Raw genomic sequence first — 58,888 nt, forward strand, 5'->3', positions numbered from 1 at the left:
TTATTTTTTATTTTTTTAATCCAAGGTATAGTCGAAAGAGATGTGTCTTTAGTCTGCGGCGGAAGATGTGTAGACTTTCTGCTGTCCTGATGTCGTTAGGGAGCTTGTTCCACCATTTAGGAGTCGGTATTAACAGTCGGGATTTTGTTGAGTGGTTAGCTCGCAGCAAGGGAGGAGCAAGCCAATGTGCAGATGCAGAGCGGAGTGGATGGGTTGGGGTGTAAGGTTTGTCTTCTCACATGGTCCGTTGTGAAGGACACAGTAGAGGTTACTGGAGGGGGAGGTGTGAAGTATTGAGCTGTTTTCAGACATGAACTCTGGAGAATATCTGCATGGTTGGGAGTTAGCCTTTCACACATGAAATATGAAGTGGGGTGTAGCAGGCAGATGCAGGACGTAATGTCTAAATTCTGCTGCAGAGATCATATCTTTTTATTTCCGAAAGCATTTGGGTTGCAAAGGGAAGATTATTATCTCCTTTAAACAAGGAAACACCGGACCATCCATTACGAAGGGAAATTAGAAAATGTCATCCTACAATTCTTTGCAGTAGCACGATTAAAATGACCAATCAATATCATAGTTGCACCTGGACACCCACGTCAATATCAAATAAAATGAACAGCTGTTTTATTCTCCTCACCCGATCCTGAACTGGTGTAAATCCTCACATTTGTCTGAGTTCCTGATTTCTTCTCTGTTACATCTGTCCAGTCAGGAGTCACAGTGAAAAACAAACATATTGAACTTATAGTTCACAAAATCATCATCAAAACTAAATATAAATATTAAAGTCAATTTCAATCGCCCTATTATGGAAGGTACACACTTCGTATAAGGTTTTCTCCACAAATGTTCCTCACGTTATGTTATTTCAACATTTCAGTCCTGTTTGTTTTATTTATTTTTTCAATAAAATCTATTTAGCTGTTTATTACTGATTGTTAAATGTTCTCTGGATGTGTCAATTTGTTTTAAACAGGAAATTTTACTGTACAGCACAGGGTATTATACTGTCTGTGCGTATCTTCTGTCTCAATAAAGTTGGTTTTATTTTTTTTAAATACTGGGTGTAAGTGGAGTCGGATTTTCTCTTCACCGTACTTTTTCTTTTCAAACTCCTTCACATCTTTCCTTGACCTTGTGACGTATTCCATCGTAGTCAAGGAATAGTGGTTAGGAAAGGACATTCTTTGGACCCTGAAAGCACCCTCAGTTTGTTCGCCCCATCCACGTTGGTCTCCACTCCTCTGTTGCCAATTGGATTGAAACCAGTGATGGTCCTCATTCCACTCTAGATCTCTCTCATGTTGTTCTGCTGGAGTTTCCACTCCAGCTTCCTCTTATTCTTGTCCTTAGCCTCCTTAAACTTTCAGGTCCCCCTGTGTTGTCCTCATCTGCTTCTCCCAATATTGTTATTACCTAAAGGCCTCATCTTAGCATTCAGGGTGGCCTTGATGTGATTTTTTTATCCATGGTTCTTTAAAAAACAATGGACAGTTCTCAATAGAACAGATGATGAGGTAGTCTGCTTTCTATAACCCTGTCCATATAAGTCTGTCCATTCACAACTGGCATTCAAATGCTTTCTGAATGTGTCTCCTGTGATCACTTGATCGGATCTCACTTCCCCTGGCTGTAAGCATATAAACATGTACATCATAATGACTCCGCTCTGGTGAAAGCCAGTGGCCAGAGGCATTGTTTTTTGGTTGTCCATCCGTCCCTACGTCCATACATCCGTCCCATTCTTGTGAATGTAATAGCTCAAATTTGGTACAAATATTCACTTGGACTCAAGAATGAACTGATTAGATCTTGGTGGTCAAAGGTAAAGGTCACAATGACCTCACAAAGAAAAAAATTGTGCCTTTAGAAGGTGATATCTCTGGAACGCTGTCAAGGAATCCTTTCACATTTGGCGCAAATATTCACTTGGAATCAAGGATTAACTGAATTGATTTTGGTGGTCTTAGGTCAAAAGGTCATGGTGACATGTCCTTGCATTGTTTTCAATGCAATATGTCGGGTATGCCCCAAGGTAATTTCATTACATGTTGCACAAACATTCACTTGGACTCAAGTATGACCTGAATAGAATTTGGTGATCAAAGGTCAAGGCACTGTGGCTTCACAAAATGTTTGTTTTTCTTGAACATGATATTTCAAGATCGGCTCGAGGGAATGTCTTCAAATTTGGTACAAACATTTACTCAGACACAAAGAGTTTTCTCCATGCAGCCACAATCCTTTGGTCACGTCAAAATGTCTACAATCGTGGAGCTGTGTTTCTTTTAGTTGTTCTTTTCACAGGGAAGACATTTTGGTTCTGTTTGCCTCTGGTTTACATTTTTGAATCACCTTTAATTATGCTAGACTTTATCTAATACATTGTCTCTTAATCATGTAATAATCTGCTCCATTTTGTAATAAAATGCCTGACAGCAATATGTAATAAATTTTGACACATTTTGTATTAAGTTATTTTATATAGCGGTGGTTATTAAAAATGTGGTCGTTGCACTTCTTAACAACAAAAATCGTATAATATGGTGCATTAATTGAAGTCAGCCACACGTATCAGCGAAAGACATCAACTACCGTGAGTATGTACGTATATGTAAAATGACCATATCTAATCTTCCCCTTCCCCATATAAAGGAGGTAAATCTGATGCCACTGCTGTACTTCTTTGGCTCTGATGGGCCAGAAGGGGTTTACTTCCATATCTGGCCTTGAGGAGTTTGGAGCTGTCCAGGATTCTTTGCACTTTTGTTTTACTAATTCCAGAGTATTGCTCATTTACTCACTTATTTGGCTTCCTTGTACCTGATCCCTTGGTTTCATTAAGACCTTTCTTTTTACTTTGCTGCCAAATTAGGACGTCAAAGCAATTGGTTTCCTATTGCACAATGAGGTCTTGCCATCCTGGCTCAGATAATAGATGTCTCTATTCCTACACAGCCTCAGTTGAGCACTTTGTTGCGTTCTTGTACGTCCAACAGCAAGAGCATTGAACTCTCCCTTTAGACTTAACTATAACTTTGTAATGCACAATATAAAAATGTTATAAAAAAGTGCAATTCCAATGATTACCACTGCGTTATCTAATAACTTCATGCAGCAAAATTTATTACATCTCCTGTTTAGGGTTTTATAGCAAAATGCTGTGTTATTACATAAGTGAAATTTTATTACATTATTACATAATGCTGGAGAGCAAATTAAACTTAGTGGAGCCGGTTCTTTATTGAGTGATACAATTTCAGGCATTAAACTGAACCGATTAGTCACACAATTCTTTTAAAAATATTTGGTTTGCCATGTAAAGTAATATCAATCTCAAAAAGGTATTATTTACGAGCATTATTAACTATAATAACTATAACTTTGGTTTTCAAACATATGGCAGTAAAATGAAAAAAATATAAAAAAGTGAATAAATTCTTTAACAAAGGAACAAGCCATCCAGTGGCTTGTCAAATCATCCAGCAGTGGACTGAACACAACCTGTAGTTTTACAAATGTGTTAAATCATGCAGTCTGTTACAGAAGCTAACATAAAGTGCATGTTTGAACAAAGAGTTCTACGGTAAACTTCACTCAGGTGGTTTACAGTAAAAATGCACATTATATCTCTAATTACAGTTTGTAATAATATTTCATGGGACTTTTATTTCATAATGCACCATTTATTTATTTCATGGGACTTTTATTTCATAATGCCACATTTATTTCACCACTCTATTTATTTCTAATCTGGTATCCAAATGCTGGGGGCGTGGTTATCTTCAGACCAAAGCAACTGCACCAGATCATAGGCTGATACCTTGTGGGGCATCTGGATTTGTGAGATCAGAAGATAAACAAGCTGTAGTGCAGATAAGATGGAAGATATTAATGGTGTCAGAGACAGCATGCTGGCCTTAGCTGTTCAAATTGATCAACATGGCTTGTCAGGGGACACCAATTTAGCACGCACTGAAGTTTTTGTAGAAGTACTTTGTAGAAGGACAGATAAGTGCTCTACAGAACATGATGACAAAGTTTTAATTTGTTTGAGACTTATCGAGCACCATGTTCGTGTGCAAGATGTCCAGGAAGTAACCTCTAGCACAGGTACGGGATACCTATATTGTATATATTCCAGGCAATATGCTCGCTACCTTTGTGTTGTCGGGCCTATCAACACGAAAAAACGCTAATCTGTTTGGTGTGTCACCCAGCACAATTCAGAGGAGATCGGCCGAAGAAGGCCTAAGGTAAGTCACTTAATTGAATATAAAGTCAGTTGTGATTTGTAATGAAGTTCCACACGTTCTTTTTTATTCATAAAAAAAAAAAGAAAGTCAGAGATGTTTCCTGATACACGCCAAGGTACAGCCATTGTGTTAGCAAGTTAATGTTAATTTCACAGGGGTAGTTTTCATGTTTGGTAACTAACCAACGTTGACTGTAGCCTTGATGATAAACATGTCAATATCGTCAATATGCAGCCCCTCAGTGGCAAAGTTAAGCCAGCCAGTGTATATAGGATTCAATGCTCTTCTGATTTTACTAGCTATAAGTTAAAAGCCAGTCTCCTAAAAAGTAATTTTACCTGTATACATCCAGGGATTTGTGAATTTTTGCTTATTTTGTCTGGGGAGTGTTAATCAAGTAACAGAAAATGTTATCAAAATTAACCTAAACATTACATGACGACAGATTGTAGGATCATCTGTCAATCTATTTTTCTAATGATATGGATCAGGTGAAATGCAATGTCTAATTACTGTAACTGTCATGAATCAATTTAATCTTACTAACTTAACCTTAAAGGGCCCATATTGTGTAAAATACATTTTCTGGGCTTTTACTATCTGTAATAATTTGAAGGGGGTCAGTAGGTACCCTCAAAGTATGAAAACAGTCACTCCCCGGACTTTTTCACTCAGTCCATTCTAAGAAATATGTTATTGAAACGTCGCGTTTCGTACTTCCTCTTCGTATGATGTCATCATGGAATCACACTCTTCTCTCAGCCCCACCCAGCCGGAACCAGTCCAGCCTCCAAACCCACCATCCCCGCTCCCCACCACCACCCCTCCACACCGAACGCGACACCAAGCAGACATGTTGCTGAGCTTGCAGCTTGTTAGCTGACATACTTCTGACGTACTGTGTCAGTGTGTGCTCGGCTCATTTCACCACAGACTCTCAACCTTTTGTTTATATGCAGCCATTTGAACAGTTGTTATTGTGTTTCTATGCTTTCAAATTGAATGCAACAGTTTATGCAGCCTTTTTACACAGGCCAGAAGTTATTAAAGACTGTTTTTACAGCCCAGAGATATTGATGAGATGTTGCAATACTTGTATTGCACAGCCATGTTCAGGCATTAATATAAATAAATTTAATCCTTTGATATATACTGGTGATTTTGTTGTGTTATACACCAAAATAATCCTACTGTCCCTATGAGGACATCATTTTTTACAAAAACTACTTCCTGTTTAAAGACAATGCTTAGTTTTCATACTCAACAGATCCTACTAATCCAAAATAACCAAGAGAAATAACAAATGCATACAAAACAAAACCTCGGGTCTCAGGAGGCTAGAGGAGATCACTCCCATCAGGATAGAAATGTTTTATTATAAGACAAAGGTGATCCGGCAGAACAACTTTGTATTGATTTCCAATGACCTTTTCCTCTTGTGTTCAAATGGACCCAAACCATTCCAGCAGAATGCCCCCCCACAGCACAACAGAGCCGCTGGATTGTGTCACTGGGTCGACGATTCAGATTTTTCCATTACTTTGTCACCCTGTCTGAACATCTTACATTATACATCATATGATACTTTAAAATTAACTCTATGCTCTGATATTCAGTAGTGTCCAGTCCTATCCGCAAAGGGCTATGTAAACAAATTTGTGTAAGCTTTTGCATACAAAATTATTAATCAGCATTTTCAAAAGGTGTGAACACGAGCCAGAATATCTTTCAATTCCAACCAGGACCATGTAATTAACAGCCTGCAGTTTGAAATACCACTTTTTTAATTGGCTTATAGATCAACATGTAAGTGAATATTAATTTTATGATTACGGCTGCTCAATAATAGGCTGACAAGTCAGATGGTTTGTTACACAGAACCACCTGGGAAGTTGTCCTTGGAAACTGTTGTTGGGCCCTAAAGCAGGCTAAATACTCTGCAGGCAGTTGGATGAATCATCGGCCGTCACCGTCTATCACAAGCTATCTTCAACCAATAAAATCTGCTCATTGCTGTCACGCCAATAGTTCCTCACAGGACGCGGATTGGTTCGAACCACTGTTGTTCGGCCACAAGCTCATAGCTTGAAGCCTGGCAAAATGGATTGTTGTATGATCTTGTGATCTCATGAATTTCGCTAGAATCAAGCTACTATGCATAGTACGCACAATAATGATAAAATATGTGATTTAATGCAAGATACTTCAATGGCAACATGTTTTGTAATATCGCACGACATGTTGCCATTACAATATCTAACATTATTGCACAACTTGCCTTAACCATACCCGTCCAACCCTAGCCCAAACATCGCTCAACGAACAAGATGTCCCTCTTTTAGCTGTGATTTGGACTTAGAGCCCCCATTCAAATATAAATCTTGTTACATTTCACACAGATGGAGGATTATTGTCCATGGTGGCCTTGATGGATTCTCCAGGCTCATTGTGTACCTTAATTGTGCCACTAACAACAGAGCTACAACTGTTCTCCAAGGCTTCTTGTCGACTGTTGGCCAATATGGCGTGCCATCTCGAGTCAGGTTCATAATGTAAAACAAATGTGTTATAAGGAATGAAGTATAATGAGACTTTCTTGACTAATGTAGTTTTATAACATTTATAATATAGGTAAAATTCTTATTTTACAGATCTGACAAGGGGGGTGAGAATGTGATGGTTGCTCATTTCATGGTGCAAACAAGAGTGGAGAACAGAAACTCTCCTATTACCGGAAGGAGTGTTCATAACCAGAGGTAGGGAGAACAAAAAGGGCTACTCCATGTCAATCCAACAATTTTTTTTTTAAAGTTCCCGACCACAATCCTTTTTATTTAGTTCATTTATAGGGATTTTGTCAGGCAACCGAAAAAAAACACTGGAAATACATATACATACAGTGTTTGGAGGGTTACTTTTGAAACGTGTTTCACATGTAACACTGTGAATGAATGTGGCATTCAAACAGTAGTGCTAACTAAACTCCATCATCTTGTGTCGTGTGTGGATAGGTAGGCTACACTGCGTGAATAGTCTATTATAGTGCAGATACATGTATGCACTTTGTTTCAAATAAGGGGTGGATGGGAAAATAGCAATGCCTTTCAAATTTCAGAGTGAACAGAAAGTTATCCTCTTAAGTCATCTATTGATTTTTTTAAGAATGTAACAGTATTCTGAATACCACCAATTTAAATTGTAACTCATATTTTAAATTCTAAGCACGTATTCTAAATACATATATTTCATAACTCCCCAAAAACGTGTGTGGGGATATGTGCAGTCTCAAGCCCATTGGTGGTTTAATCTGGCAAAAACTGTCCTATAATGATTGCTTTTACATTTAAAGGATTCATTTTAGGTGAAAGGCGAGATTGTATGTTTTATGGGCATTGGTATGAAATTTGTGTACTTGGTGTCCAACATTTGATTGACCTTTTATTTTGGAACCATCTTTACCGGCCAGTTTCCACATATGGCCTTAATACTTCACAGATACCCACAAATCTTTGTTTTCCAGTAAGAGAACAAAGATCTATCACAATGTGTTTTTTCCCATTTTTTAGTGGCTGCATTTTACACATATCAAAATGATGACGATAGTACAGCATTTCCAAGTAGCTTTATGAAACCCCTAAGCTTGATCTATAATTCAGGCAAATTATATTTAAATTTGTATTCCCTTTTTTTAAAAGTGGTAGTAATTTGATATGATTCGGATGAAATAGTATTAGATATTTCTGTGCCATATATGTAAGCCTTTCAACAGGAACAAATTAGAACTAACTGTCCAGGCTCCTATAATATCAACAGTTATGTTCGATCCCTGAACCTTCGGTCAGACATACAAAACTTTAGGAATAACTCAAGTCCAATTCTGAAGGTGACTCAGTACTAGGTGCATTCGCTATCAGGGTTTTTCCTGACTTAGAATGTGCCTTTAAAGGGTGACTATGCAAAACATTAACCATGATCAGTCTGTGTATAGTAAAGGCAATGAGTCTGTGGTACCTTATTTGAAAGAAATCTATGTATTTTTCTGTTATTTCAGATCATTAGATAAACATATAGTATGCTTGAGTTAATGAAACCCCAACTAATAAAGCTGATAAAAAAATATTTTAGTAAAGCATTGGTTCTGAAACTACATACAAGTAATCGTTCAAATTAAACAGAAGTACTTTCAAAGTTGTACATTGCTTATTTATTGGTTCCAAATACACTTTTTGTGCTCATTAAAACATTTGTAATTTGCATGCCCAAACATAAACTGGACAACAGTGGGCCAAAACATGCAGAGAAAATGGGGCAATCTATAGAACTGAACTACAGCCAAGAAACAAAACCCTAAATGGTCTGTGAGGACACCCCACCCTAAACAAAACCAAAGCCTGTGTCAGTGGAGTTGAGGCAGGCCAGAATGTCAGACACAAAAGCAAGATAGTTAGTTATCATAGTGTAAAGGAAGACGGAGTGTCTCAAAACACATTGAAGACTCGCTGCTGGCCACTATTTGTTGGCAGGGTTAAAAAATGTATGGCCCTCTGCATTAAAGGTTCACTTAAAGGGGACATAGCATGCAAATTCCACTTTGTTAGTGCTTCTACAGGTTAATGTGGGTATCTGGCATGTCTACCAACCCAAAAACTCTGGAAAAAAAACACTTGCGCGTTTTGTTATGGTTCCTCTAAGTCAGAAACGTCATGCTTGAGTGACTGGAATGAGCTTCCTATGTATTGTGTCGTCAGGTCAGGTCTGTGGAGGGCTGTTTTATACAGGGTAAAAAGGGTGCTGTTTTAAATGATCCTTGTGGTATTTTGACCAAAGTATGTTACAGACATTTCATTAAGTTAACTTGTGGTGAAATGGGCATACAATGTCCCCTTTAAAAAAAAAAAGAAGAGGATGTAGATAGAACATATTACCTATATACCTATCATGCAATCCCTATTTTTTTGTGAACTACACTAACTGTAAATATTCATTTGAAATGTTAGACAAAATGTGTGTCTAGTATTTCGGCCCAAAAAATAGTAATACTATGCATTATATATTTCAGAAAAAGACTTAACTATCATTACCATTTTCAATGAAGAGCCGCAGGTATTCTGCCACTATACATTTTTCCTCCAAGGAACATTCCTCCTCATCCTCATCCTCATCCTCTTCCTCCAAGAGTGGCCACACGATCCTTTGTATGACCGACTGCGAAACAAGTCATAAAATGTGTTTAAGAGAACACTCCTGCTGCGTAAAACAGAGGCAATACAGAGAGACGATCCATTTTTTCTATTTTTACGTCACAAGTGTTGATGTCATGTTTTCATGGGAATTGAGAGCTGCCTCAGAATTCCTCGGTAAAAACTTTGGAACAAGGTCTTCTCTCTCCTTCAGGAGGGGCCAAACTAGGGTCCCCTTGAGGCCTTTTCTTAGCTGCTTCACCTGCCGGCTTTTTCGTGAAATGACCTACAATCCCCAAAAAACAGGAAACAGCTAAAAACATTTTTGAGTTATTGTAGGAACAAAAGAAACCAGTTTATAAACAGAAAAAAGTTGTCATCTGAGCTATAGGGACCTTGAACAGCAATCAAACTTTATGAACACAGATGTATACAAAACAATTATTACTAAACATAGTATTAAATCTGCAGCTCCAATAAAGTAGTGTGCACTGTCACTCACAGCATGGAATAAGAAATGCTCATGCTGCCACTTCCTGTTGGTCTGAGTAAAAGCAGGCAGGTCCCAAGACAAGGCAAGATCAAGAACAGCTGTTTCTTCTTCTCTTGTCAACTCTTTTTCGCCCTCCAGCTAGATGACATATGTGTGTGTGTAAATATGCTTGTCTGACATTTCAGTGAACAAAATGCTTTACTTAATTTTATATTTGGTCATGATCAAATTGATGCATGACATACAAATTACTGTAAAGAGCTTTGAGTGGTCAGCAAAACTAGAATAGCACTATATAAATACAAAACCATTTACCATAACTAAAAAGTGATTAAGGGCATGTATCCACTGAGCACTACTGTATATATGAGAAAACAGTATATAAAATAAACACATAATGGCCTATTTTGTGTCTGCTAACAATTCAAGGTCAAAAAGGGGACTGAAGCCAACATATACTTAAGTAAGGAAAAACACTTAAGAGGTAAAAATTGTTGATTTTCACACAAGATCAAAGATGTGCAAATTTCTATGGTGGCTGAGAGCTCAACGCCATGCAACTTAAGAAGACACATGCAGATAAAACATGAGCAAATAAAGAAAACATCTGCATCAATTGGACAACAGGTGCGCTGCAAAAAAACAACAACTCACAACACCAGCAAATAATGAAATACGGGGCAAGCACCCCAAACGACAACGGAAATGTTTCCAGGGACCTTAAAGAATGACGGACCTGTTGGAGCACGCTTGTTGTTTAATGCTTTGTGACTTTTTAAGTTATTGAAGTCTGCTACTCGACAGTGCTGTTGGAAATGAGCTGAAATGTAAGTTGTTTTGTTTTATTTTAACATCCTGGTTGCATTATTCCTTATTTAGCCTTTTGCTTATTATTAGTGTGTCCCAGCCAAGTCCGTCACTGTTTAAGGTCCCTGGAAACATTTCCGTTGTCGTTTGGGGTGCTTGCCCCGTGTTTCATTATTTGCTGGTGTAGTGAGTATGGAGATAGGTGATCTGGCTCGCCCTCAAACACTTGTGTTATGTTTGTGTCCACTGTACAGAATGCAGCCGGGTTTCAAATTTAAAAACAAGTGGACTGCAACCTCTTTAAAATAGGTCACCATTGCTTAACACAAACCAAATACATGTTCAGTTGCAACATACCAAAATTGATGTGACATCCAAACTGGAGAAGGCTCATAGCTTTAGAGAGGAAGAACCTATTCACCCCTTCTCCAACACAGGCACACTGCCTCACAGAGAGACTTCATGAGAGAGACACAGACTCTGAGACTGCCACATATAAATGTACACTACTCTTTTTTCATAATCCGTTTTATCTGCAATAAAAAAAGCAAACTCTCCGTACTTGTCTTACTAATGCTACGATTAGTAAAAAAGTGTCCGTGATTGTTACACTGACCAATATCTGCATATTTTGGGTATATATAGAAATATAAATGACCGTTATATTGACATTAAACCACAAACTGTAGAGGACAGTCCAGACTGAGGAGGTGGTTGGCATCAACTGGGCTGTGAATGGTCAGGAGATGGCAGAGGGAATTGGTGTATCAGGAAGTGAGATGGGAATTGAAGTTGATGGAGGGAGAGGTGATGTTTGGTGCAGTGCCGAAGACCAAAGGTCCAAAAGTAGATGCAAACGTATGTTGTATGTAATGAAATCATCAGTCAAAGGGGAAGTGAATCGAATAATAGTGTAGTAGAAACATCAAGACTGCGAGATGAATATTAAGTGGTTATTAAACTTAATGTCTTAAAGTCTCAAGAGGGAGCATCATTTGGTGAATGGAACCGAATTCAACTAACAAAATCTCTAAATAAACTGCTGAATCAGATTAAAGGTGTCAAGATATTGAGTAATGTTGCATTGCTGATTTCATGTAGAGATAGTATACAACAAGGGAAAGCTATACGATTGACAAAGATAAAAGGCAAAAATGTGCACTGTTCATTGCCTGAAGAAAGAAAGTTTGAAAGAGGAATCATATCGGGGATACCAACAGTACTGCCAGTTGAACCAATTAAAGATAACTTGGAAGGAGCAAAAGTAGCTGATGTGAAACGTCTCAAAACAACTAGGTACGGAGAAAAATGTGATAGCCTGTCCGTTATGATCAAATTTGAGGAGACCAGACTGCCAAACAAAGAGTTTCTGGGTTATGAGGTCAAGACCTATATTCCTCCCCCACTGTGATGTTTTAAGTGCCAAAGATTTGGCCACATAGCAGTAAACTGCAAAGGCAAACCAAGATGTGATAGATGTGCAGGTGATCATGAGTACGGGAATTGTGAGAGAGTAGCAAAGATAAAATGTTGTTACAGCTCAGCCTATCGAAGGTGCAAAGTCAGCAAGAAAGCAGCAGAGGTACAAAGAGTTCAAATGTCGCGGGTGATCTCATATGCTGAGGCAATGAAGAAAGTGTCCAGACAGATACAGTAGATGTCTCTAAAACAGAGGTGACAAGAAACAGCAACGCCAGCTGTGGGGGATGTGAAATGCCTGCTCCAAAAAAAGATACGCTGATTGTGGGCAAAAAGATATTAAATGCAGCAAGAGGACCGGTCCAAGGCAGAGTAGTATGGTGTGGAGATTTGAATTCATACAGTACGTTATGGGGAAGATTTACATACAGGCGCAAATGGGTCAGTGATGGAAGAGTTTATGGATGAAAAGCACTTAGTGTGTATAAATGATGGAAAGGGAACACGATATGACTGTATAAAGAATACAGAAATTACAATAGACCTGACAGTTACATCTACAATAATTGCTGGTGTTAGTGCTTGGGAAGTATTGAACAAGTTGACAATAGGCAGTGATCACTACCCTATATTAACCAAGGAATAGAAACTCATCAAGATAAAGGGGTAAGAATGCAAAGATGGAAATTAGATAAGGCAGACTGGGATGCATTCCAGATAATAAGTAGGAATACAAGCTGGAGGCAATACTTTAATAAAATTGGGAGAGAAACACAACTATCGAACGTATGGGGAATCATTAGGAAAATGAATGAGATAAAGAAAAAATTTGACATATCTAACCAGCCATAACATAAATGCAAAAGATATTGCAGAAACGGCTGAACTTTTGGCAATAACATTGTTAGGATCAGAAAAGGCTAAACAATGCAGAGAAAATACTCTAGCATAAAACCCGGGAGTCACACCAAAAAGGGCTGCAACAGGGGATGACTTGGATCTACCGTTCAGTAATTTTGAATTCAAGAGAGCCATTTTTAATGCACAACAAACTTGTCCAGGTAAAGATGAAGTATGTTACAGGATGTTAGATCATATGAATGATAGCACACTTGTTGGGATACAAGCATAATTCCAACAAGTTGGAAGCAATCAGTTATAGTTCCAATACTTAAACCAGGAAAAGATCCATCAAATCCATCAAGTTATAGACCGATAGGACTAACATCACAGGTAGGGAAAACCATGGAATGTATGGTTATGGAGAGGTTGACACATCATCTAAAGAGTTAAAGCTCAATCCCTGGATATCAAAGTGGATTTAGAAAAGGGCGTTGGACAATGGACTCTGTTTTATGTTTAGAATCAGAAATCAAAAAAGCCCAAACCAATAAAAAAATGGCTATTGCTGTGTTCTTTGATATTGAAAAATCATATGATATGCTATGGAAAGAGGGACTCATTATTAAACTTCATGAATTAGGGATAAAGGGTAAATTGTTCAACTGGGTGTTAAAGATCTTATTTGGGCGAAAATAGGAGTTACAATGGGCACAGAGTATTTGAACAAATATTCAGTAAAAAATGGAACCCCACAGGGTAGTGTGTGTAGTCCAATACTCTTAAATATAATGATGAATGACATTTTTAATCAGAGTGAGCAAAGCATAGGAAAATTGCTTTATGCAGATGATGGAGCACTCTGGGTCAGGGGTCGTAACTTGGAGTACATAAAAAATGAAATGCAAACTGCAGTAAATAAAGTGGCGGAATGGTCAAACAAATGAGGCTTTAAAATGTGAATAGAAAAATCACAGGTCCTATGTTTCGCTAAACGCCACAAATCAGTCCAAATTAAATTATATGGACAGCTACTAGAACAGGTGATGTGGTCAGATATCTTGGAGTTCACTTTGATGAAAAACTTGGAGTGCACATATAAATAAAGTCAAAAATAAATGCAAAAAGATAAATAATATATTACGATGTATGTCAGGAATTGATTGGGGAGCTAGCAGAACGGCACTGTTAAATATTTATCGGGCTCTTATGAGAGCAGCTCTAGATCATGGATGCATAGTTTACATGTCTGCTGCAGAAACCAACTTAAAAAAGCTTTATGTGGAACAAGCTCAGGCTCTCCGGATCTGCAGTGGAGCATTTAAAACATCACCAATTGCAGCAATGCTAATTGAATGGGGGAGTTGCCTATAAGGATCAGAAGAGTCAAGAGTATGTTGACATATTGGGTGAATCTCCAAGGACACAATAATTCACATCTTACAAAAGCTGTCTTACAGGAGTATTGGGAGCATAATAAAACCAGATTTATTTAGTTTTGGGTGGATAGGGAATGCTAAAGCACAAGAGGTGGGATTAGACAACATTAACATCAGTCCCACTGTTCCAATGTCAATGATACCACCATGGAAATTTGTGATACCTTCCATAGACACCAGTCTGCAGCAAAAACTAAAAGATAAAGACAAGAAGTGTACCGAAGTGTGCAATAGTGCAAAACCATATAGAGCAGTATTGGCATTAGTTATTTATATTCACAGATGCTTCAAAAGAGCCCGAAAATGGGCGTACAGGTGCTGCATTCTTCATTCCAAAGTTTGACATAGCAGTTAAAAGATGTGTCTCAGGTCAGCTGAAATACTGTGTATTTTGTTTGCATTGCGGTGGGCGGAGGAAAGTGGCCAGGCCAATGAGGTCATTTGTCATTGCATTCAACATTGCAAACAAATGGAAAATGTCATGATGTATTGATAGAATGTAACAAATATAATAAACAAAGAAGGTAATTAATATCAGGATTAAAAGATGAAAAGCAAAATCTCACATTAAAAAGAAGAATATACATCATCTTTTAATAAACTTAAGAGAAACAGGAATTAAGAAAATAACAACATTTTAGTTTAGTCTTGTTTTGTTTGCTGCCAATTTGATAAGCCCCTGACTGCAGTGTGCAATTCGGGGTGGTGCTCAATGTGGGCGGAGTCAAACGTTTTAACATGCGCTTCCCGTTTCCTTCCTACCTGAGACCTTTCCTGCACAGGCCACCGACAATGAAAGTAGGTGGCACTGACTAAATAATTGAATAATTTACAATTTAATAATCCCATTAGACCAGTGCAGTAATACATTTTAATGTGGATCGGATGGTAGAGAACAAGTTGATTCTATTCTAATGATTTTTATTGATTTTATGCACGTTTTTTTTTTTATTGCCATGTTTCACTTACTTTATATTTACTTTATTATGTGTCTGTATTCTGCGAGATCCTGAACAGCTGTCTGAAAGTTATTGAGAAAGTACTATGCCATATACAATAATTTGTTTTTACAATAATAGATTATCAAACTAAACATCTGTTACAGGGAGTAGATGGTGTGTTTGCTGCCAGCAGCCATGTCATTGCTACTTGGTTTCCACCATCTTCCTTAAATCCCATGCCACACCTGCCGGTATTTTTCTTTAATGGACAGCAGAAAGTCTGCAAACTAAAAACACACCTCTTACGACTATACCTTGATTACAAATTTTAAACTAACAATCTAGTTGCACTTAAATGGCACTTACTTATAGCACTTTGTAGTTTGGCTTTTTTTAAGGCTTTCTTGATTCTTGTTGTTCTGGGTTTGTACCCTCATGGTTGAATGCACTTATTGTAAGTCGCTTTGGATAAAAGCGTCAGCTCACTGAAAAATGTAAAATGTAATGTAATGATTCATCCATTTGTTGTTGCATTATCTATATTTTAACTATTGTTTTCCTTTCTCTGTTTATTTTTTTTAATCTATTGATCTTGTCCCAGAGCCTACCAACGCAAGGTCTGTCAAACAACCTTGGGTTCTTTGTTTTGATGGTAAGATGCTGGGCTTTCAGTATACAATATAGTAGTCCTTTTTTCTGTTTGTAATAATGAAAATGTGTAATGCTGGCAGCATGCTATGCACTCCATTGTTTGCTCAATGATTGCTCATACTTAGCACTACACTTATGGACCTATTTGCAACTGATTTTACACTACATACAAAATTCATACATCAAACTCATGCGGAGTTGATGTGACATGCTGTGAGTTTTATACATCCAAAAGGTATATTCCTGTGGGATTATTTTTCAATAATAATAATTACATTACAACAATCTACAGTATGCTTTGTATATCATAACAAAGGAGCAATGTGATTTCACTGAGGTATGGATGTATAGAAGTATTTGAAATGATATTGTCAATAGTGGATACAAGGCTTTTCAGGATACATGTTTATAATTCTTTTACATTACTTTATGAACAAGTCTATTTTCTTTTTAGATAACGCAGAAAAAGTAAGGGGACGTGGGGGACTGGGAGCTTTGTATGTAGTATAATGTCTGTGATGCTGAAGGCTTGTTCCATAGCAAGATATAATTGTTGTGATGACTTGTTGAGTAGTTATAGATATCCCTTAAGTAAAAGGGGCTCTTGTTTATAAGCTTTTAGTGGTATTGTGAAAGTGTGATGAAATTGTTTTGATCATCCAATGAACCACTATTCTTAATCTTTATTTTCCCTTCAAGGACAAAGATTATCTTTTAAGAGACACTCTAAAGGCAGCAGAGTGGACCTTTCCAGGCAGGCTCTCCCTCCCCAGTCTCATTGGGATGGACAGGGAGGATCGCATCACAACGCTCAAACAACTGTGGTCATGTGACCGCCAGGAGGAAGAGGAAACCACTATCCTCATGGAACCTTTCATGTTCACATTTGAGTTCCAAAAGGACTACGAGGTTTTCTGTGTGGAAGTGGTGGACAAACAGAATTTGAGAGTCTTTTCCTTCATTTGAGGAGCAGTTATGAAATAGAGTCTCTGATCTCTTTACTGGAGCTGGTATAAGTCAATGTACAAAGCACATACAGTGAAGGAAATAAGTATTTGATCCCTTGCCGATTTTGTAAGTTTGCCCACTGACAAAGAAATGAACAGTCTATAATTGTAATGGTAGGTTAATTTTAACAGTGAGAGACAGAATATCCACAAAAAAATCCAGAAAATCACATCATATAAAAGTTGTAAACTGATTGTGTGAAATAAGTATTTGATCCCCTAGCAAAACATGACTTAGTATTTGGTGGAGAAACTGTTATTGGCAAACACAGAGGTCAGACGTTTCTTGTAGTTGGTCACCAGGTTGACCTCTCAGGAGGGATTTTGGTCCACTCCTCTTTGCAGATCCTCTCCAAATCCTTAAGGTTTCGAGGCTGTCGCTTGGCAATTTGAAGCTTCAGCTCCCTCCACAGATTTTCTATGGGATTAAGATCCGGAGACTGGCTAGGCCACTCCATGACCTTAATGTGCTTCTTCTTGAGCCACTCCCTTATTCCCTTGGCCATATGTTTTGGGTCATTGTCGTGCTGGAAGACCCATCCACGACCCATTTTCAATGTCGTGGCTGAGGGAAGAAGGTTGTCGCCCAAGATTTCACGGTACATGGCCCCATCGATCCTCCTCTCGATGCGGTGAAGTCGTCCTATCCCCTTAGCAGAGAAAACCCCCCAAAGCCTAATGTTTCCACCTCCATGCTTGATGGTGGGGATGGTGTTCTTGGGGTTATAGTCATCATTTCTCTTTCTCCAACATGATCATTGATACCCCATGAGGCGAGATCTTGCGTGGAGCCCCAGACCGAGGGCGATTGATGGTCATTTTTTGTTTCTTCCATTTCCGAATAATCGCACCAAAAGTTGTCTACTTCTCACCAGCTGCTTGCCGATGGTCTTGTAGCCCATTCCAGCCTTGTGCAGGTCTACAATCTTGTCCCTGACATCCTTAGGCAGCTCTTTGGTCTTGCCCATGGTGGAGAGGTTGGAATCTGATTAATTGATTCTGTAGACAGGTGTCTTTTATACAGATAATGAGTTGAGATTCTGAGTACTTTCTTAAAGCGAGAGGACTAATCGAACCAGTCTATAGGAGACAGAATTCTGTCTGGTTTGTAGGGGATCAAATACTTATTTCCCTCAATCAAATGCAAATCAATTTATAACTTTTATATTTTGTGATTTTTATTTGAAATTCTGTCTCTCACTGTTAAAATAAACCTACCATTAAAATTATAGACTGTTCATTTCTTTGTCAGTGGGCAAACTTACAAAATCGGCAAGGGATCAAATACTTATTTCCTTCACTGTATATATTCTTATTCTTGTCACTATCTCTAGGTGAGAAAGTCTGTCCAATTTCTCATGAGGAAAATATTCTGATATAAATAAAATGTTACACAAGCCACAGTATAAATAGCAATGTTTGTATTTTAAATAGACATCAGACTTATGTCAAAAGGCGGTGAATTAGGTTGATCAGGTGAAAACAGGACTTTCTTTTAACTTTTTTTTATGTATAAGGCAATTGAAGTCACTTTGTTGAAAATGTTTATTATTAGGCCTCTTCACACTTCTCCCATAGTTAGGGCTGATTATAACAATTACAATTTTTGTAAACAAGATTAAAACACCACATTTTTCTGGGGTTATAGACGCTTAATTATTTTTGCTGCAAATTAGGGACAAGCAGGCTGATTATGTAAGTATGTACAGCTCTGGTCTGTTCCTCTAAAAAACAGCTTGATATAGTTTATAGGGGACCCTACAATTTTTTATTGTAATTTATTTGAAATCAGCCAATAGTAACATTTTTGTTTCAACCTTATTTCTTTAAACACAGGCAATGATTATTTCACAAATATACTGGTGTTACATGTCTAATTAGGAAGCAGTGTACATGATATGGTTCATGCAGTATGGACGTTTGTTAATGTGCTGCACGGCTTCCGCCACTAGGTGGTGACTTTGAGTCAATCTAACGGGAAGAGCGACTCTCGGCGTCATCTGATGTTGTGCTCAACGTGGGCGTCCACGTTGAGCGTATTGAAGACTGCAGTCAGGGGTACTTACATTACATTTACATTTTTCATTTAGCTGACGCTTTTAGCCAAAGCGACTTACAATAAGTGCATTCAACCATGAGGGTACAAACCCAGAACAACAAGAATCAAGAAAGAACAATTTCTTCAAAAAAGCAAAACTACAAAGTGCTATAAGTAAGTGCCATTTAAGTGAAACTAAATTGTTAGTTTAAAATTGTATCCAAGGTATAGTCAGAAGAGATGTGTTTTTAGTTTGCGGCGGAAGATGTGTAAACTTTCTGCTGTCTTGATGTCATTGGGGAGCTCATTCCACCATTTAGGAGCCAGGACAGCAAACAGTCGTGATTTTGTTGAGTGTTTAGCTCGCAGTGAGGGAGCAACAAGCCGATTGGCCGAAGCAGAGTGGAGTGGACGGGCTGGGGTGTAAGGTTTGACCATGTCCTGGATGTAGACTGGACCCGATCTGTTCGCAGCACGGTACGCAAGTACTAATGTTTTGAAACGGATGCGGGCAGCCACTGGTAACCAGTGAAGGGAGCGGAGGAGCGGAGTAGTGTGAGTGAACTTGGCCAATTTACTGCTCCAAACTTCAGCCCTTGACATGCTGCTGTGATACAATAATTTCCTAAATTGGGATAAATAAAGTACATCAATCTATCTATCTATTCAGTCCAGAGGGTGGCGGTAATGCACCGAAAAGCTGGTTTGCCAACCTCCAATAACCACCAGATGTAGCAGAACAGTAGAGGACAGCAATGCGCCATCGACGCGTCTAGTGTGTCCAATCCAAAGAAGAAGAAGAAGACGTTAACCAATCAAATCCAACTGGCGGGATTTGAAAAACGGCGGAGAAAGCCTCTTCTGGTGTGCGTAACAACAGTTTCATAGGCATATCCGCATATCTAGTTTATTCTAAACTAACTAATGAATGAACATTTTAATGCGGCGACTGAACTTGAAAAATGACAGAAGAGTCCGCTGTTAAAGTTTGTGTTCGCGTGCGTCCGCTTATTGCGAGGTAAGTTTGTCACTACTTAACTTGCTCGCGTTAGTTTACGTGCTAATGCTAACTACTGTTAACGTTACCGAATGATAATGTATACTGCTGTATAATGTAGTTATCTGTCGTTAGGACGTTAGGACGCAATGGCGAGTCTTAGCAAATGATACATGTATCTATATTATTGCATACGCCTTGACTGTATTGATGTTAACCAGCTGAAGCTAAGTTACGCCTGGCCCTCGGTGGCTGCTGCTGCTGCTGCTGCTGTTGTCTGTTGTTCACACTGTTGTTCACACTGGCAGCGTGTTTTCTGCTTTTTTTCCTACCGAATATTGAATTTAGTTAAGGCTGATATTTCCCAACTTTTGCTTACAGACACAATTCAAGTCACAGAGGCAACCCAAAACATGGTCTCTTGAAGCTATTGTCAAGGCAGTCTGTTTATGTTTCCACATGTCTTGAAAAATGTCCTTGTTACAGGGAAGAAAGTACAGCATCAGGGAATGCAGAGCCTGTCCAGCTGTTTTGGAAAACTGATAAAAAATCAATTCATCAGATCGATGATGGGAATTCCACCAAGACCTTCAGTTTTGGTATGTATAGCAGCATGTGCAGGATTAAGAAATGGGTTTTCAGGATATCGCGATTCCTTTGAGCCATTTCGTATAAAGTTATGGTAATTTTTCGCAGATCGAGTATTCACAGCTGAAGAAACAACCAATCAGCTGTACCAGGACATTGCAAAGCCCCTGGTTGTTTCCACTGTTGAGGGATACAATGGTAAGTAATGGAAGCTAAGTATTGTCAGACCTATCCTGTGGTACCATGTTGTTCCATCCCGCTTATTGTAGCTGAACTATGTTGTTTATCTGTTACTCGTTTGTTCACAGGAACCATATTTGCTTACGGGCAGACTTCTTCTGGAAAGACCTTTACCATGATGGGGAGTGACCAGATACCTGGTGTGACACCGCTGGCTATGGAAGATGTTTTCCAAACCATTAAAAATGTAAGGATTGTATTGTGCTGCAGTTTGTTGAGTAATTACTGTTTATTCTAACCAGTGCTTTTCTTTTTCTCCGAAGTGTCCAAAAAAGGAGTTCCTCCTCAGGGTGTCTTACATGGAAATCTACAATGAGACTGTGACTGATCTGCTTGTTGACAGCTGGAAGCGAAAACCACTGGAAGTCAGAGAGACAATCAATGTAAGTGGACCATTTACAAGTTTGGGTTTCAATGACATTTTTTAAAATCTGGATTCCTTATAAATCTTTCAAGGTTTGGTTTTCAAACATGTGAACGCAATTGTCAGAGTGAAAGCCTCCGGTCTTTCTGACAGATGCAAAAATGAAAGCAAAAAACAAATCGAAAGAAAACAAAAATCTCTGGATGAAAAAGCAGTTACACGTGTAGAAGACACTGAAGATGTCAAGAGAGTTTGTGCTGATAAAAGCCAACAACGGTGCTGTAAACCAAAACCTATGATCTCTGCAGTAGAATCAATGCGTGACATCCTGCAGCACCAACTCCCACCTAAATTCTGTGGCGGATTTGCAGTTGTGAACGCATCTGTGCAGAATGGGTGAAAGGCACAGAAAGTTTCGGACCTAATTCTCCGGAGTTCCTCCCCTGTCGGAAAACAGCTGAAGTTACAGTAATGACAATCACTTTCCACGGAGCAGAGAGCAAAGAATGGTGGGAGGGGGTGTTTTGAGAATACCTTTTTTTGCTGTATATACTGTATGTGCGTTTATTTTTGATTAGGACAGTAGCTGTGGTAATTAGTTTTTTCCTTCTTGATGGAAATGTGGAATGTGTTTATGTCCTATCTTCAATAAAACGAATAAATGAAAATTATGCAGGATTACCTTTTCAGTCCACAGACCTAGTTGAATAATCTGCGAGGCCCTCGGATAAATTACAGCAGTGGTCAGCAACTGGGTCAAACCACTCGTAAAAATCGCTGCCAGATAATTTTGATAGTTTGGTTTCTTTTAATTTCACCATATAGAACTGACATTCACATGTATCTTGGGTGCCGAGCTTCGTGATGGCAACAACATTCATAGAATCACTTCCTCCTAGGTTATTTGTCTTCAAAGGAAAAGCACAACAGTTGTTTTGTTGCTACAAATCAAGCTGAATTACAGAGCGACATTGGTTGCATTGGTGCCCCATATTTTTTTCATTTAGTTGCACCAGCACATAATTCAGGTGCACCCAAAAATGTTCACTACTTCTTTTGGCACCACAATAATACACCTATTATACCTTTCTTAACTAGGGCTGGGTATCGCCACTGATTTCCCATTCTTACCTAAGTAATTTTTACAAAAGTAAAATAACAAACTTAACACTCTCATAAATAAATAGATACAAATAGTAGAATAAATATCCATTAAGGTGCTATATGTAGACAATTCAACTGCACTGTTATTGTATTGTATGATTATCATTATTAAATATATGTATTTTCGTTTCTTTTCTTCAAAATAATTAACTACCACCACATCGTTTGCAGAGAGAGCCCTGCTGGCACTAAAAATGTCTCCGCTATAGAGATCACTCTCACTCTGGGGACAGAGCTTTATAAAGGCCTGGTGTGACTTGCTGACTGAAATGCGGACGAGAGTTAACTTCGTAACAGGTCTTTATTACTTTCAGTGTGTATTTGAACCCTGCGTTCTCAACAACAGAGAACGGTTGCATGTTCGCTGCTATAAAACCACCTATGTCACTCGTTATTGCTTTGACACAGTCTGAATTATTTACAAGCAGCAGCTTTAATGCCACAGGGAGCTGGGTTTGCACTGAACTAGTGGGACATCACTCTGGTGATGCTGTTTCAAACGAGTCGGCATGTTGAATGTGCTACCAGCTACAGGTCCGACAGCAGTTGCCCAACGTCGGCTTTTATACGATCCATTCGTCTGTGAGGGTCTTCACACTCTTGTTTGTCTGCGGTCGCTATGACCACGAGCCTACAGCTAGGGCTGGCCGAAAAAACAATATCAATAAATATTGCAATATAACTTTTCCTCTATAGAAATTTAACACATGTTGATATAACGTCGATAGAACTCATTCCATCCATGTTTTGACAGACAACATGAACAATGACAATGAGAATAGCGCCGTGCCAAACCAATCATGTGGCTGGAATTGAGTTACACTCACATCAGGTTACGTTTTTAGTGACGGAACTTAATCGTGTTTCTGCTACATTCATTGTTTAAGCGAGTTTCCACCACCGAACTATTATAACCAGCGCTGCTTCAGGACAGACGCTCATTAAAGGTCCAGCCGTTCTGTGTCGGAGTCTTTTTGTTGTTGTTTACACGTCCCCTTTTTAATGGAAGTGCAACACGAAATTCCTCCTAAGAGAGAACTTAAAAAATACCGGGCGAAAGCTCTTCTGTAACATACTTCAAAGTGTAGTTACATCCAAAGGCAGACATTTATCCTGTTTTACGTGATCATTGTGCTTTTTTCGTGATAATTTCTGTGTGCAGAAAAACATCTATGTGGCTGACCTGTCTGAGGAGCTGGTTACATCTCCTGCACAAGCCCTAGCCTGGATTTGGAAAGGAGAAAGTAAGTTCTGAGTATATTACTGAACATGAGAATGATGCCCCACATAACCGATGTGTAATATGCATTGTCTTTCCTGCCTTTTTAGAGAACCGCCACTACGGTAAAACAAAAATGAACCAGCGGAGCAGTCGCTCACACACTATTTTCCGAATGGTAAGGAAAACCACAACAAACATGTAGGATTCAGAGGAAATCAGGATTTTCATGGTATTATTTTTCCAAAGATCCTTGAAAGCAGAGAAAGGACTGACCTAGCATCAGGTGAAAATGCGGATGGTGCAATTATTGTGTCTCATTTGGTAAGTTATCTCCTATCTCCTTTTTTTTCCTGTCTTTTAGGGCTCTAGTCAACCCAAGGAAGTCTGAAATTTGCTTAGATTTCACCGACTGAATAATCTGCATGTACAGTGCACTCTACCTGGTAGCCTTTTTAGCCGGTAGCCTGATTAGCCTAAAAGAATTCTAGATAAGGATAGACGCAGAATATTAAATCACTTAACTTGACCATTACACCAAACAATTAGTCAATTTTGATATTTTGACACCCTAACCCTATTAACATATAATCATAAAACCTTACAAAAGGTTAAAAAATTATTCATACTCAACCTAAGATTATTTCAAGTTTTATATTAACATAATATATATATTGTCAATAAAAATGATGATAGTATTTTCATTATCTATTGCAGGTCGGCAGCTTGTTACGTGTAGGGATGTCACGATATCAAATATTTATTATGTACCGATAACAATGAAATTTCCACGATTTTCGATACCACGGCAAAAAAACTAAACAATAAATCACACACATACAAAAACATTAAAAAACAACAGTGGCTATGTAGTCTTCAAGTAATAAATAAAAAGAAAAGGCTATTAAAGGGAGTGAGAAGATAATGAGTGAATTTTCTTTTTTGGGTGAACTATGCCTTTAACATAAAACAGAACAGTGGCATGTGGGAAAATTATGAGATTTCAGTTATCAGGTATAGCTCAATGACTTAAGTAAACAGCACAGGCTGCACACACAATGTACTAACACACACCCATATATTCAAGTGCAAGGCTGCACCCAATCGAACACAAAGCAAACCTTAAGCACTGCACAGGTCCCAAGAACCTCTGACCAGAACCTCTGACCAGTGACCAGATATTACTCCTGCTATTACAGCCCCCACCTGCCTGCTGCTCTTTCTTCAATGTTTTGCTGGCAGAATGCTGCGATTGCTGCGTCTGCATTTTGATAAATCCATTTAGGAGGGTCATATTTGTTTTTTTTGTAATTTCTGTTAAATGCTCAATGTACGAGAATTAATATACACAAAGAAAGGCAGTTATGGAACTTTATCTATTCAAGATACAATATTCACATTAATATCAATCCATATTTACAGCATGTGTTCACGGCACAATATTTAGCTTCTCAGTTCAACAATATGTTCTGCAGAGGAGCTGCTACTGCAGCACCATATTTTTGCATAGGCTCTGCCTTGAATATGGCCACAGATATAACAATATACAATATTAGTCCAGTGTACTCAAATAAATACCAGTACTTCACAGTATGAAGCCATGCATCTTCCAGTCCTGCAAATATTTCACAATAAAACCTCTTTTTTAAAACAAAAGAATGGATTAGGTGAACATAAACGCTTGATTACTTTTATTTTGTGCACAAACAAAATACAAACGCTTTTTCTTTTTTTTTATGTGTTTAGGTTTCTCAAAACTTTTGAGCAATCCGACGAACAAATGGTTAACTTAACACATGTGTCCGGGACACCGCTCACTATAGTTGATGCTGGACAGTTTTTACCATGAGCTTTACAGTGTGGTAACCAACCGCGGTTTTAATGATGATTTAAATTTCACATGGTAATACTAACTATTTGGAATTTTACCGTGTTTAATCGTGAAAGTGTAAACGGTTTCCCTACAGGTTGTATAGTTGTTGTATGAAAACTTGTGATTCCCACTCTTCAGTCTTTTAACAAAATGCAACCACATATAGTTTCGAGCCAACTTCATATAAAGGTGCAGTAAACAACCAACCAGTTGCCTGGGAGTTGAAAGCCTCACCAAATAACTTAACTTTGCCTTCTATCCTGTATCATAGTTTGTGTTGTAATTATTATTTGTTCACTATCAGTTTTGCTTAATCTTCTAGAATTTAGTTGATCTTGCTGGATCTGAGAGAGCAAGTCAAACGGGGGCTGAAGGTAAGGGTTTTGACTGAAGCAACATGAAAAGTCTGCTTTATTAGGCCTGATGTTACATTACTTAACACTATGTAAATGCAAAGTTATCTTGTGAGTGTACAGTAATCCACCTGTTCTAATCTCTAAGGCACACGTTTCAAAGAAGGTTGCAACATCAATCGCAGTCTGTTTACTCTTGGCCAAGTGATTAAGAAAGTGACAGAAGAAAGCCAGAAGTGAGTAAACAGTGGACATTCAATTCATGTGTTTAATTAGTCACGCACTATTTGTTGTAATGAGTTACACCTTTTGATAATTCTACTTCTCCAGATAAACAGTATTTTTACTGGCCATACAGGTTTCTTATAAATCTTAATCTCTTTTTTTATACTCTTATTTTATTTTTTGAATTTATTTATAAAAAATTGTCTCCAACATTTTGGGAAATATTCGCATTTGATTCCTTTCTAGATTTTTTTACAATATTTACACAAAGGAAAATGATGGAAGCAAATAGAAACCAACTTTAAACATTGTTATTAAATGCTTCTTTGTCTTAATTATTGAATTCAAGTTGCTGAAATTTGCTATATATTTTTCTCTGTCATCAGGGGTTTCACGAACTACAGAGACAGTAAGCTAACCCGCATCCTGCAAAACTCCTTGGGTGGGAACGCCAAAACGGTCATCATCTGTACCATCACTCCTGTCACTCTAGATGAGACCCTCAGCACTTTACAGGTTGGTAGACTTCTAATACTTCTACCAAGACATTTTAATGTTGAGTTATTATGAACTAATATTAAATGGTGTTATGTAGTGTGTTTTAGAGGGTCTGCTCCTTTCCGCTGTACGTTTTATGACGGTTGAAACATTGCAGCTTTGCCTCAGCTGAGTTTACCTCTAACATCTAGAAAAGTCAGTGTGTTAGTGTTATATGAGAAAATATGAAACATTAGAGCAAACATGAAGCAGAGCAAAGCAAACAATTCAGAAACTGTTCATTCTTATTAGTTTGCCAGCACTGCAAAGAAAATGAAGAACGACCCCCATGTGACAGAGGTGTCTGATGACGGAGCTCTGCTCAAAAGGTACCGGAATGAAATTGTTGACCTGAAGCGACGACTTCACGAGGCAAGTGTGATAACTCTTTGTTTTTCTTTATTCGTGTTTTGTTGGGCCCATCTGTGTAATTTCCCTTGCTGACCTGAGGATGACATGATACAGGTATCTTCAGAGACACAGACTACAGTGACTGAGAAGGAGGTTCTATCCCAGCTCCTCCAAGAAAAAGATCATCTCCAGAGAGAACAAGAGGACAGAATCCGAAACTTGACCAAACTCCTTGTCACCAGCTCCAACCTGGTTCCTGTTAAAAAGGTATCTTATCACAAAATCAAGCTGTTGTTAGACTTGCGCGTTCTTGTCGTTATCAAGTCATATCAATATTGTTTTGTTTTTAAGATGCCTAAGCGCAGAGTTACATGGGGAGGAAAGATGCTCAGACTTGCAACTTCATCTGCCTGTGGTGGCTCATCTAACCTGAGCTTTGCAGAAGCTTTCACTCGTAAAAGGAAAGCTGATCGCTCCTGTCTGATGGAGCTGACTGAAGGTGAGTAGGAATACATCTATCTTGTAATACCAGAAAACTCTATTTGTAGAAAGTATCTCACACCTGGCATGTGTTGGTGTACTGTAACCCTGCACTGTATGTGTGTGTCTGCAGACAAGCGTACACACACACTCTTACAGAAGGAGTAGAGTTCTTCCCACTGTCACTTTTCACACAAAAAAACCATCACATTTATTTAGTTATTTATCAACGGTGTCGTATCGCCAAAATCACTGCCAGATCATTTTGATAAGAGTATTTCTTTTTTTCACCGTATTGGACTGATGCAGATAGTCATGGGTGCAGTTACAGAGCTTTTATTTTGAAAAGTTGTTAACTAGGATCTGAAGATTGTGTCTATGCTTAACAGACCTGATTGACATTTAATATATGAAGAAAATAAAAACAATTAAGTCAATCATTCAAACTTTTATACAGCCACTCATTCGAACAATAATAAAGAAAATTCAGCTTCATTTTATGAAAAAATTATGATTCAGGGAGGAGGACTCACTAAATGGTCTGTATTTATATAGTGCTTTTCAAGTCTTGATGACCGCTCAAAGTGCTTTATAGTACAGTTTATTGCCATTCACCCATTCACACACAAATTCATACAGTGCATCTATGGCCAGCACTTTTTTTTCTATGAGGGGCAATTCAAGGTTCAGTATCTTCCCCAAGGACACTTCAGCATGCAGATGGGGTAGCTTGGGATCAAACCACCGACCTTCTGGTTAGAGGATAAGAGTTCTACCCCTCAGCCACAACCGCCTAACTAATGACAGAATAATTCTGAAGTAGGCTTCTGAGCATTACCTCAAGTCAAATGCACTAACTAGTGCAGTGCCTGTTCTAAACCTGTTCTAAACCTGTTAATTTTTCTGAAATTCAAATATGTGATTTAAAAAATGCATATATGGTTTATTTTAACAGATGACGAGGAATTTGATGCTCACTGGGAGATTCCTGATGAGCCATCAGATGACATGGAAATGAGTCATAGCTCAGTGACTGTGCAAAGCTTTGGAGACAGGTAAATGTGTTTCTACCAACAGTTAGATTAGTTATCTCAAGACAGCAAATTGAGATAACAATTTGCTGTCTTTCGTAGTATGTTTGGGTCATTGTCCATCTGCACTGTGAAGTGCCATCCAATCGACTTTGCTGAATGTGAGCAGACAGAATGTTCCTATAGACTTCAGAATTCATGCGGCTGCTTCCGTCTTCTTTCATATCATAAATAAACACTAGTGACCCAGTGCCATTGGAAGCCATTCATGCCCATGCCATCACACTGCCTCCACCATGTTTTACAGATGATGTGCTTCGGACCATGAGCTGTTCCAAGCTTTCTCCATACTTTTCACTTCCCATCATTCTGGTACAGGTTGATCTTAGTTTCATCTGTCCAAAGAATGCTGTTCCAGAACTGGGCTGGCCCTTTTAGATGTGTTTTGGCAAACTCTAATCTGGCCTTTCTGTTCTTGAGAGTTGTGAATGGTTTGCACCTTGTGGTGAACCCTCAGTATTTGCTCTCGTGAAGTCTTCTCTTTATGGTACACTTGGATAATGATATGCCTACTTCCTGGAGAGTCTTCACTTCACTAGATGTTGTGAAGGGGTTCTTCTTTACCATGGAAAGGATCCTGTGATCTTCAACCGCTGTTGTCTTCCGTGGACGTCTGGGCCTTATTGTGTTGCCGAGCTCACCAGTGCGTTCCTTTTTTCTCAGAATGTACCAAACTGTTGATTTGGCCACTCCGAATGTTTCTGCTATCTCTGATGAATTTTTTAGTTTTTCACAGCCTAAGGATGGCCTGTTTCACTTTGAGAGCTCCTTTGACCACATGTGGATTCGCAGCAACAGCTTCCAAATGAAAAGGCCACACCTGAAATCTACTCCTGCTCATGAAACAGCTTTTGAGTCAATTGTCCAATAACTTTAGGTCCCTTGAAAGGAGGGGACTATGTATGAAAATTGTTGCAATTCCTAAACCCTTCCTCCAATTTTGATTTAAATACCCTAAAATTAAAGCTGGAAGTCTGCACTTCAATAGCATCTCAATTATTTCATTTCAAACCCTTTGTGGTATCATACAGGGCCAAAATTATGAAAATTGTGTCGCTGTCCAAATATTTGCGGACCTAACTGTAACCCTAACCCTAACTGTAACTGGGGAGGCATATCCTTGCAGGGTCGCACAGACCTCCATGTCATAGTTAGCGGCTGAGAGACTGCTGCTAGGTACCGGGATGAAATCCTCAGGGCGAAAGTCTGTCTCTGGAGGTCGTTTTTTGGGGCTCTGGCAATGCTCCTCCTGTTCCTCTTTGCACAAAGTGAAATGGATTCACAATCACTTGTGTTTCTAAATTGACAGATTGATATCATAACATAATATCATCTGTATGTTCTATCTCTTTACCAGTCCCAAAGACTATACCTCTCCAGACTGGATGCATGCCCTTTCAGGGAAAGTGTCCAACCTGGAGCTGCAGCTGGAAATGGAGAGTCAACAGAAAGAGGAGGCCATGACGAAAGTAGAAAAATTTGAAGGAAGAGTTGCAGAGCTGGAGCTGCAACTACAAACAGAGGCCCAGCAGAAACAGGAAGCCTTGGAGAAAGTACAGACAACCGAAAAGAGGGCAGCAGAGCTAGAGCAGCAGCAACAAAGCAAAGCGCTGGAGGCCACGGAGAAGGTGCTGATGTTGGAATTGAGAGTGGCAGACCTGGAGAGACAGCTTGAAGAACAGAACCACGGTCAGACTGCAAATGAACAGGTGAGAAATACCTTAAAGGTGATAATTCACTCATTATCTACTCACCACTATGCCGATGTAGGGGGTGGGTGAAGTGTTTGAGTCCACAAAACACTGCTGGAGTTTCAGAGGTAAACAGTGTAGCAGCCGAATCCAATACAACTGAGGATATTAGGGGCTTATCTTCAGACGTAAAGAAACAACAGGAAAAAAATGCCTCATACTGCTCCTGTTGTGTCATCCACGTGTCTGCAAGCCCCGAGACTCATAATCGAACCCGAAACGTGGTCATTTCCAACGTGCTTATGCCTAAAAGTCCACCAGAAGTGGCTAAGCTATCGGACGTTAGCATTTCTGATGGTCCCTGAATACACCTCGTCATAAGATATCACTCCAGCAGCATTTTGTGGACTCAAGCACTTCACCCACCCCTCCATCGGCATAGGGGTGAGTAGATAATGAGTGAATTATCATTATTGGGTTAACTATTCTTTTAAAACACAATTTTCTTTAGTGTTCATTAGTTTTTCTCTGGCTGGGCTGTGTTAGCTTGGTTCAGTACTAATTTTCATACCTTGTTTTTCAGATTAGAAAAGAGTTTGCAGAAACCATCCAGCTGTGTGAAACTCTTGCTTCAGAGAAGGTAATGCTTGATGGAGCCCATCTAAAATTCATATAATCTTTCTACTCATTAGCCTGTTTTCCATATGACACAAAAAAAATCTTTTGTATGAATTTGTAGTAGTGTTACCTGGACAAAGTATTGAATTAGCATGTCTTTTATCTAGAATCATTTAGTTGTGGAAAAGGTAACGTTGCCCTAGAAATCAGATCGGTCCGTTCATGATCAGGCTAATGGAGGTTTATCTAGGTCAGTGGTGTCAAACTCAATCACAGAGAGGGCCAAAATTAAAAACTGGGACTACGTCGAGGGCCAAACAGGGTCAACATTTATTAAACAGGACCGACAGGATATTGGAACCTAAAACCAAAATCACCGTCCAGGCGTCCACAGTTTTGGTTTGCGATACGTGAAGAACTGCGACATGTCTTCCTGCCCAACCCCACACACTGACACAGCAGCAGGTGCAACCTCTTGCGTATGCCTGTATGTGTCCAATCACACTCCAATCCAATCACAACCCCGCGTAATCAGAAAAAACACACAGAAGTGACAAGTAGCTTTAGAGCAATGAGTGTGGAGGTCGGAGAGGAGTGTTTGTTATATCTTTACAAAAAAGCGTGTTGTAGCCTTTCAGCTTTTTTTATTGTCTCTAATGGATAGGACCTAGAGTAAGCTGTGAAGGGGGGGGACAGAGAGAGTGGTGGAGGACATGCATAAATGGCCGCGGGTAGGAATCGAACCAGGGCCTCTGCGGGTTGAGGCCTTGCCTCGTTGAACGCATTATTTTTGTTGTATGTGTCTTTTATTGTTTGAACTGAACTATGTTGGGCTTGTGGGGTAGACTGAATTGAACTTTGTTGATATACGTATATTGAACTCTGGACGTTGAGACCGAACACACACCCTCACCTCTTTCCTATTCTTTGCTTATTATTGTTTACGTAGTTTTATGTGAAGTCAAGTCCAACATATTTTTTAGTGTTCTTCTCTTTACTGTTCCAAATGTAGGTGTTTTATTAAAACCCAGAACCTGGCATTTGGTTGACTACATAACCCGACTTTTATTCAAGGAAATACAGTCATCATAAGGCAATACAAAACGAGAGCTTCCTTGCAAAACGAAACACAGGATAATAATCGTTGTATGTCCATTGCCTTGGTTTCATAATTGTCGGAAGTTATAAACGCACTTGAAATTCAATTGATCACCACGCTACTACAGGGTTTCCCAGGAAGTGCAGTACTGAACTTGGTTTGATTTGGACTCGCCACACATTGAAGAATAATAGAATTTGGCAAACAGTGGCCTGTAGCAGTCAGTGCGGGCGGAGCCGTGTGCCTTCAGTCTGCGAACCTAGTTGAATCTTTTTCTACTTCGTCAGATAAATTACAGAAGTGGCCTGCAACTGACAGCCTGTGGCCAATAATATCAGTCCTGCCAGACTCCTTTAGCTATCTTCAGCTGCAACAGTGTGGAAAAATCACAAAACCTCCCATTGAAAAGACTGTAAAATAAATGAAAGTGGAAAATAATTGGTAAATTATATAAAATTGTATTTATGATTCTGTATTACTCTCGAAAGATAAAGATGGGCCCAATCCATCCTAGTTTATGTTGGTAGAAATCACACATACATATTTGGTTATGTCCTAAGTGTTTTAGAGAGGGGTGTTATTCTCCCTCGAAGTTTTTCAGTAAGATATCCCACTGGAGCTCACATTGGCTGTACTAGGAGTATTAACTGAGGGCATAGATTAGAGGGCCAAGAAATACCATTTTGAATATATTACTTTCAACAGCCTTAAAGTGCATAACTAAAAAATGGCTGAAACCAGATCCTCCCACAATATATGGATTCAAAAAGTGTGGGACAAATTCATTAAGGCTCCAAAATCTGAATTTATTAAACGCTGGAGTCCCATCATAGCCCTCCTAAAACAATGAGTTGCCCAGTGAGTCTAAAACTCCTCAAACACGCATCACACATACATATTTTATATATATATATATATATATAGCACATGCCTTCTCCCCCTTTGCTTGGAGTGGACAAGCATTTTTTAAATAATCATCTTTAGTTTTGTTTTACTTCATTGGGTCCGTTTATATTTTTAAGTGGCTATTTATTGATTAACATCTATGGTCTATCTAAAATGATTTGTGATAATGTTTTATACTCATGGGAATGGAAAAAAGAAAGTGCATATATTGTGTTGTTGAAAACTAAATAAAAAGATTAGAGAAATATGTGTGAAGTGTAAAAGCTTTGTGATGCACACTGATGGACTGTGTGTTTGCAGGACATGGTGGTCGCTGAACGTGACTATCTGAAGGAGGAGCTTGGGATGTTCATCGAGCAGACTGAACATCTGGAGAATGATAAAGCTGCTCTGTCGCAGGAGCTGGAGGAAAAGAGAGAGACGGATGAGTTCAAATCTCTGGAGGAAGAGTTCAAGAAGGAGCAGGAGGTGAAGTCAGACTCTACCTGTTGTTATTGGATCTAATGACAGTCTAGTTAGTTTAGCTTTAGGTTTAGCTTTTTTGCTTATTTGTTCATAAATTAATACAATTATTTTGTTTGTGTCAACTTGCAGCTCGAGGTGCAAAATGAAATATCTAGCTATAAAAAGGTCATAGAATCAACTAAAGTCAAGTGCCAGGAGCTTCAGGTAAGATGACATGTTCTGTCTCAGGTTTTAATTCATCTGGAAACAAATGTGTCCTGTGTGATACAAGTGTAGCTTACAATGTATTTCAGAGCTGGATAATTTTTTCTTCTCAATTACCAGTGTTTTTTTTTTGCTTAGTATGCAGTCTTTAAGCCCTGGTTCACTGTAAAGTCACATTGTTGTTCCAGCTCCATACGACATGACTAAGGACAAATGTTGCTGTGTGTTGGGGTTGAGAGAATACTGCACCCAGATCACAGATTGTAATTGTTCCAGTTATCTCAACTTGTTTTAACATCCTTAGTGGCTGACTATTGTTAAGATACTGAAGAAAAAATCTGAAATACAAAATATTTGATTATGATTATTACAACTTAAATCTGTAAAATGTTTGATCTGTGTTTCTTTTGTTTAGAACAAGGTAGATACTCTGTCTGAGGAGATACAGAAGAAAACTGAATCAGCAGAGCAACTTCAGAGAATGGTGTGTGTGTGTGTTCTTTTTTTATCACAAGTAAATATAACCGTGCAACAAAATTAGCAGTGGCAGGCGGGTGCTGTTAGAACAAGCCACGATTCCACAGGCAGAATGTGTGCAAGTCAGTCCAGAGTCATTGTTATTATAATAACAAATTAGTCTATTGAAGTGTAAGGGCTAATTATAGCTGGAATCAGTTGACGTGAACATAAGTTAATGAGGTGACCTCAGTCATTAAGCAGGCTAGTTCTATCACGTTGCCTCCTTTCAGAGCGGAGAGGATCTTGTGCAGGAGTTGGCAAAGCTTCGTCGCTCTCTGGATGATGCGGAGGGAGTCAGCAGAGATACAAAGAAGGAATGGGCTGTCCTGCGCAGCCAAAACATTGCTTTGGAGGAGATGAAAGTAAGTGGAATTCACTTAAATAAATTCAGTAGTTAAAATGTTGGAAAAGGTTTAACATTGGGTTTCCTGTCTGGCACAAGGACACAAACCATAAATAATTTGTTGCATCACTCTCCCTTGTTTAGTGTTGAGTCTGGTCTGACGAAATCAAAGGTATAAAAAGGTAGTTGTAAAAGTGGGATTTATTCACACATGTACAATGCAGCAGGAGGTTCTCTGCTCAGACACGTTCGCAAGAACAACAAATCTTCCGCAGGATTCAGGTGAGGGGTGGTGCAGCAGACAAAGGCAGGATGTAACGTAAAGTTTCCGCTGCAGAGATCATGTGTTTTTGTTTACAGCACATTGGCACAGGCGTTGTCACTTATCACCACAAGACTCTTTGTCAGTGTCTTCTACGTCTTCACTCTCACTTATTCACACACAACAAAAACAATATCATCGGACACATGTGTAAACTCAAACTGGGTTAAAACAACAGAATTTGTAAACTTAGATAATGTACGGACTGTAGAGCTGGAGGAGGTGGCAGGGCGTGCACGGTTTGGCTCAATTGTGTCTGTAGTGCGCACTGCAGAGAGGAGCAGTAAATTACTGACAGAGCCAGTAAAAAATATATTTTTTACGGTCCAAAAGTGTATGAAAAGATGAACACTGTAAGCGGACTTAGTGGTGCTGTGCATGACCCCCCCCCCCTCCCGATATGTTGGTAGGCAGAGAAATACTGCAGAAACTCCAGATTTCACTCAAACATTTGTATTCAGGCATACATCTCATGTTTAGTTTTGACTACATGGCCAGCTATTTGGAACTATGTGTCTCTGACTTAATCCTATGTATGTTTGTTTTTATAGGTGTATTATTCACACTTGAACAATATTTTATATTTGGTGTTTTTGTTGTGTTCTTCTCAGGTGACCCTGACTTTGAACCTTGAGAAGATGGAAGCTCAGGTTAACAGCCTGCGTTCTCACCTTGAAATTGAGAAGTCGCGCTACAGAAAGATGGAGAGTGATCTCCAAAAAGAGCTTACTGTTACATTTGATGAGAACAACAAGCTCACTGATCTGCTTGATGGCAAAGTCCCAAAAGGTAGGTTTGAAGTCAGGCTCTTTACTTACTGAAGCTCTGCTTGACAAACTTTCATTTGATTGTATAATTTGCGCTCAGTCTGCAATGCACTTAAATTGGAGTTTTAAGATTTTCTGTCTCCAGATCTGATAGACCGTGTGGAATTTGAGAGAAAAGTGGCCACTCTGAGTGAAGAGCTTACAGCATCTCGTAAAGCAGAGGGATCTCTCAGAGCTCAGCTGGAGGAGCTGGCTTCATGTCCAACTCAAGAGCAGGTAAGACCTCTTTGGAGAGTGTCTGATAGAGGGTAGCATATAAGCATAGTCATGTGACTTCATGTGGGTTGTCTCAGGTTTGTGAGTTGAGGGAGGAGTTGTCTGCCATTCGGAGTCAGAGGGAAAGTCTGCTGTCAGCCCAAGCTCAGTATCAGGAGGAGGCTCAGCAGCTCCAAGGCCTCCTGCAGATATCTCACGATGAGAGTAAAATACCAAGCAGACCTTAGTGCATTGTAGTGTGGTACAGCGGTATAAGCTGTCCATAAGGCCAACCAGTATGCACAAGGCCAACAGTCATAAGGCTGAAGAGGGGAAATAATACAAAAATCATGTGTGAGTGGTGTGGATTGTCCTCATGTGTTGCATAACCTGTGTAAAAGGTTTTACACCTAAATTTTGTACAAATTCCCCTGTTATTTTTTTCTATCAGAATAGACTGGTGATTTTATAAATGCAATTTTTGTTATCATATTGTCATCAATGACAGTGCAGACGTGGCTCTCTCCTCGTTCATTTAACAAGAAGCTTGAGAATTTTCCTAACACACCCACATCAAGATTGCCACATCCAGCCTGGTGGTGTGGATTGGTGCAGGAGAACACTGCTTTTTTCTACCATTAAGCTTGAGAGTATTTCCTTTCTTTTTGGAAACCAGTTATGGCAGTTGATGATACATTTTTTCTTATTTCAGTTGGAGGAGAGTGACCAACAAAGAGCATTACTGGTAGAAAGACTGAATGAGATGCAGCAGTTGATAAAGCATTTGGAGAAGAAGCTTGCTGACAGTGAGGTTTCCAGAACCTCAATGGAGGAAATCGGCAAAGAACTTCAAGAACAAGTATGACACTGATGGTACTTTCTCTGAAACCATCTTTGGTAACACTGATTTAAATATTTTGTGAATCATGTTTTTGACTGTCTTTAATTCTTTAGATCTCTAACGTTTCTCTTTTGTTTAATGGGGTTTTCTCTCTCTTTCTCTGATTATTGATCCTGTGATGAAACTGTGACCATGAAATCAGTGAAGTCTTATATACCATAAACACAACTTGTATTTTTCTAGCAGAAGCAGCAGACTAAAGTGCTTCAATATGTGCGAGCTGAGAAAGAAGCTCTCCTGTCTGAGCAGAAAGCTGAAGCTCAGAGCTCTGCAGAAGAGATGGACCAGCTGCTCTCTACACTAACGTCCGTGACTGCAGAGAGAGACCAGCTCAAGATGGACCTGCAGGAAAATGTGGAGATGGTCAGTGATCTTGTGACTGCTTTGCCAGTCCAAATTTGAAAATACATTCACTTGTGTCAGCTGTCGTTTCCTTTTGCTGTTTATCTTTCTCTCTGCATGTTAGAGGCCCAAAGATAATATTTCTTTATCAAACAGACGATTGAAAATCAGGAGGAGCTGAGAACTGCTCTGGAGAAGAACCGAGAACAGAAGGAGCTGCTCAGTCATTTGGAGACTTTACAAACAACCAAAGAGGATGGAGCTCTCTCTGAGATGAGTGCACAGCTGGAGGCACGTCAAAAACATGTAAGAGTTTCCTCATGTACTGTATATGTGGTTGTTTGTCCACCAGTCTCGTTTTCAGGAATGTCTCAAGGGAATTTGTTTCCATGTGGAACTGAGATTAACTTGGGTGCAAAAATTACATGATTTAATTTTTGGTGGTCAAAGTCTCAATCTTAAGAATGAAAGTGCTAGTTTTTCAGACGAATGTCTAATTGGATAAAATGATAATATTTTATATTTAAGAGGTCAAAGATCAACTTGACTTTGACATCTTCGTATTTCTGTTTTTAACGCCATAATTCAGGAGCAGAGGTAGAGATTGTGAAAATATCATTAATTCTTTTTATTGTCTTTATTTGTTAAATAACGATCCGTTGCAATGGTTATTCCTCCCACCCCATCCCCCTAAAAAAGGGGGAATGAATATTTTTAGTTCCTTTATCTTCTGTTTTCTTTCTTTATAGTGTAGGTTTTGCTCATATTCAATACATTTTATTTTTCCTTGTCCCTCTCTCTTATTTATATAATTAACTAATTTCCTTTTTTCAAAATGAAGCTATATATTTTTAAGCCATGTTTAAAGATGAAAGTCATCAGTGGGGACCAATAAACTCAGCTGAGAGCCACAGGAAGTGTATTGAACTCAGAGAATTGAGAGATGGACAAACTGATGACTTCATTAACTTGCGCCTTTTCATGGAGTTTGTTGATGGGAGCATTAAAGCTCTGGTCGTTGATTTGAAAATACTTGTTGGTGTACTTACTGGTAGTTGATATGTTGCCTTTTAAACAGATAAAGACTCTTACAGAGCAAGTAGAGAATGCTGGAGCAGAAAGGGAAGCCTTGTTGTTTGAGAGGAAGGCCAGATTTCCGAGCTCCTCGGACATCACCCTGCACAGCAGCTTCTCCTTCTCCTCTGTCTGTGAGGAGAGGGATCAGCTACAAAAGACACTGCAGGAACTGAGACAGGAGAAAAAGCAGCTTAGAGCAGAGCTGGGGGACAAGATGGAGGGACTGCAGTGTGAAGTCTGTGAGGGATAACTTTACTGGAAACCAGTTATGACAGTTTGCGGTTGGTGATACATTTTTGATTTCAGTTGGAGGAGAGTGACCAGCAAAGAGCATTACTGGTAGAAAGACTGAATGAGATGCAGCAGCTGATGAAGCATTACGAGAAGAAGCTTGCTGACAGTGAGGTTTCCAGAACCTCAAAGGAGGAAATCGGCAAAGAACTTCAAGAACAAGTATGATTTTGATGGTACTTTCTCTGAAACCATCTTTGGTAACACTGATTTAAATATTTGGTGAATCATGTTTTTGACTGTCTTTAGTTCTTACATCTCTAAATGTTTACGTTTCTCTTTTGTTTAATGGGGTTTTCTCTCTCTTTCTCTGATTATTGATCCTGTGATGAAACTGTGACCATGAAATCAGTGAAGTCTTATATACCATAAACACAACTTGTATTTTTCTAGCAGAAGCAGCAGACTAAAGTGCTTCAATATGTGCGAGCTGAGAAAGAAGCTCTCCTGTCTGAGCAGAAAGCTGAAGCTCAGAGCTCTGCAGAAGAGATGGACCAGCTGCTCTCTACACTAACGTCCGTGACTGCAGAGAGAGACCAGCTCAAGATGGACCTGCAGGAAAATGTGGAGATGGTCAGTGATCTTGTGACTGCTTTGCCAGTCCAAATTTGAAAATACATTCACTTGTGTCAGCTGTCGTTTCCTTTTGCTGTTTATTTTTCTCTCTGCATGTTAGAGGCCCAAAGATAATATTTCTTTATCAAACAGACGATTGAAAATCAGGAGGAGCTGAGAACTGCTCTGGAGAAGAACCGAGAACAGAAGGAGCTGCTCAGTCATTTGGAGACTTTACAAACAACCAAAGAGGATGGAGCTCTCTCTGAGATGAGTGCACAGCTGGAGGCGCGTCAAAAACATGTAAGAGTTTCCTCATGTACTGTATATGTGGTTGTTTGTCCACCAGTCTCGTTTTCAGGAATGTCTCAAGGGAATTGTTTCCATGTGGAACTGAGATTAACTTGGATGCAAAACTTTTGGTGGTCAAAGTCTCAAACTTAAGAATGAATGTGCTAGTTTTTCAGACGAATGTCTAATTGGATAAAATGACAATATTTTATATTTAAGAGGTCAAAGATCAACTTGACTTTGACATCATCTTTTTTCTGTTTTTAGCGCCATAATTCAGGAGCAGATTTAGAGATTGTGAAAATAACATTAATTATTTTTATTGTCTTTATTTGTTAAATAACGATCCCTTGCAATGGTTATTCCTCCTACCCCATCCCCCTAAAAAAGTAGAAAAGAAGGGGGGGAATGAATATTTTTAGTTCCTTTATCTTCTGTTTTCTTTCTTTATAGTGTAGGTTTTGCTCATATTTAATAAATGTGATGCTGAGAGCCACAGGAAGTGTAATAAAGTCAGACAATTGAGAGATGGACAAACTGATGACTGGATTCACTTTTGCATTTTCATGGAGTTTGTTAATGGAAGCATTAAAGCTCTGGTGGTTGATTGAAAATACTTGTTGGTGTACTTACTGGTAGTTGATATGTTGCCTTTTAAACAGATAAAGACTCTTACGGAGCAAGTAGAGAATGCTGAAAAAGAAAGGAAAGCCTTGTTGTTTGAGAGGAAGGACAGCTTTCCGAGCTCCTCGGAAGAGAAGGAGAAGCTGCTGTGCAGGGTGATGTCGGTCTCCGAGGAGAGTGATCAGCTGCAGGAGACACTGCAGGAACTGAGGCAGGAGAAACAGCAGCTGAGAGCAGAGCTGGGGGACAAGATGGATGCACTTCAGTGTGAGGTCTGTGAGGAATAACTTTACTTCTATAAAACAGCATATTTTGTACACCTGCTTGTATATTGTATCATAATAACAGATGTGATAGGATATTTGGATTATAAAGAGTTTTAAGACAAAGTTAAAGGGACTCTTGTATTAGCCTGATTGCGGCCTTCCCCACAGATAAATACCTTAACAAAGAAACTGGAAAGTACTGAAACAGAGAGAGACAGTCTGCTCTGTGAGAAGGACGCCAGCTTTCAGAGCTCCTCTGTGGAGAAGGAGAAGCTGATGTGCAGGGTGACATCTCTCTGTGAGGAGAGGGACCAGCTGCAGGAGACACTGCAGGAGCTGAGGCAGGAGAAGCAGCAGTTCAGAGCAGAGCTGGAGGACAAGATGGAGACACTTCAGTGTGAGGTCAGTGAGGGATAACTTTACTTTTATAAAACAGCATATTATGTACACCTGCTTGTATATTGTATCATAATAACAGATGTGATAGGATATTTGGATTATAAATAGTTCTAAGACAAAGTTAAAGGGACTCTTGAATTAGCCTAATTTGCGGCCTTACCCACAGATGAAGACCTTAACAGAGAAACTGGAAAGTACTGAAACAGAGAGAGACAGTCTGCTCTGTGAGAAGGAAGCCAGCTTTCAGAGCTCCTCTGAGGAGAAGGAGAAACTGCTTTGCAGGGTGACATCTCTCTGTGAGGAGAGGGACCAGCTGCAGGAGACACTGCAGGAGCTGAGGCAGCAGAAGCAGCAGCTCAAAGCAGAGCTGGAGGACCAGATGGAGACACTTCAGTGTGAGGTCAGTGAGAGAGAACTTCTATAATACAGCATATTATGTACACCTGCTTGTATATTGTAACATAATAACAGATGTGATAGGATATTTGGATTATAAATAGTTTTAAGACAAAGTTAAAGGGACTCTTGAATTAGCCTGATTGCGGCCTTACCCACAGATGAAGACCTTAACAGAGAGAGACAGTCTGCTCTGTGAGAAGGAAGCCAGCTTTCAGAGCTCCTCTGTGGAGAAGGAGAAGCTGATGTGCAGGGTGACATCTCTCTGTGAGGAGAGGGACCAGCTGAAGGAGACACTGCAGGAGCTGAGACAGGAGAAGCAGCAGTTCAGAGCAGAGCTGGAGGACCAGATGGAGACACTTCAGTGTGAGGTCAGTGAGAGATAACTTCTATAATACAGCATATTATGTACACCTGCTTGTATATTGTAACATAACAGATGTGATAGGATATTTGGATTATAAATAATTTTAAGACAAAGTTAAAGGGACTCTTGAATTAGCCTGATTGCGGCCTTACCCACAGATGAAGACCTTAACAGAGAAACTGGAAAGTACTGAAACAGAGAGAGACAGTCTGCTCTGTGGGAAGGAAGCCAGCTTTCAGAGCTCCTCTGAGGAGAAGGAAAGGCTGCTGTGTAGGGTGATGACTCTCTGTGAGGAGAGGGACCAGCTGCAGGAAACACTGCAGGAACTGAGACAGGAGAAGCAGCAGCTCAGAGCAGAACTGGAGGACAAGATGGAGACCCTGCAGTGTGAGGTCAGTGAGGGATAACTTCTATAAAACAGCATATTATGTACACCTGCTTGTATATTGTTTATATAATAACAGTTGTAATAGGACATTTGGATTAGTTTTTAATCAAAGTTGATGTGACTCTTGAATGAGCCTTGTGACTGCTGCCTTTGTCACAGGTGAAGACTTTAACAGAGAAACTGGAAAGCACTGAAAGAGAGCAAGACAGTCTGCACTGTGAGAAGGAAGCCAGCTTTCAGAGCTCCTCTGAGGAGAAGGAGAAACTGCTTTGCAGGGTGACATCTCTCTGTGAGGAGAGGGACCAGCTGCAGGAGACACTGCAGGAACTGAGGCAGGAGAAGCAGCAGCTCAGAGCAGAGCTGGAGGACAAGATGGAGACACTTCAGTGTGAGGTCAGTGAGGGATAACTTTACTTTTATAAAACAGCATATTATGTACACCTGCTTGTATATTGTACGTAAAAACTCACTTGTAATTGGATATGTGGATTATAATTAGTTTTAAGTCAATGTTAAAGAGACACTTGAATGAGCCTTCTGACTGCGGGTTTCTAACAGGTGAAGACTTTAAAAGAGAAAATGAAAAGCACTCAAACAGAGAGGGACAATCTGCTCTGTGAGAAGGAAGCCAGCTTTCAGAGCTCCTCTGACGAGAAGGTGCTCTGCAGGGTCACTTCTCTCTGTGAGGAGAGGGATCAGCTGCAGGAGACACTGCAGGAACTGAGGCAGGAGAACCAGCAGCTGAGAGCAGAGCTGGAAGACAAGATGACAACAATGCAGTGTGAGGTCAGTGAGGGATAACTTTACTCCTATAAAATGGAATATTATGTACACCTGCTTGTATATTGTATGTATAATAATAGTTGTGATAGGATATGTGGATTATAATTAGTTTTAAGTCAAAGTTAGAGACTTTTGAATGAGCCTTGTGACTGCGGCTTTCTCACAGGTCAAGACTTTAACAGAGAAAGTGAAAAGCACTGATAAGAAGAGAGACAGTCTGCTCTGTGAGAAGGAAGCCAGCTTTCAGATCTCCTCTGAGGAGAAGGAGAAGCTGATCTGCAGGGTCACGTCTCTCTGTGAGGAGAGGGATCAGCTTCAGGAGACACTGCAGGAACTGAGACAGGAGAAGCAGCAGCTCAGAACAGAGCTGGAGGACAAGATGAAGACACTGCAGTGTGAGGTCAGTGAGAGATAACTTAACTGCTATAAAATGAAATATTATGTACACCCGCTTGTATATTGTATGTGTAATAATAGGTGTGATAGGATATGTGGATTATAATTAGTTTTAAGTCAAAGTTAAAGAGACTTTTGAATGAGCCCTGTGACTGCGGCTTTCTCCCAGCTGAAGACTTTAAAAGGGAAAGTGAAAAGCACCAATCCAGAGAGAGACAGTCTGCTCTGTGAGAGCTTTCTGAGGAGAAGGAGAAGCTGCTGTGCAGGGTGATGTCTCTCTGTGAGGAGAGGAATCAGCTGCAGGAGACACTGCAGGAACTGAGACAGGAGAACCAGCAGCTCAGAGCAGAGATGGAGAACAAGATGGAGATAGTACGTTTCTGTTGATAGTCAGTCGAGCAGTCCTCCTCTAACCAGAAGGTTGTCGGTTCGATCCCAGTCTTCCTAATCTGCTAGTCGAAGTGTCCTTGGGCAAGATACTGAACTCCTCATTCAAAAAGGGCAGCCCATAGATGCACTGTATGAAAATGTGTATAGCAATATACTGTACTGTAAAGCCTGACTGTGAAGTCAGTCATACCATGTAATGGTATCTTCAGAAGTTCATGTAGGCAATTGGACTTGCTTGTGTTTTTTGAAGACATTTGACCTCTCATCCATCTTCAGTTCTAACTGATTAATGGGAGGTTTCAGGTATTTCACCTCCGTGGGTCTGTACCTGTGTTGAGAGTCGTTATGTTAAACAGGCAAGTTGTCGACTCCCCCACAGTTGTGGGTCATTAGGGTCCTCTGTGTCAAGGTGTGATTGGCTGATACCTGTAAGTTGTAGACCCACCCTGCTATATTGAGAGTCATTGGTGTCACAGGAGTTGGGGTGTGACTGGATGTTGAGCTGTCTGGGGAGAGAATTTAGGACAGCATTGTAGGTGGCTGAAAGTTGGTGTCCTAAACCACCTCCGGTTGAGTGATGTGTTTTTTTCCAGGTTGAAAAAGATGGCTTCTTTCACTCCTCTTTTAAACCATCTGTCTTCTCTGGCCAAAATACACACATTATCATCCTCAAAAGAATGTCCTTTGCTCTTGAGATAAGATAAGAAGTCCTTTATTTGTCCTACAATGGGGAAAATTTGCAGTATTACAACAGCAAGAGTCAAAAAACATCAGCAAGTTATAAGTAACATGCAATACTTAAAGGTCCAGTGCGTAAGATTTAGGTGAAAGGGATCTATTGACAGAAATTTAATATAAAATAATCCTAGTTATGTTGTTGTTTGTAAGTGTTTGCTCATCTAAATTATACAAATTGTTTTATTTACCCTAGAATGGGCCCTTTATATTGAAATACTTTATATTTACATCAGGGGGGGTCCTCTCTATGGAGGCAGCCATGTTTCTTGTAGTAGCCCAGACTGGACAAACTAAACACCCTTTGAGTTTTTATGGAAACTGAAGGTTGCCACAGGTTCTCTTTCAGGTTTGGAAGGGGGGAGGGTGAGGTGAGGGGTATTCAGCTGCAACATGCAACCACTTTATGTCACTAAATTCTACACACTGCAACTTTAAGTGTAAGAAAATATCAAAAAATATTATAATCCCGTATTTTCTCATGTCATTTTGCATCCCCCCTATTTGAAGAAACACGATGCACTTGATTGAACCCACTTATAGCAGCGATGTTACTTAACTGAACTGCTCCTCTAATAACAAAGCATCCTGGCAGGGTTGCATACAGACCACTGCTAGCAGCCTACAGCTGTGTGCTTTTGATTCATACATGAAATAATGCAGAGCGTCCAAGCTTTTCAATTTCAAGTGTCATTGATTCACCTGCATTAGCATAGATGTTATTTGGATAGTATAGGTTTGTCACTTAAGTAACTGCAAGCAATAGCATTGGTTTATTCAAGATCTCAACAATGTTTTTACAATGACATCTCCGGCAAAACTGTCTCGTCTGTTTTAGCGACAACTACTGATGATGTAACAGCTTCTTGAAGGGCTTTCCCAATTTGTAGGGCAAGATTTAAACCACTACCCCTTCTTGTTCCGTTTCAAGGGGCAAGATAACCCTCAGAAACAAGGGGCAGGGGTAGGGCCAAGTGGTGAAATGGGATTGGGCCAAAAACAGTGAGCCGATTTAGGAGGGATAAAAGAATGTACGCGTCAAATATTTCTTAGTAGCAGCGTACATTCTTTCATCAATCACTATTTGTTGGTCAGTGTTGAAAGTGTGACTGTGGCTATAAACAAAATCAAGTTATGGTCACTGAAAAGATTAAAAATAAGTTTAACCTGAAGACATCAGCTAAGCAGGCGGCCCTTCATATGTGGCCCAGGACGGATTTGCCTTCAGTCACACATTGAAAAGAATGTAGCCCCTTGAATCCCAGACAACCTCCTAATGTGTTTTTGTGATCATATTGGGGTGCCTTCAGACCTGTACTTAGCACTGACCACTTGTGATATGATCACTTAGTACAGATTTTAGTATCAGGTCTGAACAGGGTGAAGGTGTCTGGGCAGTGCTATAGCAATGGGTCACTACTCAATACGCATAAGGAGGTATTAGTGGGGGTGGGGTAGGGACCCAGTAGGTCCTAGGTCCTTTATGCATGAATGAGAAAATATGGCGTAGTGTTTTGGATAGTTAGAGGAAAAACACAACTGGATGCAAAGAGCTTGGAGCTTTTATGTACTGGTGCGCCGGATGAAGGATGACTAAATCAAACCTATAGGTCATATGCACAGACAAAGACAAGCAACCAGCCGAGCAGCCATAACGGATCGGTCCAGAATATGATGATCCATTTTAACAAGATATTTATTTATTTATAACCCACATCATCAATATGACCTCATATCCTGTTGCAGGTCAAAGTGCAAACCAGTTTCATGCAGTCAAAACTTGATATGACTGCATTTAATTTTGAAATTTTCTTTGGAAAGCAAATGGATCTGACGATTGATACATTTTGGGTTAGGTTACTGGAGAACGACATGCAGACAAGACATGCAAACCGTTTATAGTAAACATGCAAACAATTTTGAAATGTTTTTCTATTGTATTTACCTTTTTAGATATGTGGTTTGTCTGTTGTGAGTGATTTGTTCGAAGTGCAACAATCAAAGGGATGAGGATGAGAAGTTCTCTAAAAATGATGATGATAATAATAATAGCTGCGTATGGTAACATTTAATACCGTTACTGATACCTTGACTTCAATATTGGTTTCCTAAACCAACTTAGAAAAAAGCATCAACATTTCAAGATCTTAAGTTTTACTTTTCAGCTCCTTGACATTTTCACACACTTACAGTTCTCTTATATGCAAAATAGAAACCTGTTAACCATGATGATGTTGAAGTGAAGTTTGTTTCAACTCTTCAGCTTCATGATTTCCTTCAATCCGTCAGATTAAATTTACTCAGCAACTATTAACAAGTTGAATTTTAATTTAGCTAAACATTACCTATGCAACTGGAACACTAAGGAAGACATCTGAGGTCCCTTTTTCTTGCAGTCAAAAACAGAGCAACTTTCTTTTCTGAAGTTTATTCCATTCATGTTTAAGTGTGTACATACTACATACTCTACAGCTGTTATTACAGACCACCAATCACCAACATTATTAGATCCTGGCCCAACCATGCTGCATACTCATTGGCTTACTGATGCTGATGAGGTTTATTCCTTGGGTATTGACATTTGGAGTTGAGGCATTTTCTGAGCTTGTTAGTGTCTAACCCATTTGGTCAGTGCCATAAAGGTATGGAGGTTCAGCACCCAGCCCGGAACAAAGCCCCTTGTTTACACAATCAAAAACCATTTAGATATGTTTTTGTCTCTGAAATTGTCCCAGTCACTCTGACATGACAGTGTACTGTGATACTACTTCTTGTTGATCTGTCTCCATCCATCCATCCATCCCTCCCCGCCCCTCCCAGATTTACTCTGAAGCAGCATTGAATTAGAAACACAATTGTTATGGAAGTTTTCTGGAAGCTGGTCAAAGGAGAACTCTAGATTTTAATGTAGACTTGATGCATCGAGGAGACCAGAAGGTGGAAAAATATACAAACGCTAACAGAGTAACATAAGCAATTGTCACCCCAAGTCTGAAGATGTCTCCCACAGCATCCCCATATATCTTCCTCTACTTGCGTCACCCATTCTAACAGCACATCCAGCGGCTGTGGCTGAGTGGTAGAGCTTTCGTCCTCCAACCAGAAGGTCGGCAGTTTGATCCCCAGTCTTGCCCATCTGCATGCCGAAGTGTCCTTTGGCAAGATGCTGAACCCAGAATTGCCCTTCATAGAACAAAAAAAGTGCTTGTTGGTGAGACTTGAAGTTGATGCCTCTCTGTCTGAGTTAGATATGAAAGTCTCTCAACGTAGACACATCAATGCACTGTTGGTTGGCCCTTAATCTATAACCTGACCTTTGGTACTGCTTAGAGAGAGAAGGGAGTATCTGTGGAATTAGACAGACACTATTCTCCTCTACAGATATAGTGTAATATACAATATACATAATATACAGTGGCATATACAGTAATGTGTGAGGATGGTCAAAAATTCCTCAACAATAATGAAGCAGCTTTAGTAAGAGACATTTATACACAGAGTGAATGGTGTGTCGTTCTCATTTTGTTGCTAGTGAGGACCGGCCTACTTACAAGTCTTTTTTTTTTCTTTCAGTTGCTCAGTGAAGATCGAGGCTCCACTGGAGTCGACGTGACGGTGTCATCAAGGTTGAACGACTCCACCAGGCAGCTTCAGGTAATGTTACCTCTAAATGTGCATTCATCAGCAGGTGAAAGGCAGACAAATAATTGAATAATTCTACCTCTACTTGTTGCAGGAGACCTTCAGAGGATTCCAGCACTTTATAGACACGTGTTCCAAATACATCTCCACACCCATGGACAAGGTTTTGAGGGTGCAGAGTGCCTTGAACCATGGTTATCTGACCTCTCTTCCAAAAGCCACCATGAGCGCCTACACTGCCATATGTCAGCTAGGACTTGAAACGGTTCAGACTCTGGGAAACATTGTAGTAAATATCAACATTTGTCCACTTGAAATTTGATGTAGGCCTTACTCTTGATAAAGTAGTAACCAGTAAATCATTTCCTCAGGTGTGCCTACAGGTGAAGGCCCAGGATTGCCGGAATCGGTTTGAGGAGTTGGTGAAGAAAGACTTGTCTGTTTTTGAGGAAAGGCGGCTGCAGGATGTGCTGATGTGCAGAGTGCAGGCACCCATTCTCTCTGTCAAAGACGAGGACTTCCATACTGTGTGGGAACACAGACTGGCTGATCTACTGGACAAGCGGCAGCTCTACCAGCAGGTGAGAATGTGTCCCAGCCTTTGCAAAATGCTTGCTTTCCAATTCAGTCATTACCTCTACAAAGGAGCATATGTTTTCACCCCTGTCCATTTGTGTGTTGGTTGGTGTGTTTGTAAGCAAGATTATGCAAAAACTACTGGACTGATTTACACAAAACTTCAAGTCAGGGAAGAACCCACAAAATCTTGGTGCGGATCTGGATCAAGAGATGGATCCAGAAAATCATTTGAATTGCTCTAACATGGCAAGATAAGGGGTTTACTTGATTTTGATGGATTACTTTAATTTAGTGTAAATAATGTGGTTTCATGAGGGCCTTTGCAGAGGTAAACACTCTACTGAGCGACAATATAGTTTAGTAAATGGTTTTATCCAGAGCAATTTGAAGTATAAATTCCAGCAGGTGGAGGATTCAATGACACATTACTCACTAAGGTTATGTTTATATCCATCTCTCCAACATTAATGTACTGAAATCTCATAACAACTCTGCTGGCTTTGTAGAAAATGTCCATCATTTTGGAGAAGTTCTTGGACAATGTGGCTTCTCATCCCAATGAGTTGTCAGCGGAGATCACAGAGAGGGAGAGGTTCAAGGAGCAGCTACAGGGCGCAATAAGCGCCCAGCCAATCAGCTTCAGTGAGCTCGACAGCATCCTTAGCTGTGAGCTGAACCGCAGAGCTGCCCTGGCCCACAGCAAGAAGATGATCCTGCAGGTAGTGTTCAATATTCACCTCTTTGATTACTTCCACAGGCAGGAGGGGCGATCTGTTGTCTGTTAGTGAGCAGGATGTCTCCAGTTTTGAAGACATGTTATGGAAAGTTGCTGAAAATATCTGTACACATATGGTAAAGATCCTACTGTATGTCCTCTATGTAAGGCAATGCAAGTATACTATTTGTATAGCAGATTTCAACAACACAGCAATTCAAAGTTCACTGTGACAAAAGTGTGACACACCTGGCATTAAAATGTGACCCCACGATCTCGGATCGGATCTCACTTCCCCACCCTATATGTAAATATACACGTACATCACATCAGCTCGCTAAGATGCACTGCATGGCGGGAAGAAGCAAGGAGAAAAAGAAGATATAAAAATAACACAAACGCCACAAGGTATAGCAAATCGCTTCTGTTGTTGTTACCGGTTTCTTCACTTTAAATGAAGCCTACAGCAGGGGTATGTGTACGTATTTCCAGTTTCATTATGACCCATCGAGACCCCTCAGGTTGTCTGGAACAGGTCTGCTTTCTGTCGCCATAGTCAAAACTAAACTTGGAGAAGCAGTGTTCAGTTTCTATGCTCCACATTCATGGAACAAGCTCCCAGAGAACTGCAGGTCAGCTGCAAATCTTAGTTCCTTTAAATCTATGCTGAAGACTTTCCTGTTTGCCACGGCATTTTATTCAATCAAATATTTACAAATTTCTTATACTACACGGTTTGTACTCTTTATATCTTATTCTATTTATTGATTCTATTTTGTATTTAAGTCTTCATTTATCTTTAAATGCTTTCTTATATTGTTGCGTTTACAACTTGTCATGATGCCTTTTGTATTTTATGTAAATCACTTTGGCACTTAGAGCTGTCCTTTTGTGATCAGATCACGAAAACCACATGTTAATACGGGGTGTGTATGGGACTATAGACACAAATGGCAATTTGTGGGCTCTAGCATTTAGTGTTAAAAGAAGGAAACATCTCCATACCCAATTAGCTCAATCCCAAATTAAAGCCATGAGCAGCTGAGAGCCGGTTTCAGGCCTGACAAAGCCTAGCACAGTCACTGCAGATCATTTCATTCTGTTTCGAGAATGAGTGACACACATTCACACACTGGTTTACTCATCGCAAAGTGTACAGCATTTAAAGTGCACACTCAACAGTTCAGCCATTTTTCTGATTGTCATCAGTTGTGAAGGAAACTTGACGTGTCTGTTCAGGAGATGTCCAGCATTTCTCCAGGAACTATTAGGATTTATCGGCAAATAGGATCCATTCATTCAGTTCAGTTATTGAAAACCTTTGATATGGTTGCTCACAACTACTGCTATTTTAAATTGTATAGTAAAGATCTTAATCCATTAATTTTCCTGTGTTTTTAAATGTGGTGTAGCTAATAACGAAGTGTAACAGTTTTCCATCAAATGTTCACTACAATGCTATTTCTTGTCTTCCTAATGTCATTGTCAATGGACTTCCTACAGGGCATCACTGCTGAACAGAGTGTTCTGAGTGAAGAGCTGAAGCTGCTGGAGGCTCAGGCTCGTTTTCAGCTCAGAGAGGAGAAAAGCAAAAGTTCCACTCTGCTGCAGGCGATTGAGGGAGCTCCTCTGAAATCAGAGATCTCCTTGCTGAAGGACAACCAGAACCTTCTTACTCAACTCATGCAAACTGAAGAAAAAGTCAAAGTATGTCTGTTTGATGTCTGATATTGACACCTTTAGCACAGTGATTCTCAACTGGTGGTACTTTGCCTGGGCAAAAAAGAATTTTAAGAAAACAATCCTGTGCTTTTATTTTGAAGGGGATTTTTTTATGCAGCGGAGTGCCATCTATTCACACTCCTTAACAGTATTTGGCGTTAATGCCTTGTAATGCTAATAGACACTCGCCATTTCACAGCATAGAAGAACACCTGCAAAGTTGGTTCTCATATGCTAATTGAGCATGAATCTTTTTGAATTGCACTTTTTGTTTAATTTATTTTGAGTTTGTGGATAAAAGCTGCTACTCACTGAATTTTTTCCATAGTGCACTGTTGGTTGTCATAGATTCAGTGAGTGAGTATTCTCAGCTAAAGCTACATAATTTGAGTCTTTTTGAAACTACTTCTCAGTAGTTTGACTTTTTTATTTCATGTTTGTGCACGAAAGCACTGTTGAGTCTGTTTAAAAAAGGCTGAAGTTACTGAATTGTTATGTATTTTGTATTACCTTGTGTCCTTAAGATGCACTTTTTGGTTTTTAATTCAAATGCGGCTAATTGAGTGTAAAAGGGAATATTTCCCTCTCTAGCATCGCCACCTGCTGGTCGTTTTGGTTTATCATTAAACTTGTTTTTTTGTGTTGGCATACTGATATTCTGTACTATCTCAGGTTCAAACTGCACCATCTTTTCATCAAATAAATTTGAGAAGTTGAAAATGTTCCTCAATTTGGGTCGCGGCTTGTCATTAAGGGGTGATGGTGGGTCCCGAAGCCAGACCAGTTGAGAACCACTGCTTTAGTAGGAACTAGTGAGCTTGGGTCTGAGAAGCACAGATACCGAAGGGAGTCAGAACACCCTGTGAGGACAATTGCGTTGTTGTTTTTAGCTGCTATCATGGGACATAGTAGCTTAGCTCGTACAGATCTCTTAATTTCTTATATCCCTTTCCTGTCTCTTCTTACAGTGTCCATCTCAGAGGGAAACCTGTCCAACAGTTAGTGACATCTTTTTCTGTGTTCCAGGCTCTGCATGTACAAAATGAGCAGCTGGAGGAGGCTCAGATCAAGGCCAAAAACGGGCTGTCCAGCCATAAGCAGGCCACTCAGCTTCTGCAGACAGAGCTGCAGGACAGCTGTGCGCAAACCGATGAGAAAGAGAAGACGATCCAAACGCTCAGGGGCAAACTGCAAGAGTCTGAGGTTTGTGTTGTCTGTAGGGACTAAATAGCAGCCTTTCTATGGCTGAAGAGGTTTGTTTACCTTTATATCAGACTCTGAGCTCAGTTATTGCAGTCGTTTTTGTTTACATGTTTAAATGTTGGTTCTTTGACTCACATGAAGCAGCTCATATTGTATTTGTCTTTTCCTTATCAGAAAAGAGCGTCACCCAGTGCTGCTGAGCTGGAAAATCTCCAGACTAAACTGTTCAAAATGGAGGTGGAGTTGAGTTCAGCATCTGATAAACACCAACAAGAGTAAGAGCCTTTTGTTACCTACACCAAGGAGGTATTTAAACGCTCTCTCAAGTACCATTCTATTTTTCTTCTTATTCTGTTCGGTCTTATTTATTGGCTGAACCTAATGTGTTATTGTAATATTCTTTAGTTATTTTCTTCATATAGTGGAGGGACTATCCCTTTATTTTAAAAAGGCTGATTTTGCCTGTTGACAGTCGACACATTTAGGTCAAATGAAATTCTCAGCTGTGATCCTTCCTCAATTACGACACATAAGAGCGTTATTTGTACTTTGCTCTTTGTTCTGTGGCTGAATGTTGTGACCAGAGTGTTTCCTTCTCAGGATCCAGAGAATGAGTACAGTGCTGAACGTGAAGGAAGAATCATTAAGGAATCTGAAGGAGGCGTTGAGGAGGATACAACAGCAGGGAGAGGAGTCATGTAAGTCAGAAGTGTGAAAATGTATTTAGACCTCAACTGTAGCTCTCAGCTTCAGGTAGTGACAGTGTTCTTTTTTAAGTTGAATGTTTTTTCTGTTCATGACTTCATGTGTACACGGTGGTTCTAAAACAGAGATTCTCACAAATGGACAGAGTTTAACTTTTACAATTTTTTTTTATCTGCAACACATTTTCATAATAGTTTGTTCATCAAAGAAAAAACTACTACTCAGTAATGACCTTAATATAATTCCTCTGCAAAATTTTACCTTAAACTTTATGCTTTAAAGATTTACATTTATATCTACTGTTTTTTTTTCTTATGTGATAACATTTCACTTGAAAGTCTCTTTTGAATGTTGCTATTACAGATTCTACTGGCAGATTTTATTGTTTCTTCTCATTTTATATTGAGAACTTTATTTATTGTTCATACAATGTTGCTCAAAATTAACAACTTCACCTCTGTCACATGAAAGCACTCGTAGCAGGGTTAACTGAGACAGTTGATAACCAGCTTCGTAGCACAGATTATCTAAGATGGCCGATGTTAGGTGAAGTGGAGCAGGATAACAAAAACGCATCGTAGAAATGACAAACTCGCTTTTTTTCTAGTACAGGCCCCTGGTGAGCTTATTAGTAAAAAAAAAACATTTACAGAGCAATGCAATCTTTGGATTCACTAGCTGCAGAAATCAGCACGTTATGGACAGAGGATGTTTTCAGCTGTTTCTTTGAAACGACACAGTGAGATTAAAGTAAAACGAACTGATGAGCAACGAGCTAAAAGTCACCGTGAAGCACATTCAGCTGATACTTCTCTCCACACACTCCTTTCACACAAGCACTGTATTAATGTATGTGTGAATGCGACATGTGCTTGCAGTGGTTAAGACTGGACAAGTGTTACATTAATTCAGTCCTTTTACTATGTTTCTGTTATATGTGGATTTGAGTGTATGAGGTTTACTGACAGACACACCATGAGTCCTCTTATAACCCTTTTACAACAAATAGGACTCTACACTCTTACTCTGTGTCTGCTGGATGTGTAAACACATGTGCAGCCGAGACATGCAGGCTCCAATAAGACCTATGAAGAGGACATTGAAAAAGGTTGACAAATATAAATTTGTGCTGTCAGTACACAGTGGTGTGCAGCCATCTGCCCAATATCTGGGCTACACTGTAGCATCACCTGAGTTAAAACTACATGTTGACAAAACAAATATCATGAAGGTGTGAATAGAGTAATTGTACCAAGTCCTCTTTTCTACCATTTGACACAACAGCTTGTAAAATTAATTCCTTGTGCCACAGTAATTTGACACAAAAGTTAAAGTGCACATGACGAAAAATGAAGCCTCTTGAATCGTTTAATGTTGCAGGTGATAAATGCAGCACTAAAGTGATTTTTTTTTTTTGTACCTATTTAAAGAGGAAGACTGGTTAAATGGAAAATGTGAAAAATTTAGTCTTGCAGGGTGAGGACCTTCACACTAAACTGACCAACCCCAGAGGTTTGGTGATCAAGAGCAGCATTCTGCTGGACAAGGCCAAACTTGAGAAGGAAGTCAAACAGCTTTGCCTTAAAATAACGGAGCTGGAATGGTAAGTACAACCAGTCTGACAGTGGAACTGCTCAGATAGTTTCGATGACTCTTAAATCCATATTGACATCTGCCCCTGTCTCACTACAGCTTGGTGTCCACTCAGCAGACAGAGATTAGCAAGTGGAAGAGCCGAGCCATCAATCTGAAGGCAAAGAGCAAAGTTGAAGTGGACAAGCCTTCATCGCCCTGCACTACTACCAAGAGGGGCCCACAAGAGACCTCAGACTCCTCCAGCTTCCTCAGCTCACCTAAGAAGTTTCTGGTTACTTCTAGGAAGATCCTAGACTCTCCTAGGAAGGTGATGGACTTTCCAAAGGTCTATCAGCTCGACTCCCCTAAAAGCAGATTCTTTGATGTGGGTGGGAGCTCGGACCTGCTGTCCAGAACCTGTCCCAAGCAATTCTTTGATAACTCCAGCCTTGGCACCATTCCAGGTAGAAAACTTATGTCAACTACATTTTTGTGTAGCTTGTCTGCCACACTCCTTTTTAAAGGGATAGTTTACCGAAAAATGAAAATTCACTCATTATCTACTCACCACTATGCCAATGGAGGGGTGGGTGAAGTGTTTGAGTCCACAAAACAAGAGTCTCAGGGGTAAACAGTGTTGCAGCCAAATCCAATACAATTGAAGTAACTGGTGACTCCTTCTTCAGACATAATAACACAAAGAAAAGAACATAACATGCCTCCATACTGCTCGTGTGGTGTCATAAAGTGTCGACTCAGCTTCATTTACACCAAGTTTTAAGCCTAAAAGTCCACTACTGGAAGTAGTGATACTAGCGGATGCAGCTTGTCTTCAGTGTGTGCGTACGAATGTGAACGTGGCTCCGAGGAGGATATCTGTGGTCTGTGGATGCTGTTTCGAGTCGAATTTGAATGTCGCGGCATCCAGACACGTGGATGACGCCACACAAGTAGTATGGAGGCATGTTATTATTATTTATTTTGGTTCTTTAGAAGGAGTAACCAGTTACTTCAATTGTATTGGATTTGGCTGTTTACCCCTGAAACTCCAAAAGTTTATTCACTAAAACACTTCACCCACCCCTCCATCAGCATAGTGGTGAGTAGATGGAGTGCCATATTTTGGGGCGAACTATCCCTTTAAGAGTTTTTGTACATCATGAACACTCAAGCTGTTTGTTTTGCCAGAGGTTTCCCATGTTCCTGATACTCCAGACGCAGAGAGGGGTAACTGCTGCAATATCACACTGTGTTGAGGGTAACTGGGGTTGCACTGACAGAAGCTTGGGGTGATGGATTTTTATCAGTTTTCCATTAGAACATGAATCAGCACCATCCTCAACTGTTGAACTCTATTTTTTTATGAGCCTGAGCAAACTGGTGATGTTCATTCAAACTGTGCCTGTCAGCTGAGCAGGATCATCATTTAACTAAATGATAATATCATAAGCCAAAACTGAGCCAATCGCTCATGTATCAGTAGCTAAAAGCAAAGCAGTCTAATGCAACAGTCCTGAAATGAATCCTCTTCTATAAATGTTCCAATATACAGTTTGAAATGAAAATGTTTGAGAGGTGCTGCTTCATCTGTGTGATAATTTTAAACACTCTTGTGCTCTTGTGGTGCTTTGAACACTCTTGTCTTTCTGATATTTGCTGATATAAAAAGGATGGACAAATTAAATACAACAAATACATAATCATGACACCAGTCAGAAGTATGACATTAAACGAACTTTACAAGATAATAAGTCAAAATATACTAAGATTTGAACCATCTCAACTTGTGAGTTGGATACTAGTAATTTAGAATAAGTGGATATAACATTGCTTTTGAATGCTCATCAGTTCTCTTTTGATATTTCTGATCAATTTGTCTTTCCTAACAATATTGTATATTGCATTTCCTGTTTGATTGGTTTCCATATTACAGTCGCTGCATCTAAAATCCCTATCTTTTTCCAGCACATCCAAACCTAGGGCTTATAAAATGTTCAGCCACTTTTTGTTTCAAAGGCAGAATGTTGACCATTTTTATTACCATTTTTTTTTATTTTACACTATTATTAAAGTGTCAGTTCATAGTAGGGCAATGCTAATGTCTGCAGTGAGGCTACAAAACGCAGTGAACATTCAGGATGTTTCACTTTACAGTGGCTTATTTAGTCCTTTTATTCAGATGTCCAACAAGTGGAAAATAAAATTGATGGAGAGGCAGCTTTATGTTGCAGTATGAGCTGTAAGTGCGGTACTTAGTCTTTTGATATCATAATAAATGTAATATATTGATTTTGTATCAACATTATTAACTGGTAATGAACAACAAACACTGCAGTCAGATAAAACACACTCTGATGGCTGTTTGCTACATTAATAGCTGGTTTGACGCTCAGGTGTGAAACAGGGTTAATTTAAGACCATCATGATCATCATAGCCACTAAAAAACTTTTATTATCTACTGTTACTTGATCTTCATTGGTTTGATAAAAGTCTGGTGTGTTGCAGATGCAGCTGCAGGTCTCGATGCAGCCAGAAAGGACGAGTGGTGGCCTCAGTCTCCAAAACAAGAGGACATGTGTAAAACACAGTAAAATCACTTGTAATATTTTAAAAGCCTACGTGTTAGTCATAATTTCTGTTTTGTGTATTGCTTTTGTTTTTGTCTTTTTTCAATTTAGATAATAAAGGTTAGTAATACTTAATAACCAACATCTGTTGTCTCCTTCACATATTTAACCCAGTGAATTTGTTTCCAATAAACCCAAATAGAAATGGAAACACTGGGAAAGACTGAGCCTTTAAAATATCACGAAGACTGAAAAAGTAATTCATTTCCATGTGTGTACATAATTAAGTAGTTTCCAATGATTAATATGCCTGATTATGTTGATTTGTGTGACATATTCATGACAGTATGATTTTAAACATAAACAATAATTAGGAAAAGTAATGTGATCATGTCTTTAGCAAACATACACTGTACATTTTTATGGGCCGACTGAACCAGAGGTACAGTGCATCCGGAAAGTATTCACAGCGCTTCACTTTTTCCACATTTTGTTATGTTACAGCCTTATTCCAAAATGGATTAAATACATTTTTTTCCTCAAAAATTACAAGATAATAAGTCAAAATATACTAAGATTTATTAAAAACGAAAAAACCACATGTACATAAGTATTCACAGCCTTTGCCATGACACTCAAAATTGAGCTCAGGTGCATCCTGTATCCACTGATCATCCTTGAGATGCTTCTACAACTTGATTGGAGTCCACCTGTGGTGAATTCAGTGGATTGGACAGGATTTGGAAAGGCACACACCGTCTATATAAGGTCCCACAGTTGACAGTGCATGTCAGAGCACAAACCAAGCCATGTAGTCCAAGGAACTGTCTGTAGACCTCCGAGACAGGATTGTATCGAGGCATAGATCTGGGGAAGGGGACAGAAAAATGTCTGCAGCATTGAAGGTCCCAATGAGCACAGTGGCCTCTATCATCCATAAATGGAAGAAGTTTGGAACCACCAGGACTCTTCCTAGAGCTGGCCGCCCGTCCAAACTGAGCGATCGGGGGAGAGGGGCCTTAGTCAGGGAGGTGACCAAGAACCCGATGGTCACTCTGACAGAGCTCCAGTGTTGCACTGTGAAGAGAGGAGAACCTTCCAGAAGGACAACCATCTCTGCAGCACTCCACCAATCAGGCCTGTATGGTAGAGTGGCCAGACGGAAGCCACTCCTCAGTAAAAGGCACATGACAGCCCTCCTGGAGTTTGCCAAAAGGCACCTGAAGGACTCTCAGACCATGAGAAACAAAATTCTCTGGTCTGATGAAACAAAGATTGAACTCTTTGGCCTGAATGCCAAGCGTCATGTCTGGAGGAAACCAGGCACCGCTCATCACCTGGGCAATACCATCCCTACAGTGAAGCATGGTGGTGGCAGCATCATGCTGTGGGGATGTTTTTCAGCGGCAGGAACTGGGAGACTAGTCAGGATTGAGGGAAAGATGAATGCAGCAATGTACAGAGATGATGAAAACCTGCTCCAGAGCGCTCTGGATCTCAGACTGGGGTGAAGGTTCCTCTTCCAACAGGACAACGACCCTAAGCACACAGCCAAGATAACAAAGGAGTGGCTTCGGGACAACTCTGTGAATGTCCTTGAGTGGCCCAGCCAGAGCCCAGACTTGAACCCGATTGAACATCTCTGGAGAGATCTGAAAATGGCTGTGCACCGACGCTCCCCATCCAACCTGATGGAGCTTGAGAGGTCCTGCAAAGAAGAATGGGAGAAACTGCCCAAAAATAGGTGTGCCAAGCTTGTAGCATCATACTCAAAAAGACTTGAGGCTGTAATTGCTGCCAAAGGTGCTTCAACAAAGTATTGAGCAAAGGCTGTGAATACTTATGTACATGTTATATATTCGTTCTTTATTTTTAATAAATTTGCAAACATTTTTAACAAACTTTTTTCACTTTGTCATTATGGGGTATTGTATGTAGAATTTTGAGGAAAAAAATGAATTTAATCCATTTTGGAATAAGGCTTTAACATAAAGTGTGGAAAAAGTGAAGCGCTGTGAATACTTTCCGGATGCACTGTATATGTCAAAAGAAGGCCTTCTAAAAGTAACAAAAGAGGCAGTGTTTTTTCATTATATCCAACAGTGGGAGTATCCTCTACACAATTGCCTGTCCTTCTCACCCATAGATTTTAGTTGAGCCTCAGTAAAGTGGAATGTTGACAGTCAGGGTCACACTGATCTTCTTCCTCAGGTTGCAGATTGTTTCCAAA

General features: G+C 39.7%; 1 protein-coding gene across 7 annotated transcripts; it reads left to right on the forward strand.

The window, feature by feature from the left end:
• Positions 1-19,722: 19,722 nt before the first annotated feature.
• Positions 19,723-56,800, forward strand: cenpe (centromere protein E). Of its 7 annotated transcripts, none has more exons than XM_035143986.2 (49): positions 19,731-20,095; positions 20,561-20,673; positions 20,771-20,860; positions 20,971-21,089; positions 21,166-21,285; positions 23,593-23,674; positions 23,760-23,827; positions 23,899-23,973; positions 25,845-25,896; positions 26,024-26,111; positions 26,487-26,616; positions 26,890-27,009; positions 27,103-27,255; positions 27,340-27,487; positions 28,424-28,523; positions 29,917-30,268; positions 30,834-30,890; positions 33,174-33,341; positions 33,468-33,542; positions 33,958-34,026; positions 34,292-34,423; positions 35,338-35,515; positions 35,624-35,769; positions 36,461-36,607; positions 36,836-37,012; positions 37,148-37,297; positions 38,375-38,521; positions 38,753-38,932; positions 39,068-39,217; positions 39,868-40,101; positions 40,264-40,497; positions 40,661-40,894; positions 41,052-41,261; positions 41,416-41,649; positions 41,805-42,038; positions 42,204-42,431; positions 42,595-42,828; positions 47,523-47,603; positions 47,686-47,880; positions 47,963-48,172; positions 48,677-48,889; positions 50,389-50,592; positions 51,634-51,810; positions 51,985-52,085; positions 52,411-52,508; positions 53,983-54,118; positions 54,208-54,554; positions 55,279-55,317; positions 56,597-56,800. In XM_035143986.2, the coding sequence occupies exons 1-49, from the start codon at positions 20,040-20,042 to the stop codon at positions 56,680-56,682; spliced, it is 7,371 nt and encodes a 2,456-aa protein (XP_034999877.2). In that variant the 5' UTR covers positions 19,731-20,039; the 3' UTR covers positions 56,683-56,800. The 7 variants fall into 7 exon arrangements, with proteins under 7 accessions (XP_034999880.2, XP_047194004.1, XP_034999877.2 ...); XM_035143985.2 differs by having other exon boundaries at positions 19,733-20,095; positions 36,833-37,012; positions 38,756-38,932; XM_035143984.2 differs by having other exon boundaries at positions 19,734-20,095; positions 36,833-37,012.
• Positions 56,801-58,888: the final 2,088 nt, after the last annotated feature.

This window comes from Hippoglossus stenolepis, chromosome 20 (assembly GCF_022539355.2).
Source record: "Hippoglossus stenolepis isolate QCI-W04-F060 chromosome 20, HSTE1.2, whole genome shotgun sequence".
NCBI lineage: Eukaryota > Metazoa > Chordata > Actinopteri > Pleuronectiformes > Pleuronectidae > Hippoglossus > Hippoglossus stenolepis.

What these genes read in the sequence shown, in the direction of transcription:
- cenpe (XM_035143984.2), top strand. Translation starts at nt 20,040, where the DNA reads ATGACAGAAGAGTCCGCTGTTAAAGTTTGTGTTCGCGTGCGTCCGCTT. An exon ending in GTGCGTCCGCTTATTGCGAG is followed by an intron (nt 20,096 to 20,560) that starts GTAAGTTTGTCA and finishes TCCTTGTTACAG; the next exon opens with GGAAGAAAGTACAGCATCAG. An exon ending in GCAAAGAACTTCAAGAACAA is followed by an intron (nt 36,608 to 36,832) that starts GTATGACACTGA and finishes GTATTTTTCTAG; the next exon opens with CAGAAGCAGCAGACTAAAGT.